General features: G+C 42.5%; 1 protein-coding gene across 1 annotated transcript; it reads left to right on the top strand.

Moving 5' to 3' along the window:
• Positions 1–25318: 25318 nt before the first annotated feature.
• On the top strand, positions 25319–59632 carry dapk3 (death-associated protein kinase 3). Its single transcript, XM_072243958.1, has 9 exons — positions 25319–25478; positions 34976–35124; positions 40387–40747; positions 45855–45984; positions 49952–50000; positions 50618–50644; positions 52791–52943; positions 53101–53146; positions 54389–59632. Exons 2-9 carry the CDS (start codon positions 35039–35041, stop codon positions 54929–54931), a joined length of 1395 nt encoding a protein of 464 aa, XP_072100059.1. The 5' UTR covers positions 25319–25478; positions 34976–35038; the 3' UTR covers positions 54932–59632.
• The last annotated feature ends 12457 nt before the right edge of the window (positions 59633–72089 follow it).

Here is a 72089-nt window from a genome sequence, read left to right as displayed (position 1 = left end):
GCTTCAAAATAAACTTCCAGGCCAGGATGCTTGAGACGTGCCTCAGAGATGCTCGTTCAGCTGACTGCTCTACACACGCCTGGCTAAGCATAGCTCAAACACCTATAATTTTGCTGGGGACACCACTCCTGCTGCAGGATCTCACAGCAACAAGAGGTGAAGTATATCAGCTGGTTGAGGGTTGTCACAACAACCACCTCACACCCAGCATCAGCAAAACCAACACATTGATTTTGGGCTTCGGGGGGGGGGGGGCAGGTGCAGTCAGAAGAATATACACCAATCCCCGTCGAGGGGTCAGCTGTGGGAATGGCGAGCGGCTTCCAGTTCCTGGCATCAACATATCAGATCTATTTTGGACCCAACACATTGACGCAATCACTTCATTCGGAATCCAAGGGGATTTGTAATTGCTACAGATATGCAGTGGACAGCATTTTGACTGTTATGGAGGCTGGAATGCACAGGATCACACTGAGGCAGCCAGCTCTACCGTGGCCACAACCCTTCCCACCAGCAAGGACATCTTCAAGAGGCAGGTGCCTTAAGAAAGCAGCATCCATCATTGAGGACCTTCACCATCCAGAGGTGTTCTCATTACCAACATCAGGGAGGAGGTACAGAGTCTGAAGATCCAAACTCAACATTTTAGCAACAACTTCTTTCCCTCCACCATCAGATCTCAGAATGGTTCACCAATCCATAAACACTACCTCTTTATTCATCTTTTGTACTATTTATTTATTTTTATGGCTTATAGCAATTCTTTTATGTTGCACTGTAGTGCCACAAAACACATTTCATGATTTACGCCTGTGATAATAAACCTGATTCTGATTCTGACTGCAAGGAGAGCCTGCGGGGATGGTTCCCTTCACTGCTGGCCTTGATCTTTGACATCAAGAATAAGGGATTGGCCGGTGGTACTGAAACCCTGATTTGTTGCTTCAGTGCATTCTCTAGTTGGTATGTAACGCACACAGTGGCACAATGTGAGGAGTGGTTGTTTATGGTGAAGAATGGGTTGCTAATCAAGCAGGCAGCTTTGTACTTGAAAGTTTGGAGCTTCACTTCTGTAGGCAACTGCAGAATTTTCCTTCACAGTCTGTTGTGTGAAATCAGGTTCGCAGGTTCAGTGAGTGAGGACAGAAGACACTCACTACTGGTAAGTCAGTTAACTATTTATTTACAGGACAAGACGGACACTAAACAATCAGTAAACCCTCCAAGTTACACTCAGTAATCTAAACTGAGCACCCAAAATGGCAGGACAAGCAGACCTCAAATATACACACAGTGCTAAATACGTCAATAAAGTGTGTGCTTGGACCCCCTTTACCGCAGCACAATCCACTGTTTACTGTTTCCATGGCGCCGGCCACCCATGGTGACCCGGTGAGCAAAAGGAGCCAGCGTGCAGTTTCCGCGAGCTAGGTTTAAATCCTACCGGAGCCATGGTGTCATCGGCCAAACAGCAGCGAGGGGCTCCAGTGCTCCTTAAACAGGTCAATCCCCAGCTAGCACGGTGGAGTAGCTTTTAATGAACAGGTAAGATGGAGACTTACAGCAACATTCACCTCTCGAAAGACACAACACTATGACCTATGACATCCAGTTTGCGGGCTATAATGATCCCAGTGGACACACCACTATGTTAATATGAAACATATTATACACTATGATATCCAGAATTATTAGCCCACGAATTGCTGTCCTGTGTGCTACAGTAGTCCACCAGTCTTCAGTGCACCACTCTTTTAACACTTGGCCAAAACATATGCAAACATCTTAAAAGGTGTGCTTTTAATCTCAATTTACTGCCTAAATTCACAATCCACATTAAGAACTGAAGACCGATTCTTGCTTGAATTAGTATCTGCTACATTCACATACTCCCAAGCATACCTTACTCTTGGCCCCTGGACCAAAATCTGTCCCAGAAAGGCCCAAAAACTTTGAGGATTTTTGATTAAGCAGGACAGCAACAAATGCCTTCACTTTGGATCCCTCTCCCAATTCCAAACACATCATGTCCCTACGTGTACCTACATATGTACAATCTAACATCACGAATTGGATATCTACCAGGCTGAGCAGAGATGGCAATAATGCACTCTAGAAATTTGATCACATCCTCCTGGACACACTTGTCTTCTCGATTTCAACCAGTCTTGAAACTGCAACTTTGTCATTCCTGTGCCCACCTTCCTTAATGGCCCATTTCAGTTTACATAGCCTCATCTTTGCCCTCAATTTCTGATAGCTAAACCCCAATAGTGGCTACTCGTAGTTACTCTGTGAGCAGGGGCACCGACAAGGTAACTTTGTTTCAGGTTCACGAGCAACAGTTCATATCCCACGCCACGACAGAAGGCTATCAGAATGATCTGACAACTGCAGTCTCTCTGATTGATCTACAAGAGGGTTTGGGGTAGTCTCTACCTGAATAGCTGCAAGGACCTTGCCCGGTGGTACCCCTTCCGAATTGTGCTTTCACTTGCTGGCACAACCAGTGAAAGGGTGGAGCTCATTTGGGTTCACTCCCCATTCGGGCTGCAGAGGCTGCCTTCAGGCACTCTGTGCAATTTCTTCTCCTTCTCAGGATGACTTGTGAAAACGAACGAGGGGTGGAACCTGATGACTCCACCATAACTCTGATCCCTCCATCTATTTTCCCAATATCTTTCTATTCCGATCTATATAACGAATCACCTTCCTCAAGAAGCAGCCTTCATTACAGAAAACCAATACCGTTAAATTCAAAGTGTTATTCACGGCTTGATCCATTCTGTGTCTTCTGCAGTCGCATCCCTGTTCCCTTTCATTCGCAGGTCTTCTTCAATAAGCTTGATGGCCATTACTTAAGTTTTCTGAAATGAGATTGTTAGTGGGCTGCCTTCTCCCTCTAGTTCTCTATGGTCTGCAGTAGTGAACTCTTATTTACAAAATACCCGACATATGTTGCACTTCAACCACATTGCCCATGGCGAGGGTGACAGGAATGACCCGAATCTCGGCTACTCCTCTACATTTTATGAGACACGCTATGACTTTGTCTCAACTTCGCAAAGTTCTTTCCAAAAGAAATAAAGCATAACCAGTGTGTTGAGAATATGTATCTTAACTTCATGGAGCATTCTTGTTAAGAAAAGCAATGACTTCACTCCCCAAGTGCTTCCACCTCCAAAAAAACAAATTTCAAATTCCCAATCTGAGTATACATAAATTACCAATTTCCAAAGACCAACTCCAATCACCAATTCCTTCTGGAGTGTGAGATAGCATACGCAGATTTTTTTTTTGTGTGCCATACTCTGCCAGAGCCCCGGCGACCACTTTTCAAGTGGTTGTCTTGGAGGAAAGATTCTAGGAGTGGTCCGCCATGTCCTTTTCATAGCGCAGTTTTTTTTAAAAACGAGGCCGAGTTGTGAGCTCAACACCTAACCCGGCACGGATGGAAAGATTCGAACTCGGGAACCTTCGCTCCGGAGTCCGGCGCTGATGTCACTGCGCCACTAGCCAGCCTCCGGAGTGGAATAGAGACACTGATTTCTATTCCTGTTCCCCCTCTCCCTCTCTTTCCAATATCCATTGTGAAGCAAAGAAATAAATATACTGCCCATGAACTTAAAACGCAGACAAAAAAAGATGCTTGCCTTCCCTTTCTTCTGAAGTTTTATAAACTGACATTAAAAAAACTTGGATAAAATATCTCATACTCAGCAAACACACATTTTGAAGAACAAAGGAAAAGAAAATATAGACCCCCATACATGCAAATTCACACAACTTCTTATTTACAGGATGTATCATTTATTTCACATCAAGTAACAAAATCTTACTCCTGGATTAATTCAAACACCCTTCCAATATAGATTTAACAAACACATTACAGACTATTGCTGGTCCCACTGAGGGGAGCACTACTCCCTTTAAATGGGGAGCTGCTGCTTTAACTAAATACCGCACCATGTTCGAGGTTAACCTGTGACCCTCTGGTAAGATGCTGCTGTCATGATACATCTCTGTGATCAGAGCCCACTGGTGAAGGGCTCTGGTCCCTTCCTCCTCCCGGGGCTGCAAAACCCACTCGAAGAGTTGGGAATAACTAACCTTAAACACTTTGCCCCTGTGGGCATTGTTTTTTTTGTAATTCAAATTTTTATTATTATTTATTCTTATTTTACAAAGCAGCACAGCATGTGATAGCACAGATAGAGTACAGCATATTTACACAGCCGTCCCATGACAGGGACACAAGTAAAACTTACAAACATAGAAACAGAAAGAAGTTCTAATTTAAGTTTAAATGAACATACAACCAAAATTGATCCCACACGTCTTGCACTTTTCCCTCACTATTAATTCTTCCCAACATGTGTTCATATGATGAAATATTAATCATTTCCTCTGGGACATCTGGGTTTTTTCCAGTTTTGCAATATAATTCTTGCAGCTGTGATGAGACCCACCTTTAAAATAGGGAACTTGTCATTGTTTACATTCGGTATCATTGTCCTATCACCCAGGAGACAAAGCCGTGGGCACAAGGGCAGTGTGGAACCCGACCAATTCCACAACAAATCAAGAACTTCACACCAAAATGGACGAACCATGGAACACTCCCGAATCATGTGAAAATATGTGCCCACCTCATTTTTACGTTTCCATCATAAATTATTATCAACAATCCCCATTTTGTAGAGTCTAGTTGGTGTCCAATAATATCTGTGTACTATCTCATATTGAATAAATTTCCCTCTCACTTCCCTAATATGTCTACCCACATTTGATAAAATATTTGACCGTTCATTATCTTCAATATCGCTTCCAAGATCCTTCTGCCAAGCTGCTTTGAGATTGTTACACGATTCACTCAGAGTGCTTGAACAGTTTATGAAACACTGATGCTTTATGAACTTCCTGTGCTAATGGAAAGTTTTCAGTTAAAGGGTTACTTTGTGGGTCACCGTTCTTGAATATGCTACTAATGCAATCTTATTTGTAAATACTTCCAAAAATTCCCTTTATCTACAAAGTTATATTTCCTCTGCAAATCGACATATGATATAAAAATCCCATTCTCACAGAGATCACCTACTGTATTTACACCTTTAATCTTCCATTCTTTTCAGGACATCATTCTTTTCCCATGCATATCTCAGGGTTATTCCAGAGCAAGGAGTATAACTGGTTTAAATGTGACATTCTACAAGCTTTATGAATTGTACTCCACACACTCCTTGAGTGAAATAGTATAGGATTTAGATTAGGCTTGTTTCCCACATGTTGTGAGAAGATGTTAAGGGGAGAATGTGGTCCAGCCAGGCTCCGTTCTATAATTACCCAATCTAAATCAACATCAGCCCCGTCCCAATGTTAAGCTAATTTGGTAATTTCAAAGGATAATTTATATGCTCTGACGTCTGGTAGACTGAGCCCACCCATGTCCCTGGACATACACATCTTACTCATTTTAATTCTGGGCTTCTTCTCATCCCATAGAAAATCCCTGATAATTTTGTTGTATTGCTTGTAGATCAAATCTGATATATTTAAAGGAAGCATCACAGAAAGATAGTTAAATTGAGGTGCTATGACCATTTAACTACATTGACTTTACCCCAGAGTGACAGTCTCAGTGAGCCCACTTATCCAGATTATTTCTTATCCTACTCAATAATGGATCATAATTTAAAGTAATTATTTCATCCAAATTCTGACCGAGTTTGACCCCCTAGATACTTCATTCCATCTGGCACCCATCTGAAATTAAACTGAGATACTGAATTTAAATAACACAATTTTGACATTGGCGTAGCCTCAGATTTATTGCAGTTGATTTTATAACCAGATACCTCAGAGTATAATTGAATTGTTTTCATTATTGGGGGTAAGGAGTTAGAAGGGTTGCTAATCAGTAATAAAATATCATCAGCATATAGCATCAGCTTATGCTCCTTTCCACCTCCCTTCACTCCTCTAACATTGGATCTCCCTGTGGGCATTGTTAATCGTGTGGTGGGACGACTGCCCACCTCCCTGTTGGATAACCTCACTCCAGTACTCCTCACATTGCAGATCCTCAGCAACCACGTGGCAGAGGCTCCTCTGGCTTCTGCCAACGTCTCTCTCTCACTCTCAACTCTCAACTCCATCAGTTCCTTAGCAGAGAATTCTCTGAGGGTATTCATCTCGTTGAGGTACACTGTATTATCCTCCTCAGGTCCCCCTCCCTCACCCTGTTCCATGGAGGCTGAAGGAGTTATGTTTTGGCTGCACCACCACACGGCTACGTCTAGCCCGTACTGTTGCGGGTGCATAGGGGGAGGGGCATTCACTTAGAGGGGGATCCCCAAAGCTCTCTTCTAGCCTCTCATTGCCATCCTCACTATCTAACCAAGTATCCCCATCCTATATGGGGTCACCTCCTAGCAACATCAGGGCTCGGACCTTAACATGGTCCGGTTGTCAGTCAGCCCTGCAGGCAGCTTCTAATTGCTGAATCTTCACTAGCCAATAGGGCAGCTCTGCGTCCTTATCATCCAATTCTTTAGCCTGAGTCTGCACTGACCGGGCAGCCTCTACCATGGTAACGCATTGCTGGTTTTTCATTTCTCAAGCTATCTATCTCACCTTCTGTGAGATCGTCTTGTACCGCTGCTTTACTATGGCTGCCAGCAGCCAGAAAGCACTTCCCTGGCTCCCCTTCCTCTAGTGAAACCCTACCTCATTTAAGTACGAGGTGTACCATTTTCATCCTATGGTTGTCCAACTTGTCTGTCCCATGGTCCACCAGTAATGTTAGTGAGACTCCCAAGTCCCTCACTGTTGTTGGTCCTCACCCTTTTATTTTTCCTTCTAAAGTTACTTACCCTCTCTTTAATCACCGAACCCTGCTCGCAGAGCCAATTGTGTGAAATCAGAGTTGTGGGTTCAGTGAGAGAGGACACAAGACACTCACTGCCAGTAAGTTAACTATTTACTTACAGGTCAAGGCAGACACTAAACATTCTGTAAACCCATCAAGTTACACTCAGATATACTGTAAATTCTTCTCTAAACTGAGCACCCGAAGTGGCAGGACAAAACGGACAAACGTACACACAGTAGCAAATACTCATCTAAAGTGTATGCTCCGGCCCTCTTTACTGCAGCGCATGTCCACTGTTTAGTGTGTCTCTGTTGCCGGACGCCGGTAGTGACCCGGAGAGCAAAACGAGCGAGTGAGTGGTTTCCGCACTCTGCATTTAAACTCTTAAAGCATGTGGCGTCATCAGTTAAGCACCAGCTTTCAATGGACAAGTAAAATGGGCACTTAAACAGTCATAATGGGCTCTAAGAGAATGGCGTGGCTTTGGCAAATCGGGTTTCTCATCCTATATCTAACTTGCTCTTGCAGCCAATACCTCTGTACCGTAAGACCATAAGATATTGGAGTGAAACTAGAACACTTGGCCAATCGAGTCTGCTCTGCCATTTCATCATGACGGATCCAATTTCCTCTCAGTCCCAGTCTCCTGCCTTCTCCACGTATCCCTTCATGCCCTGACCAATCAAGAATCTATCAACCTCTATGTACATTTAAGATAATGACTTGGCCTCCACAGCAGCCTGTGGCAAAGGAATTCCACAGATTCACCACACTTGGCTAAAGAAATTCCTCCTCATCTCCATTCCAAAAGGATGCCCCTCTATTCTGGGGCTGTGCCCTCTGGTCTTAGGTTCTCCCACCAAAGGAAACATCCTCTCCACATCCACTCGAACAAGGCCTTTCACCATTCGATAGGTTTCAATAAGGTCAACCCTCATTTTTCTGAATTCTAGTGAATATAGGCCCAGAGCCATCAAATGCTCTTCATATGACAAGCCATTCAATCCTAGAATCATTTTCATGAGTCTCCTTCGAAGATAAAGGATTTGCTCACAATAATCTAAGTGAGGCCTCATCACTGCTTTATAAAGCCTCAGCATTACAACCTTGTTTTTAAACTCTAGTCCTCTTGAAATGAATGTCAACATTGTATTTGCCTTCCTCACCATAGATTCAACCTGAAAATTAACCTTTAGGGAATCCTGCACAAGCACTCCCAAGTCCCTTTGTGCCTCAGTTTTTTTTGTATTTTCTCTCCATTGAGAAATTAGTCAACCCTTTCATTTCTTCTCCCAAAGTGCATAACCATACACCTCTTGATACTGCATGCCATCTGCCACTTCTTTGCCTATTCTCCTAATCTGTCCAAGTCCTTCTGTAGCTTCTCTATTTCCTTAAAGCTACCTGCCCCTCCACCCATCTTCATATCGTCTGCAAACTTGGCCACAAAGCCATTAATTCTATCATCTATATCACTGACATTCAAGGTAAAAACAATTGGTCCCAACACAGACTCCTGTGGAACACCACTAGTCACTGGCAGCCAGCCAGAAAGGGCTCCCTTTATTCCCACACTTTGCCTCCTGCCAATTAGCCACTGTTTTATCCATGCTAGAATCTTTCCTGTAGTAACAAGTGCTCGTAGCTTATTAAGTAACCTCATGTGTGGCACTTCATCGAAGGCTTCTGAAAATCCAAGTATAAACATCTCCCCCATTTCACGTACATCTGCTCTCACTCCATCCTCCCGCTACCCCACTAGGAATAGGGTTCCCCTGGTCCTCACCTACCACCCCACCAGCCTCCGGGTCCAACATATTATTCTCCGTAACTTCCGCCACCTCCAATGGGATCCCACCACTAAGCACATCTTTCCCTCCCCCCCTCTCTCTGCATTCCGCAGGGATCGCTCCCTACGCAACTCCCTTGTCCATTCGTCCCCCCCATCCCTCCCCACTGATCTCCCTCCTGGCACTTATCCGTGGAAGCGGAACAAGTGCTACACATGCCCTTACACTTCCTCCCTTACCACCATTCAGGGCCCCAAACAGTCCTTCCAGGTGAGGCAACACTTCACCTGTGAGTTGACTCGGGTGATATACTGCGTCCGGTGCTCCCGATGTGGCCTTTTATATATTGGCGAGACCCGACGCAGACTGGGAGACCGCTTTGCTGAACATCTACGCTCTGTCCGCCAGAGAAAGCAGGATCTCCCAGTGGCCACACATTTTAATTCCACATCCCATTCCCATTCTGACATGTCTATCCACGGCCTCCTCTACTGTAAAGATGAAGCCACAATCAGGTTGGAGGAACAACACCTTATATTCCGTCTGGGTAGCCTCCAACCTGATGGCATGAACATCGACTTCTCTAACTTCCGCTAAGGCCCCACCTCCCCCTCGTACCCCATCTGTTACTTATTTTTATGCACACATTCTTTCTCTCACTCTCCTTTTTCTCCCTCTGTCCCTCTGAATATACCTCTTGCCCATCCTCTGGGTACCCCCCCCCCCCGTCTTTCTTCCCGGACCTCCTGTCCCATGATCCTCTCGTATCCCCTTTTGCCAATCACCTGTCCAGCTCTTGGCTCCATCCCTCCCCCTCCTGTCTTCTCCTATCATTTTGGATCTCCCCCTCCCCCTCCAACTTTCAAATCCCTTACTCACTCTTCCTTCAGTTAGTCCTGACGAAGGGTCTCGGCCTGAAACGTCGACTGCACCTCTTCCTACAGATGCTGCCTGGCCTGCTGCGTTCACCAGCAACTTTGATGTGTGTTGCTAACATCAACCGATTCTTCTTTGTCTATCCTGCTTGTTATTTCTTCAAAGAATTCCAGCAGATTTGCCAAGCAAGATTTTCCCTTGAGGAAACCATGCTGACTATGGCCTAGTTTATCATGTGCCTCCAAGTACCCCAAAACGACATCCTTGATAATCAACTCCAACATCTTCCCGACCACTGAGGTCAGACTAACTAGCCTATAATTTCCTTTCTTCTGCCTCTCTCCCTTCTTGAAGAGTGGAGTGACATTTGCAATTCTCCAGTCTTCCAGAAGCATTCCAGAATCTAGTGATTCATTAAAGATCTTTACTAATGCCTCCACAATCTCTTCAAAGGTTCAAAAGTTAATTTATTATCAAAGTTTATAACTCTGAAATTCTTTTCCTCTGGGTAGCCAAAAAACCAAGAAAGAAAGGCAGCACTATCATCAAACCCCCAATCCCTCCTCCTACACAAAAAAATTAACAAAAACAGAACAGGCACATTGAACCCCAAGTTCTGCGCCTCCCCCCCAACAATAAAAAAAAGGTTGGACGAAAAACACAGAATACAAAAAAAATTATAAGACTGAGAAAAGGTCTGTATTCCAAATCCATATTCAAAATGCAGAAAACCTGGGCAACATTCTCTGGGCACAGTAGTAGGGTCTCCCTTCTCCAGTAGCACAGCAGAGCGATCTTCAGCGATCAAAAGGCAGTCTCCCCTCTCCGGCAGCAGAGCGATCACATCAGCAATCAAAAGGCAGGCAGCTGGCACTCACCTTCTGCAGTCACCTCAATGCTTCAACCTCCCTCATCGCTCTAATCAGTGAACAATGGAAGCTTTAATCCCCGTACTGCAGCCTGCCCGCCGTGAATCCTCTCGGACACTGCAGAGCGCTGGGACACCCAAACGATCTCCAAACAGCAAATCACAGGCTCCAACAGTTCCAGGATCACATCCTAGACAAAAAACAAACGTAAAAGACACAAAAGTAGTGAAATATATGATTTCATGATCTATCCAGAAGATGTTGACTGAAGGAGCATTGTACACAGGTGCCATCTTCAATCACCTTTTTCAGAAGCCTGGGGTATACACCATCTGTTCTGGGTGACTTATCAACCTTCAGATCATCCAGCTTCCCCAACAGCCTTCTCTCTAGTAATGGTAACTTCACACATCTCATGACCCCGACACCTGGAACTTCTACCAAAATGCAAGTGTTTTCCACAATGAAGTCTGATGAAAAATACTTATTTACAAAATATATCTATCATTTCTTTGTCCCCCATTTGTCTCTCCAGCATCGTTTTCCAGTGGTCCAATATCCACTGTCGCCTCTCTCTTACACTTTGTGTATCTGAAGAAGATTTCGCTATCCTCTTTAACATTATTGGCTAGCTTACTTTCATATTCCATCTTTACCTTCTCAATGAAGGTTACCTTCTTTATAACTGATCTGCTCTTAAAATTCTTGTGTCCCGTTTTAGGAGACTAGTCATCAGCCCCGACTGTAGGTTTGCAGCTAGCTGTGTGCTGCCTGCTTCGTTGTTCAAGGAGCTGTGAATGTCATTGTCATGAATGTTCACACGTCTAACTAACATTCTCTTTAATTTATTTACAGTTGTGTGGATCAACCATTGCTGTGAGCAGGACAATTTTTACACGGCCTGAAAACTGCACGGCACCTTGATAGAACATGATATTAAAGGAAATTCCAGCTGCGTGGCCACGAAGGCTATGTGCGCGAGAGGATTTCAGATACTGCACAGCTTAGAGCGAACAGTGTGTCTGACCTTACCGTAGACAGAGGGAGGGTTGCTGATGGAGCAGCAGAAGCTGACAGACCTCAATGTTGCCCAGACAAAGTCTGATAATGAATGTAAACACAAGAAAAAACTACCGGAGTAACTTGGTGATCAGGCGGCTTCTGTGGATAAGGATCCTGATGCAGGATCTTGAACTGAAACGTCAAGCATCCCTCCTGCTTCCACAGCTGCTGCCTGACTCACTGAGTTCCTCCAGCAGTGTGTTTCTTGCTCTGGGAACAATATTCGGGGACTGAAGTGACATAGTGCACAAATATTCAAAAGTAGAAAGATGTTGATAAATCTCTAAATATATATCATTATTCTAAACTTTTTGTCCACTTTGGGGATAGATAAACTTGCCAAGACGTGTACTGGGATGATGGGAAGATTAGTGTTTTTGACAGGATGGCAGGCAGAGATTTGGAAAGGCTTACGGGATATTGCTTCCTAGCTGCCTATGTGATACACAAACCAGAGCAGTACGATATGGAGAGCAAGCAAGCAGCCGGCCCTCTCTCTCGACGCAGATGATGAACCCAAACGGAATGCCATGGCCCGATACAGTTTGGCAGCAGTGCGCTGCAGGAGCTGCCAGTCAGCGTTGGACTCAATGTCGGACCGCTCCGGATTTTTCCCCTCGGGATGTACTCATGAAGCCTTCCCCATAGGTGGGCGTAGCAGCAGAGGTTTGAGGTCGGAGTTCTCTTTCTCCTAGATGAGCTGCCAACCGTGCATGATTAGTCTATTCTGCCCAAAGTGACTGGTTTTAAAGTTGAAGTAACCCACCTTTGCCCCATCTTCAATCAGAAGAAATGGTTCCGCTGGGCTTAGTAGCTAAGCCACACCCGAAGTCCAGGAGCTGGACTTGGTTGTCAGAGGCTATCTGGGATGCACGACATTGGCAGCATTTAATACATAGTGAGAGCTTGTCCCCATTACCACCCCCAGCTATGACAACATTAAGGGGATTATAATTAAATAAACGACAGGAAATTCGGTTACGGGGAAAGGATTTGAGGAGAAAAAACACTAGGGGGTAGAAGGAAGTGGTGCCAGTGCGGCACGGGGCTCTGCGGCCCCAGCACGGTGAAGTGTTGTGTGTACAGATGAGGCTGGTGCAGCACAAGCAGCATTAGAAAGAACTGCTGATATCGAAAGAAGTTGAAAGATTTTGTTTCAGAGAGTGATTGAAGCAGAGATCACGTCAATGTTCATAAATGTCAGATGGGTGGTTGAAGGTAAAGGATTCAAAGGTTCAAAGGTCAAACTTAATGTCAGAGAAATGTATACAATATACATCCTGAAATGCTTTTTCTTCGCAACCATCCACAAAAACAGAGGAGTGCCCCAAAGAACGAACGACAGTTAAATGTTAGACCCCCAAAGACACCCCCAGCTCCCTCCTCCCGCATGTAAGCGGCAGCGAACAATAATCCCCCCTCCCCACCAACAAAAAAAGCATCAGCATTGCCACCGAGCACTCAAGTGTGGACAAAGCATTAGCAAACACAGAGACTTGCAGTTTCTTCCGTCTTCGCGTTTCACCTGATATTTGACATACCGAAGGTTCGCTCTCTCTCCCCAATAAGGGACGGACAGATGTCTCCATGTTCCCAGTGAGTGGGGAGACATAACAAACAACTTGCTGGTTTACGATGTTAAAAGTCTGTTACGTCGCTTTTTTCGAGCTCTGTGCCTGAAGGTCGCAAAGATCCCAGGTCTCCAGGCACACAGCAGATACCCCGACCCGCCCGACGCCACACGGGTCTCCTACCGTGACACCAACCCTCGATCCGCCCGTCTCCAGAGCCTCGAGATCCTGGGCTTCTGAATGCGAGCCCGACTCTTAGGCCGAACAACGGCCAGTTATGGAACCCCAAGAGCGGGTCCCATTCCCGCAAAGAATCGTAGTCGGCGTGTAACTCCAGGTCAGGATCTTCAAAAGAACCCTGAGAGGGAAAAATAGAGATATTAAAGATGGAAATAGGGTTGTTTCCAAAGAAGCAAGCAAAGGAGTCGTCATTCGGCACCATTAACCCTCCTAAGCTCTGCCTTCTGTACGAAGATACAGAAATAGAGTTTGAGAGCAAAACAATAATTAGCTGGGGGTGAACGGCCTGTTTTGTTCAGCAATTTCTGTGTTAGACATGTGTTAAACTCCAGACTCAAGGCATCTAATTATATCTGATATTATCTTTTACTTATGCCATCTGTCATAAGGTTAACTAGCTATTAACTGATAAACATTTTAATGATAACTTCTGTTTAAAAACATGCACTCCTGATTGGACATGCAGTCTCTGTTTATCCTTCAGCTAATATCATTAATGCAGACAATCTGAGTACTTCTGTGCAAGGCTGTTGTGCATTAACTGATGGGTGTTCAGGAAACCTATCCACATGGTCTGACCTCTCCAAATAAACTAAGGTCAGTCCTTTCAAATACTTTGCGTAAAGGCCAATGTTCAAGCAAGAAAATGACGAAATCTTGGCTGATAAAGTATCAGCTGTTTCTGGTTTAAGATGACGCTGGTGAGGCACAGTGATGACTTTCTGGAAATAAGCACAACTATTAACTACTTTATTGATTGATAGGTATCTGAGTAGCCAGGGCATCAAAGGTTATGGTGAGAAGGCGGGGGAGTGGGACTAAATGGGAGAATGGATTAGCTCATGATAAAATGGCAGAGCAGACTTGATAGGCTGAATGGCCGACTTCTGCTCCTTTGTCTCATGGTCTTTATTAATCACAATTTTCTCGATAACGATCGCTGCTATCAATTGCCTGTAACTTCCCTTTTGGAATTGAGCTTTTGAACTGCCTGTACGACCTGGCATTTTTGCCATGTGAACTGAAGACTCAAAGGTGCAGGATGGTCGCGGTGTGGCATGAATGGACTGAACTAAAGCGGTAGGGCCCGAGCCCTGGTGCATGAGCCAATGTTTGGGTGTTGGAGCGGAAATGGACGCGGTTCGAAGCGGCAGCGGCTCCAGCCTGAGATCGAGGATCAAGCAGACGTTTGGAAAGATCGGGTATGGGCCGAATGGAGATGGCAGGTTTGAGAGCGTACCGAAGCCACAGGGCCCAGATCCAAGAGTGAGGACCAGCACCTGTTTGGCAGATATACAACACTGAGCTTCAGTTCTGAATCTTATTTGCTTACTTTCATTGTTTGTAAGATTTATTTTCTTTCTGCACCTGGGATGTTTAGATTTTTGATTGTCTTCTTTATTTTAATGGGTTCTATTGTGGCTAACTGTGAGGAGACGAATCTCTGGGTTGTATATATTATAGATATTACATGTATTTTGAACTTGAATAGCCTCACCATTATCTTACTGCCTTTTACAGGTGTGTGAATTTTTACCCATGCAGTGACACAGAGGACGTCTGGGGTGAAGTACAATCTGTTAATAGGCAAAACTGCTGTAGGCAATGGGCGGTGAAGAATATTCTTTGTTAGGTTAAATAAGAATTTTTTAAAAAATGCAGATGCTACACATCTGGAATATAACCAGAATGATGGATCACTCGGCAGGTCTGTGGCAGCATCTGTGCAAAGAGAAGGTTAATGTTTCATGAACTCTTCATCAAAAACTGGGAACGGAGGTCTGAACCCGCGAAGTTGATCGTTCCTCTTTCCATGAATGCTGCCTGATCTTATGAATGTTTCCAGCATTTTCAGTTTTAATTTCTATAATAAAACTCCAGTTTGTACCCCTAAAGAGCAGGAGTTGTAGATGTCAAAAATAAGGGAGATGAGAGTGGACATAGGACTGTCAGAAAATGAGGCTGGAGAAATAATAACAGGGGGACAAGGAGCTGGCAGATGAACGACATGAATATTTTGCATCAGTCTTTACAGTGGAACACACGAGCAGTATGCCCGATGTTGAAGGCTGTGAGGGAAGAGAAGTGAGTGCAGTTACTATTACAAGGGAGAAGGGGCTCAAAAAGCCGAACGACCTAGGGATACATAAGTCACCCAGGCCCTAGGGATCTGAAAGAGATAGTGGTAGACATTGTGGAGGCATTAGTAATGACCTTTCAAAAATCATGGTGCCAGAGGGCTGCAAAATTGCAAATGTCACTCCACTCTTTAAGGAAGGAGGAAGGCAGTAGAAAGGAAATTATAGACCAGATAACCTGACCTCAGTGGCTGGAAAGATGATGGGGTCAATTGTTAAGCATGACGTTATGGAGTACTTGGTGACACAGGACAAGATAGGACAAAGTCAGCATTGCTTCCTTAAGGAAAAATCTTGCCTGACGAACCCATTGGAATTCTTTGAGGAGATTACATGTAGGATGGATGAAGGGGATGCAGTAGACTTTCAGAAGGCCTTTGACAAGGTGCCATACATGAGGCTGCTTACACAGTTAACAGCCCATGGCATTACAGGAAAGTTACTGGTTAGAGCATTGGCTGATTGGTAGGAGGCAGCGAGTGGGAATAAAAGGATCCTTTTCTAGTTGGCTGTCAGTGATCAATAGTGTTCTGCAGTGGTCAATGTTAGGACTGCTACTTTTTAATGGTGTATATTAATGATTTTGATGATAGAATAGATGGCTTTGTTGCCAAGTTTGCAGATGATGCGAAGATTGGCGGATAGAGGGGTAGTGTTGTGGGAACAGGTAGGTTGCAGATTGACTTAGATTAGGAGAATGGGCAAGAGAGCGGCAAATGAAATACAATGTTGGAAAATGCATGTTCATGTTTGGTAGTAGAAATATACTGTATGTGCAGACTATTTTCTAAATGGGGACAAAATCCAAAAATCTGAGATGCAAAGGGTCTTAGGAGTCCTTGTGCAGAACACTTTAAAGTCTAACTTGCAGGTTGAGTCAGTGGTGAGGAAGGCACCAATTCATTTCAAGAGGTCTAGAATACAAGAGCAGGGATGTAATGCTGAGGCTTTATAAGGCCCAGGTGAGGCCTCACCTTGAGTATTACAGACATCCCACCCTGCAAAAACTCATTTCAGGGAGGTAGCACCATCAATTGGCGGGAGACTCCTGGAACTTCCGGGAGAGGTGGGATGTCTGCAATAGAGTAGCTCCTTAGCAGCTAGCCAACTCGTTTAAATAACATTAGCTATGCCAATGAACGAATGACACCTGTTAAACTCACCTCAACATGTCTTTTACAGTCTTAACCCACCATGTGCAATAAAAAAGTCACTGTTGCAAACAGTGCAGCAAGCAATACTATCATTGTTTTGACCCCTATTAGGCAGGGGTACACTTTAGAGTAGACTGGGGTGACGTACGTTTTATATTTTCTTTTTTGGAACACTCTGCCATGGCGCTCTCTAGCTCTCTCTCTCTCTCTCTCGTGGTCGCTCTCACGCGCACTCTCTCGCTCTCTTAAAAAAATTGATTTCTGGTATATCGTATGTAATTTGCGGGCATCAGGGAGCCACTATCAATATGCGGGAGACTCCCGGAACTTCCGGGAGAGGTGGGATGTCCGGTGTTATGAACAGTTTTGGGCTCCTCATCAAAGAAAAGATGTGCTGGCATTGGAGAGTGTTCAGAGGAGATTCACAAAGATGGTTCCGGGAATGAAAGGGTGATCGCCTCTCAATCTTCCATGTTCTAAAGAATATATTTCTAACCTATTCAATCTTTCCTTATAACTCAGGTCCTCCAGGACTGGCAACATCCTTGTAAATTTTCTCTGTACTCTTTCAACCTTATTTACATCTTTCCTGTAGGTAGGTGACCAAAACTGCACCAAATTAGGCCTCACCAGTGTCTTGTACAGCTGCAACCTAATATCCCATCTCCTGTCAATACCTTGATCTATGAAGACGAATGCGCCAAAAGCTTTCCTTATGACCCTATCTACCTGTGAAACCACTTTCAATCAATTATGGACCCGAATTCCCAGATCCCTTTGTTCTCCCACACTCCTCAGTGCCCTACCATTCACCGTGTAAGACCTACCAAAGTGCAAAATTTCACACTTGTCTGCATCAAATTCTATCTGCCATTTTTCAGCCCATCTTTCCAGCTGATCCACATCCTTCTGCAAGCCATGATAACCTTCCTCACCGTCAACAACACTCTCAATCTTGGTGCCATCCGCAAGTTTGCTGACACAGTTAACCGCATTATCATCCAGATCATTGACATAGATGACAAACAACAAAGGACCCTGCAATGATCCTTTCGGCACATCACTAGTCACAGGCCTCCAGTCAGAGAGGCAACCCTCTACTACCACACTCTGGCTTTTCCCACAAAGCCAATGTCTGATCTAATTTACTACCTCATCCTGAATGCCAAGCGACTGAACCTCCTTGACCAACCTCCCATGCGGGATCCTGTCAAATGCCTTACTAAAGTCCACGTAGACAACAATTACCTTCCTAGTAACTTCCTCAAAAAACTCTTTAAGATTAGTTAGACATGACCTACCACACACTGACAATCCTTAATCAATCTGTGTCTATCCAAATACTTTTATATCTGGTCCCTTGGAATACCTTCCAATAACTTTCCCACAACTGATGTCAGACTCACCAGACTATAATTTCCTGGTTTGCAGGTTTTTTTTAAAACAGCAGAACAACATTGGCTATTCTCCAATTCTCTGGTACCTCTACTGTTGCTAAGGATGTTTTAAATATCTCTGTTAGGGCCCTGGCAATTTCTGTACTTGCCTCCTGTGGGGTCTGAGGGAACACCTGGTCAGGCCCTGGGGATTTACCCACCCTGATTTGCCTCAGGGTAGCAAACATCTCTTCCTCTGTAATCTGCACAGGGTCCATGAAGTCGATGCCACTTTCCCTCACTTCTACAGACTGTATTCATCTCCCGAGTAAATACAGATACAAAGAATGGCATTTAAAATCTCCCCCATCTGTTCTGGCTCCACACATGAATTACCATTCTGGTCTTCCAGAGGGCCAATTTTGTCCCTTGCAGTCCTTTTGCTCTTAACGTGTCTGTGGAATAGAAACATAGAAAATAGGTGCAGGAGTAGGCCATTCGGCCCTTCGAGCCTGCACCGCCATTTATTATGATCATGGCTGATCATCCAACTCAGAACCCCGCCCCAGCCTTCCCTCCATACCCCCTGACCCCCGTAGCCACAAGGGCCATATCTAAGTCCCTCTTAAGTATAGCCAATGAACTGGCCTCAACTGTTTCCTGTGGCAGAGAATTCCACAGATTCACCAATCTCTGTGTGAAGAAGTTTTTCCTAATCTCGGTCCTAAAAGGCTTCCCCTCTATCCTCAAACTGTGGCCCCTCGTTCTGGACTTCCCCAACATCGGGAGCAATCTTCCTGCATCTAGCCTGTCCAATCCCTTTAGGATCTTATACGTTTCAATCAGATCCCCCCTCAATCTTCTAAATTCCAACGAGTACAAGCCCAGTTCATCCAGTCTTTCCTCATATGAAAGTCCTGCCATCCCAGGAATCAATCTGGTGAACCTTCTTTGTACTCCCTCTATGGCAAGGATGTCTTTCCTCAGATTAGGGGACCAAAACTGCACACAATACTCCAGGTGTGGTCTCACCAAGGCCTTGTACAACTGCAGTAGTACCTCCCTGCTCCTATACTCGAATCCTCTCGCTATAAATGCCAGCATACCATTCGCCTTTTTCACCGCCTGCTGTATCTGCATGCCCACTTTCAATGACTGGTGTATAATGACACCCAGGTCTCGTTGCACCTCCCCTTTTCCTAATCGGCCACCATTCAGATAATAATCTGTTTTCCTATTTTTGCCACCAAAGTGGATAACTTCACATTTATCCACATTAAATTGCATCTGCCATGAATTTACCCACTCACCCAACCTATCCAAGTCACCCTGCATCCTCTTAGCATCCTCCTCACAGCTAACACTGCCACCCAGCTTCGTGTCATCCGCAAACTTGGAGTTGCTGCATTTAATTCCCTCATCCAAGTCATTAATATATATTGTAAACAACTGGGGTCATAGCACTGAGCCTTGCGGTACCCCACTAGTCACCGCCTGCCATTCTGAAAAGGTCCCGTTTATTCCCACTCTTTGCTTCCTGTCTGCTAACCAACTCTCCACCCACACCAATACCTTACCCCCAATACCGTGTGCTTTAAGTTTGCACACTAATCTCCTGTGTGGGACCTTGTCAAAAGCCTTCTGAAAATCCAAATATACCACATCCACTGGTTCTCCCCTATCCACTCTACTAGTTACATCCTCAAAAAATTCTATGAGATTCGTCAGACATGATTTTCCTTTCACAAATCCATGCTGACTTTGTCCGATCATTTCACCGCTTTCCAAATGTGCTGTTATCACATCCTTGATAACTGACTCCAGCAGTTTCCCCACCACCGACATTAGGCTAACCGGTCTATAATTCCCCGGTTTCTCTCCCCCTCCTTTTTTAAAAAGTGGAGTTACATTAGCCACCCTCCAATCCTCAGGAACTAGTCCAGAATCTAACGAGTTTTGAAAAATTATCACTAATGCATCCACTATTTCTTGGGCTACTTCCTTAAGCACTCTGGGATGCAGACCATCTGGCCCTGGGGATTTATCTGCCTTCAATCCCTTCAATTTACCTAACACCACTTCCTTACTAACATGTATTTCGCTCAGTTCCTCCATCTCACTGGACCCTCTGTCCCCTACTATTTCTGGAAGATTATTTATGTCCTTCTTAGTGAAGACAGAACCAAAGTAATTATTCAATTGGTCTGCCATGTCCTTGCTCCCCATAATCAATTCACCTGTTCCTGTCTGCAGGGGACCTACATTTGTCTTTACCAGTCTTTTCCTTTTTACATATCTATAAAAGCTTTTACAGTCTGTTTTTATGTTCCCTGCCAGTTTTCTCTCATAATCTTTTTTCCCCTTCCTAATTAAGCCCTTTGTCCTCCTCTGCTGAAATCTGAATTTCTCCCAGTCCTCAGGTGAGCCACTTTCTCTGGCTAATTTGTATTCTTCTTCTTTGGAATTGATACTATCCCTAATTTCTCTTGTCAGCCACGGGTGCACTACCTTCCTTGATTTATTCTTTTACCAAACTGGGATGAACAATTGTTGTAGTTCATCCATGCAACCTTTAAATGCTTGCCATTGTATATCCACCGTCAATCCTTTAAGTGTCATTTGCCAGTCTATCTTAGCTAATTCACGTCTCATACCTTCAAAGTTACCCTTCTTTAAGTTCAGAACCTTTGTTTCTGAATTAACTATGTCACTCTCCATCTTAATGAAGAATTCCACCACATTATGGTCACTCTTACCCAAAGGGCCTCTCACGACAAGATTGCTAATTAACCCTTCCTCATTGCTCAGAACCCAGTCCAGAATAGCCTGCTCTCTAGTTGGTTCCTCGACATGTTGGTTCAAAAAACCATCCCGCATACATTCCAAGAAATCCTCTTCCTCAGCACCTTTACCAATTTGGTTCACCCAATCTACATGTAAATTGAAGTCACCCATTATAACTGCTGTTCCTTTATTGCACACATTTCTAATTTCCTGTTTAATACCATCTCTGACCTCACTACTACTGTTAGGTGGCCTGTACACAACTCCCACCAGCGTCTTCTGCCCCTTAGTGTTACGCAGCTCTACCCATATCGATTCCACATCTTCCCAGCTTATGTCCTTCCTTTCTATTGCGTTAATCTCTTCTTTAACCAGCAACGCCACCCCACCTCCCCTTCCTTCATGTCTATCCCTCCTGAATATCGAATATCCCTGAACATTGAGCTCCCATCCCTGGTCACCCTGGAGCCATGTCTCTGTGATCCCAACTATATCATAATCATTAATAACAATCTACACTTTCAATTCATCCACCTTATTACGAATGCTCCTTGCATTGACACACAAAGCCTTCAGGCGCTCCTTTACAACTCTCTTAGCCTTTATACAATTATGTTGAAAAGTGGCCCTTTTTAATGCTTGCCCTGGATTTGTCGGCCTGCCACTTTTACTTTTCTCCATAGTACTTTTTACTTCTACCCTCACTTTACACCCCTCTGTCTCTCTGCACTGGTTCCCATCCCCCTGTTGTGAACTAACCTCCTCATGCCTAGCCTCTTTAATTTGATTCCCACCCCCCAACCTTTCTAGTTTAAAGTCACCTCAGTAGCCCCCGCTAATCTCCCTGCCAGGATATTGGTCCCCCTAGGATTCAAGTGCAACCCGTCCTTTTTGTACAGGTCATGCCTGCGCCAAAGGAAGTCCCAATGATCCAAAAACTTGAATCCCTGCCCCCTGCTCCAATCCCTCAGCCACGCATTTATCCTCCACCTCATCGCATTCCTACTCTCACTGTCGCGTGGCACAGGCAATAATCCCAAGATTACTACCTTTGCGGTCCTTTTTCTCCACTCCCTTCCTAGCTCCCTATATTCTCCTTTATCCTATATCCCTTAGGATTCTCCTTCACCCTGTCTGCTACAGCAACTTAATGCCTTCTTTTGCCCTTCCTGATTTATTTCTTTGTTCTCCGGCATTTCTTGGACTCCGTAAGCACCTCATTTGTTCCTACCTGCCTATACATGTGATGCACCTCCTTTTTTTCCTCTTATCCAGGGCCTCAATATCTTTTGAAAACCAAGGTTCTCTAGACTTGTTATCTTTACCTCTTATTCTGACAAACTTTGAACTCTCAAAATTTCATTTGTGAAGGCCTCCCACATGCCAAGCACACCTTTGCCAGTAAGCAGCCTGTTACAATCTACACTTGCCAGTTCATTTCTGATCATAATATCAAAGTTTACCTTTCTCCAATTTAGAATCCCCACCCATGGACCCAACCTATCTTTTTGCATATTTACATTGAAATTAATGGCACTGCAAGTCACTGCATGGAGTGTCCCCCTACACAAATTTCTGTCTCCTAATAGCAGATCCAGTACTGTGCACTCTCTCACTGGTCAATTCCTTTCCCTGATAATCTACTCCAGTTTTCCATTTCCACCAATACCCATTTCCCTTCTCCTGACACCTTCCAGTGTAAAATGACACTTGTCAAACAAGCAACACACACAATGCTGGGGGATCTCAGCAGGCCAGGCAGCATCTATGGAAAAGAGTGGTAGTAGTCCTTCACATTCGAAGAAGACACGAAACCTGTCTGTGACGGAGTTTTAAGTGGAACAGCAGTTGCACAGGGGCAATCCCACTCTCTCGGCAGAAGAGACCTTGAATCAGTGGCACGGACAACCGTTACCGCTGGAGACCTCTCCTGCTGCAGTGGATGACCAGGACGTCTAAACGTCTTGTCGTGCTCTAAGCGCTCCACAACACCTGCTGGGCCTGCCTTCTTGCCCGTTGGACCATTAATCGGTCTCCTCCGCTCAATCTGCCAGGGCCAGACTTCACACGCTGGGACAGGCAGATCCCCTACCTCACCAAGGGTCAACGACCCGTCGGCTCCCCTCAGCTGGTTTGGCCCGTCTGCCGAGACGGTTTACCGGGGGTGTGGCCACTGCACGTTACAGCTACTTGGAGCCACAGCTGAGAGCTGAACGCCAGGTGGGGACCAAAGGTGGACGAGCTGCCCTGAAAAGGGTGCGGCAGAACCCCCCCCCCCAGAGGTGCTACCCCTCCCTAGACACCCCATGGAAAAAGTGTACAGTCCATGTTTCCGGCTGAGACCCCTCAGCAGGACTGGAGTAAGAGGTGGGGGGAGGGGAGGGGACGGGAGGGGGAAGCACAAAGTGATTGGCGAAACCAGGAGGGGGGGGTGAAGTAAAGAGCTGGGTAGTTGATTGGTGAAAGAAGTACAGGGCTGGAGAAGGGGGGAGTCTGACATAAGAGGACAGAAGGGGATTGAAGAAAGAAAAGGGGGGGGGGAGGAGCTCCAGAGGGAGGTGATGGGCAGGCAAGGAGATGAGGTGAGAGATGGGAATGGGGAAGTTCGGGAAATCGATGTTCATGTCATCCGGTTACAGAATACAAGATGTTGATCCTCCAACCTGAGTGTGGCCCCATCGCGATAGCAGAGGAGCCCATGTCAGAATGGGAATGGGAAGTGGAATTAAAATGGGTGGCCACTGGGAGTTCTCGCTTCGTCCGCAGGATGGAGCGTAGGTGCTCGGCAAAGCGTCTCCCAATCTACGTCGGGTCTCACCAACATACAGGAGGCCACACCGAGAGCACCGAACACAGTATATGACCCCAACAGACTCGCAGGTGAAGTGTCGCCTCACCTGAAAGGACTGTTTGGGGCCCTGAATGGTAGTGAGGGAGTAGGTGTAGGGACAGGTCTGGCACTTGTTTCGTTTGCAACAATAAATGCTAGGAGGCAGATCAGTGGGGAGGGTCGAATGAACAAAGGACGCGTAGGGAGTGATCCCTGCGGAAAGCAGAAATTGGGGGGTGGGGCGGGGGAGGATGTAAAGATATGCTTGGTTGCGGGATCCAGCTGGAAATGGCGGAAGTTATGGAGAATTATGTGCTGGATTCGGAGGCTGGTGGGGTAGCAGGAGGATGTGGTGATGGCAGACTTGTGGGAAATGGAAGAGATGCGATTGAGGGCAGCGTTGATGGTGGAGGAAGGAAAGCCTTTGAAGAAGGAGGACATCTTCTTCGTTCTGGAACGAAAAGCCTCACCTTGCGTGCAGATGCGGCTGAGACGGAGGAATTGAGAGAAAGGGGATGGCGTTTTTACAAGTAACAGGGTGGGAAGAGGTATAGTCCAGGTATTTGTGAGAGTCCGTGGGTTTATAACAGACATCAGTGGACAATCTGTCTCCGGAGATAGTGACAGTGAGATCGAGAAAGGGGAGGGAAGTGTCGGCAATGGGCCAGGTATATTTGAGGGCAGGGGGAAGTTGGGGCAAAGTTGATGAAGTCGACGAGCTCGGCATGGGTGTAGAAAGCAGCACCAGTGCGGTCGTCGATGTAGCGTCCGTCTGAAAAGTGGGGGGTGGGGGTAGTGTTACCAGTGTAGGCTTGGAACATAGACAGACAACGCAGCTTCCGAGGTTCGTTAATCCTAAACACCAGAGATTCTGCAGATGCTGGAAATCTGGATAAAACGCCCTGTTACATCCTTCCCTGTCATCCCAGAATCCAGGCGAAGCATGTTAGTGTATCGCATAGTGAAGTTTCTCGACCTCTTATCTCTGTGATACGTTCCTTTAGTACCACTAAGTTAGTTTTAAAAGTTAAAAAGAAAAAAAAACGAAAATGCAGAGTAGCTGGAACAAAAAAACGAGATGTTCCCTCAGATTTGTTGGCATATAAAGTTTGTACACTTTCACATCCACTCTATATAAATGCAAACCAGCGATCGTGATGAAAATTCGAGGATTAAATGGAAAATGCTGGATACAGTTAGGTCGCTTTGAAATGTCTTCAGAGGAGCTTGCTTCTCCGTCCACTCACCGGTCTGGTGGCCCCAGCAGAGTCGTTTTACAGCCCATCGCTTCTCCCGGACCTGAGGCTGGAAAGCGGTCCGCAGCTTTTCTGCAAGAGCGTATTCCCACAGTACCTTCGCTTTAATCCTCCTGTTACAGCTCCTGCGACTATCATCCTGACACCACTCGCACTCTTCCCCGTCCCAGACAAACCTTGCTGCACCAGCGGGCAGATTTGATCGATCATCTCAGGCCAGACACATTTCACCCGCGCAGCAACCCTGTGACATCATGGATGTCCAATCAGAGAGCAATCGTCCTTACTGCAGCCAATTATAAAGAAGGAAAGGTCGACCGTCCGCGAACCACTTACGTTAGTCTACTTGATGATTGACATGAGATCAGTCGAATCAGAAGCGTAAAAAGAAGCCGCGTGTGCGTCGCTGTTATTACAATATACAGTTTAGTTGATTGACATATAGCGTAGTCCGTAATAAAGCCAATTGCATGTGTAGGTGGGAGGTGCGTTCGTGACGTCGATTCCTCCCGGTTGTTCCGCCGGGTCTGGGATCCTGACAGCGGTGAGCGAGTGGTGAAGCTCCTCATTCTGTCCCGGGAGAGACCCTGACGGGTTCCTTTCTCAGCCGTGAGCAGGTGGATGGCCGGGCGGTAGGGAGCGGCCGTGTTATTGTCCGGTAATGCAGGCATTTTCTCCTTCAGGCGAACAATGAAAGTGGAGGCGCAGAGGGTAGCAGAGAGCCGAAGGCAGCCGACCGCTGCCTCACCCTCACCCTGCCCTCGCCATTCTCCCTTCCTATACCCTCTCCCCCTCCTCACATCCTCATCACTCCTTCCTTCCCTCTCTCTCTCGCCACCCACCCTCATTCGCTCTCCCCCTCCCTCACCACCCACCCTCCCTCCCCACCTCATCCCCTCATCGTCCTCCCCGCCTCGTCCCCTCATCGTCCTCCCCGCCTCGTCCCCTCATCGTCCTCCCCGCCTCGTCCCCTCATCGTCCTCCCCGCCTCGTCCCCTCATCGTCCTCCCCGCCTCGTCCCCTCATCGTCCTCCCCGCCTCGTCCCCTCATCGTCCTCCCCGCCTCGTCCCCTCATCGTCCTCCCCGCCTCGTCCCCTCATCGTCCTCCCCGCCTCGTCCCCTCATCGTCCTCCCCGCCTCGTCCCCTCATCGTCCTCCCCGCCTCGTCCCCTCATCGTCCTCCCCGCCTCGTCCCCTCATCGTCCTCCCCGCCTCGTCCCCTCATCGTCCTCCCCGCCTCGTCCCCTCATCGTCCTCCCCGCCTCGTCCCCTCATCGTCCTCCCCGCCTCGTCCCCTCATCGTCCTCCCCGCCTCGTCCCCTCATCGTCCTCCCCGCCTCGTCCCCTCATCGTCCTCCCCGCCTCGTCCCCTCATCGTCCTCCCCGCCTCGTCCCCTCATCGTCCTCCCCGCCTCGTCCCCTCATCGTCCTCCCCGCCTCGTCCCCTCATCGTCCTCCTTCCCTCTTCCCCTGTCTTGAGTCTTCCTAAACCTACTATTTGACTCTTCCTTTGCACTTCTGCCTCAACCCTCTTGCTTTAAGGTTAGAGATGTGGGTTCAAACCTGATCTTGGGTGCTCTCTGTGTGGAGTTTGCAAGTTCTTCCTGTGAGTGGCCTTTCTTTCAGGTGCAGGTTGGGAGATTAATGGGCCTCTATAAATTGCACCTACTGTAGGTGATGGGTTGATTCTGGGGGAATTGTAGAAATGTGGGGAAAACAAAACAATGGGATTAATGCAGGATGAATGTGAGTTGTGGTTTGTGCAGACTTTGGGCTGAAGTGCCTGTAACTGCTTTGTTTCTCTGAATTTTTCATTCAATGTTAGCCATGCTTTAGCAGAGGTGGATATGTAATGATGGAAGTATTATTTAAATGCATCTTGTATTTCAAAATGCCACCCCTCTGCAGAAATGGACTGGGGAAAATTTGGATTAAGGTGTTGAATTGAGCATTGGTTTAGGGGAGAAGTCAGAGAGTGGCAGTAGGTGGTTGACTCTCTGTCTGGAGGCCTGTGACTAGTAGTTTATTTACTTGTTTAGAGAGGCAGTGTGGAATTGTCTCTTCCAGCCCTTCGAGCTGCAGTGCCATCAACTCCCAGTTTAACCCTAGCCGAATTACGGGACAATTTACAATGACCAATTAACCTACTAACCGGTACGTCTTTGGACGCTGGGAGGAAACTGCAGGACCCGGAGAAAATCCCTGCATTTCATGGGGAGGATGTACAGACTCCTCACATAACGTAGAAGTTGAACTCTGAGCTCTGCCATAAGATCTGAAGCGTTATAAAAAGAGTTTGTCATCTATGGTCAGCATTCTGGATGGTACTGTGGCGAACTCAATCAGAAAATTTGTGAATAGTGAGGAAGGCTATCGTTGCTTGCAGCAGGATCTGGAAATGGGATGAAAAATGGCAGGTGGAATTTAATGCAGACTAGTGAGGTGTTGCATTTTAGAGGACAAACCAGGGTAGGACTTAGCATTGAGTGTGGTAGAACAAAGGGATCTGGGAATACAGATCCATAATTCCTTGAAAACGGCTTCACAAATAGAGTTGTAAAAAGACGAAGAAGAAAGCTCTTAACTCCGAGTGGAGTCGTCGGGACGCCGTCATGACAGTTTTTTTTTAGCAGCCTTTCTTACTTTTACGAGGCCGAGTTGATGGCTCGATGCTCAACCCATCACGGATGGAAAGCGTGCAAGGGAGCCAGCTGGATTCAAACTCGGGAGCCTTTGCTCCGAAGTCCAGCGCTGATGCCACTACGCCACCAGCCAGCGTTATAAAAAGAGTTTTAATTATATTGGCTTTCATAATTGGAGTATTTAGTATAGGATTTGGGTGGTTACTTTGAAGTTGTCCAGAACATTGGTGAGGCCAAGTTAGAAGTACTGTGAGCAGTTCTGGTCATTTACTTGCAGGAAAGATATCAATAAAATTGAATGAGTACGAAGAAATTTTAAAAGAATGTTGCTGAGACTTGTGTTATAGGGAAAGGTTGTTTAGATTAGGACTTTATTCCACCAAGCATGGGAGAATGAGCAGAGATTTGATAGAAAAATACAAAGCTCTAGCTGGGCGATGGTGTAGTGGCATCCACACCGGACTTTGAGACGAGTGGTCCCAGGTTGAAATCCGGCCAGTTCCTTGCAAGCTTTCCATCCATACTGGGTTGAGCGTGGAGCTGGCAACTTGGCCTTGATTTTAAAAAAAGGCAGACAAAAAGCCCTAAGGAAATGGCAAGACTGCTGCTTAATGTGCCATGAGGCACTGAAAGGAACAACAGCAACAATACAAAATTATGAGGGGTATAGATGGGGTAAATGCAAGCAGGCTTTTTCCACTGAGGTTTGGTGAGACTAGAACTAGAGATTATGGATTAAAGGTGAAAGATTTAAGGGGAACCTGAGGGAGAACTGAACTTGCATTGGTGCAGGTGTGGAATGAGCTGCAGCGAAAGTGGTTGATGTGGGCTTGATTTCAATAGTTAAGAGGGGTTTGGGCAAGGCCTTGAATGGAGGGGAATGGAGGGCTATGGTCCATGTGGAGGTTGATGGGGTGAGGCAGAAATGCAGTTTGGCATGGGCTAGGATCTGTTTCTGCACTGTAGTGCTGCAATACTCTAATGATTATTGTTCAAAGAGTTTGAAGGGGAAAGAATTAATATTATTTCTGTAAAATAGAAATATTTCACGTGAGGTATTTGCGAAACCCTGAAAATGCATCCAGAGTCTAGATGTCCCTTACTGGGCTAGTTATGAAATGATGTACCTCTACTGAATATTCCCTTTCACCATTGTTATCAAGTTTTCAGTACAAAAATAACCTGTGTTTATCTCAGCTAAATTTATTTTAATGAAATATGGAAAATGTAACAATACTTTAACAAAACAGAATGTAAACAAGTTAAATAGAGATTACTTTTAAATCCAGTACATACCTGTTAGACTTGTATCTATATCTATCTACGGAGTCACTAAATAATTTGTAAATTTTAAGTCCCTTTGGAATACTTTATCTCAGAATTTGACCTATGGTACCAGGGCAAATGACCAAAAACATGAAAGAATGACAAATAATAGTACAGAAAGGTGGAGAGAATCTGGGAGGAATTTCAAGAATCTCTGACCCATTAACTGAAGTCTAATAAATGGGGTTGCGTGAAAACCAAATTGGCAGTAGGCCTGGATTGGGGGAGCCTGAGATATCGATGTTGAAGGCAGATGGCTCAGAGGGACTTGAAGTCAGTGATGAGAAAAGTACCTTGATGAACCAGTTTAGCTCACCAAACACAGAGGACTGAGTGAATTAAGTAAAGGACTACAAAGTTTTGGATTGGATCATGGAAAATGAGATTGGACAGGGGGAAATCTAATGTGAGATTTTAGTACCAAGGGATCTGAAATGAGGACAAAGAGTAATGTTAGTATTCAATGGAGGTAGATTATCATGATGGAGATATAGAGTTAGACTCTTCTCGGGGTCAAATAGGATGGTCTAATTCACCATCAAAATATTTTCTAGAGAGAAGTGGCGTTGCATGTTAACACAGTTACTGATAGGATCTATAGAAAACAGTTTTGATCTCAGTATTCAGCTGGAGGCTTGTATCTCAATTCAGATGCAAATGTTTAGGAATACTGATTTGTCAAAGTTCTTCAAGCTTTTATTTTCAACAAGAGACCAAAATAGTGGCATTTACTTAGTTCAACATAACAAAAAACCTACTTTTACCTACCTTCTACAGTAAGATGTACTCCTGTTTCTAGGATCAGGTTGTAGAACCAATAAGTCATTGTGTAGTAATGAAACGGGAGCTTATTTACCCATTATTTCCGTGCTGGTTTGTAAAAAGCCATACCATCGAATCCTACCTTGCAGCTTTGTCTGTAGCCCTCTGTTGCCCGAATGTTGTCTAATCCAATATTATCTAAATGTGATGTAGGCCTCTGCCACTTTTTAAAGGCAATGTGTTCCTGGCACTATTACCATCCTCCTTTATTAGAACAACGTGTGGGGTTAATAAACCTGCAACCTTACTTTGCTGCTGTTGCAAACTCAGTGGATTTTGAGGAAAAGGGAACTGTTTCAAGAGTCAGAAGTATTTTCAGTCCTTGGGTTTTCTAATGGCAAGACATATCCCCAAGTTTATTAAACCATGTGCTATACTGCTTCACACAGCTGTTAAAGATCCTGTGCCACAAATAGGTTTGAAAAAGCTCCACAAGTGTCCAGCTAGGGATTCTTTACTCAGTTATTTTCCTTGCTGTAGTTTGTAAAATCTTACAGTACATAAAAGAACTATGGTGCATATAACAGTAGTCACAGCTTGTAAAATGAGAAAATTCTTCTTAGCCACAGTTGGTGTTGGAGGTGCTGCAAAACCTTTATGAATACTTGTATAAAACAGTAATGCATCAAGGAGCAAATGTGTCCTTTTCCAGAAATTCAACAATAAATTCTCATCTCCAAGTTCTGCAATGCGTGATGAGGGAATTTTTTTGCTAAGGACTGTTGGAAAGTGAGGACTAAAGGTGCTATTCAACTCCCTGGCTGTGGCTAAGCTTTGAGATGGAGATCTGTGCTTAGTTTTTGTTCCTCAGGGGTAATTTACCACCTACTCGGCCCTGCAGTGTGCCTGGCCGGGATCAATTTACCTATCATAGATTAGGGTTTAAAACGCCAACCTTTTCTGTCATTGTTCAGCTGACCATTAGGCCAGTGATCCTGTATACTTGCATACACCATTTTAATTTGCTTTCTGGGTCATCACTTATTACTGAGCAGAGAATTACCTGGTCTCCATATCATGTAGCAAAAACACATTCAAAACCTGTTTAGTGTAATGAGATTGTGATCAGCACTATTTCAGATGTTAGAAACTGACATTGTTTGTGTGCAATTAAGTACACATTCAGCTTGAAATGTAAAGGATGATGGCTTCAGTGCTTTCCTTTGTGGTTTTGGTTTGCTAGTGGAATGTGTGCATCAAGATTCTACTCTGGAATGCGTTTACTTTGAACATTCTCTACAAATGAGTTATTGGAAGAAAATTGATTCCAGAAATAGTTGGGATGTTCTGTCAGAACCCATCTGAAAAGTGGTCAGAGTATAAGGGATCCATAAATAGCATATCAACAATTCATTACATGTTTCACCGCTTACCAGGATGGTGGTAAACACAGATTTGGTTAATAATGAGTGAGTAATAGTGGGAAATGACATGCTAAATCTTAATAAATCACTTTGTGTGGTTTATGGGAATTGATTTAATTTGCTTTCAGAGTGTATGGAACAATGAGTTTAGCTACAATCTTGAAATTATTTAATGACTCAGGAATTTAAATAACATTTTATTGTGTTGGCCATGTGGCCAAGTGGTTAAAGCATTCGTCTAGTTCTCAAGGTCGCTAGTTTGAGCCTCAGCTGTGGCAGTGTGTTTGTGCCCTTGAGCAAGGCACTTAACCACACATTGCTCTAGTCTCTGCGAGGAGTGGCGCCCCACACAGACTTCCAATCTGCGCCTTGAAAATGCCCGACGCAGGCCTCTCATGGTCTAAGTTGACGTTCCTTCCCTTCCTTATTACCTTCAAACACAAAGCAGGCAAAAGTGAATCTTGTAGTTCTGCCTAATGTGCTCCACAAGTGTGGGGACATTGGGAGCCATTGGTTAATTATAGGGAATGACTGAAATGTCTTTACTTGTAAATATGATTAAATTGTAGCTGCATAGAGGGACGGTGTCTAATTGCTGTTCATTGAGCTGCCTTATTGACAATCCTTTTGGATAAGGTCAATGAATTTTTGATTCATCAGCTGTCAAGGGATGCTAACTGCAATGTGTAGGATTTGCTTGGAGCATTGAAGTTCGGTCTGTAGAAGAGTATTCAGCTTTGATCCATCATATCATCCACTGTGTGTGGATTACCCATTTTTTTTTCTACACTCCAAGAAAATTAGTCAAGAAGTTTGTTACCTTTCTGAATACTAGTTTGGCTCCTGCTTTGCTGCAATTGAATATTGGCTTCTTAACATTTTATTTTTTATTTTTGTGCAGAATTTTTGCATTGTAGACATGAACCATCGCCGCTGGGTTCCTGTCATTGTTCTATTCTAATACACCAAAGGCTTAGAATCATATGTAAAGTGGGAGCAGATTCAGGGGTTGGTGAGTGAGACAGAAAATACTGACTATGAATATGCATATTAATAACTTGTTTACAAGCAGTAAAAGATTCAATCAAACATTTGTCTCTTCCCCTCCCCCCATCAAGTTACACAAACAACAAGACTAAATATTTGACAAACAGATAACTTTGCTCCACACACGCACTTTTAGCTGACTTTCCCAATGGTTCTGTGAAGTGTGCCCTGGGGACAAAGGAAAGAGAGTAAGCCTCCTGCACGTGTGATTCTTTTACCTGGGGTGTTTGAAACCGGACAGCAGAGCTGTAGTACACGAAGCAACCAATGGGAAAGAGCTGCTACAGGTTTCAAACAGGCTAACCAACAACTGACACAGTGGAAGTGGGTTTTGACTGGAAAATAAGCCACATCCTCACACGACAATACATTATCATAGGAAGTCTAAGATGGGTGCACTACTAAGTCACGCAAACTTAACATTCAAGCTTCTCTAAAAGTTTGGAACAATAAGCTTTAAGGAACAGTTCAAAGGATGAAAGAGTAGTAGAAGGGCAGAAGTTTATAAACAAGATTTCAAACATGGGATGGTGGTCATTGAGTATGTGGCCTTTGATAGAGGGATTTAACTTAAAAGTGGGATAAAGTCCAAAATTAGCACTGTGGAGATATAAGACTGGAGGAGGCTAGAGAAAGTGAGGATAAAGACCATGAAGAAAATGGTAAACAAAATTAAGAAACTTGAAACTTGAGATGGTGGATTAATCCAATATGGGGCTCTTTCAACTAATAGACTCTGAATTTTTTTTAAAAAAAAATCTGTTTTATAAACAATACAGTGAGTGAGAACGATCAAGATTAGAGGATACAAAATGAAAACCAGACCTGGCACTGCCAATACAAACATTTGAAGTCGGGGAAGCAGCTGTACAATGGAGTGGTATTAAGAAGAGGAAGTGCTTCCTGTGCTATCTCCTGGCAATTTGTTGGCAGTTAGCCTATAACATCTTATATTTCTGAGCCTAAGAGTATCTGTTTATAAATAGTTGTCACTGCCAAACCCACAGGGGCTGAGAATATATGGTTTTAATACCCAACTTGTGTAGTCAGATCCCATTGCAAGTTCAGTTTAGGTTGCTGGACTCTGGGCAAGGGTGTGTTGGTATAAAATGTGAATTTCAATTTCTGCTGCATATGTGCCAGGCAATATTGAAGTGGTCCACATAGGCACTGTTGCTTAGAAAATGACAGTACTGTAGTAAGATTTGAAAAGTTTGGTTGAGGAGTAAGGAATAAAGACCAAAGACAATAGCTTAAATTTTTTTCTTCCCCATTTTGCTGTAGAACTCTAATGTTATCAGACTATTTGGAAATCTCCAATGTTTTAGTATCTAACTTCATGGGGTCTTAGTTCCTGTGTTTCCTTCTATTCACTATCAGAGGCCTCTGTTGGTCAGGGCTGACCATGAATATTGTGTCCTAGCTGATTAGATATGCAAGCCAGTACAGTATGATATGGAGAACAAGTTGTTGCCCATGTAGCAAGCTCCCCTTCTCCATGAATCCGGTGAACCCAAGGGAAAGGCATAGACCGATACAGTTTAGCACCAGCAATACTGCAGAATATGCCAGTTGGCATTGAGCTCAACGTAGGACTGCCTTAGGGACTCCAGGTCCGGATTTCTCCCTTAGGGTTTAGTCCCGAAGCCTTCTTCATGAGTGATTATAGATGCAAGGCAGTGGAGGTTTGAGAGTAGAGTTTCCCTTCTCCTAGATTAGCTGCTAAACATGGCTGAGAGCTCCCACTTGCTGTAAGTTGCAGTATTAATCAGATCGCATCCAGTAGTCCAGAGAATCTACTTAAAGTACCCAAAGTCCAGAACATACTGGATTCAAAGTACATTTAGTATCAAAGAATGTGTAAGTTATACAACCTTTAGATTTGTTTGCTTGCAGGTAGCCACAAAGCAAGAAACTTGAAAGACAAAAAAGACTAACACCCAATGCGCAAGAGAAAGGGAAGTATGCCCGCAATCTATGGACTCACTTTCAAGGACTCTTCATTTCATGTTCTCGATATTTATTGCTTATTTATTATTATTATTTCTTTCATTTTACAATTGCATAGTTTGTTGTCTTTTGCACACTGGTTGGATGCCCAAGTTGGGGTTTCATTCATTGATTGTTATGGTTATTATTCTATAGATATACTGAATATACCAGCAAGAAAATGAATCTCAGGGTTGTATTTGGTGACATATATGTACTTTGATAATACATTTACTTTGAACTTTGAGAAGGAATGCTTCAATTTTGAGGATAGACTGGATTGGCTTGGCTTGTTTTCCTGGGAGGTACCCAACAGAGGTAAACAGTATAAAGGTATAGGTCGGGTACATAATAGTCAACTTTTCCCATGCAATGGTACGTGAAACTGGAGGATACAAGTTTAAGGAAAAATGCAGTTAATTTAGAGATGTTCTGAGGATGTGGTTTTCCAGAGGGTCAATGAAACCTGGAATGCACTGTTTTAGAGATTGGGGTGAATTGGTGGAGGCAGGGACTCTTTTACTTAAGTAAGCAATTGCATTTCCAAGGCATAGAAGCCAACAGACCAAATGCTGGTTAATGGGATGAGTATAGAAGGTTACACTGTGGTTGGCATAGTTGTGATGGGCCAGAGAACCTATTTCTGTGCCGTTTGACTCGAGTGAAGAAGGCACTCTGCTTTTAATGGAACCATTTGCTCTTGATATTATAATAGTATAGAAATGTATAGATGATGGATAGCCATGTATGGTGCACTGGAGAGCTTGTGTGATGTGTTGTAATTAAGCCTCAGTTACTGCTTAGATTTTAAAGGCAACAAGAAAACATCATTCCAAGCTTTTCTTAGACACTAAGAAAATCAATTTTATGTACGTTGAAAGCAAGGCTTTTAATTTCCTGTAAATAAAATCTGAACTGTTCTGCGTACTTTGTCTTAACTTCTAATGTATATTTTGTGTTCTAGACCATTGAAATTTGAAGGATTTGCCCAGGCAATATCATCTCCGGCTGATAATTCTTGTGGATAATGACATTGGGTCTGACCTGCACTATGGCAGTTTTCAAGCAAGATAACGTAGAGAAGTACTATGAGATGGGTGAAGAGCTGGGAAGGTGAGGCATCATTTCTTGTTCACTGTGGTTTTGTTGACATTTTCTTGGCCTGGGTGTTAAGTTTCTAGAATGCATTACTGGGAACACTCAAGTTTCCTTGTAAATTTTTAGTCCTCTAACAAATAACCTGATGGTCACTTTTGTGCCTAATCGCTTGCAGGATTGCGTAGTCTAAAGAGTAAATAAAGGCCATTATTTAATCCGGTGTCTTGCCGTCAGAAACTTCATTCATTGGTCAAAACATCATCTGTGATTCAAGAAACAGACAATGTTTCTGACTGATTAATCTCTCCTATTGAAAGTTTTTATCTGAATTATTAAGTCTTTGCTTTGGGATGTTCCATGTCATGAGTATTTATGAAATTTTCAAGTTTTTTGTTTCAGGATTTCAGTATTCATAATATTTTGCTTGTGTAATATTGTCACTTGCACTCTTGGATGAGCAGTAATTCTTTAAGAAGGAGTATTGATGAAAAAACATCATTGAACATTATGTTTAGTCAGTGAGTAAACCTGGTGGTGATCTTCATTTTGAAGCTTTTCATTGGACTGCAGCATTGCCTCTGCTTTGAGTTTTAAATGTTTTGGTATTAGAAATCTTTTTGCTCCTTTCCCTAAAAATTGATACTGCACTTTTGAGAGCAATATTACTGAGCTGGTTATTTGATCTTGTCAATGCTTAGGTGGTTTCTTTTGCTTCAGATTGCCCAGTGGAAGCTGGGGCTATCATCTTGTCACCACCCTCTTCCCCCCCGGCTCATAAGATCACACCTCTTGCCTTCACTCCTTTGGAATGGATATTAATGGAACACATTAAGTTCTAGAAAACAAATACATGAATTAATATTTTAATTACTTGGGAGATTACATAGTTTCAGAACTCTTCAAAAGACCACAGCTGCAGGTATTGTTAGTCTTTGACTTCGAGTCTAATTCTGATATCATGCCTTTTGACGTCAAAAACAGGGTCAATTTCTACTTGTAAGCTGATGACTCACTGCTCTTGACAAGAGGATGGAATAGTCATTTATTTAATTTGACCCTATGCCCAACACAGTTTTGAATGTAAAAAAAATTGGAAATGGATCACTTCCCTCCCCTCACTGATCACTGCCTTGGTGTAGCACAAGGCTCCAAGATGAGTAAGATTCAATAAAACCTTTCTTTTTAGCTGTTTCTACCTTTTTAAACATAGGCCATCTCTGCCCCAGGCCTCAGCTGCTCTGTGATCAAGAGCCTCACACATGCTCTTATTGGTCCCAAATTGCCTATTGCAATGCATGTCTGGCTGACGTCACTTTTTCTACTCTTTAACTTTGGGCAATCCTAAATTACCTGCTTGCATCCTGACAATAAATTTGTGCAAAATCCCTGTGCTCTTGAGCACATTGGTTCCTCTTTGTAAAATCTCAGTTTACAAATTACTGATTTTCAAATTGCACTACCATTAACATTTGGTAATCTCTGTTCCCTCCACAATATGTGATTCACTTCAGGCTTTTGAGCAATCCCTAGTTTAATTAAAGGGAAGCCTTATATAACTAAAACATTTCCCATGCAAACTGACTATGATTATTTAAGTGTTTGAGTCATTCCTAGTCAGTGAGTCATTGTCATTTAGACTAAAGTGCAGACTTTTGCCTTTATAAGGATAAGTTTTTTATTGTATATGCTTGTTCATAATTTTATTTACATTATATATCTCTGTATAGGGGTTTTTGTATGAACTGGATATTTTTTGAAAGGCTAAAGGCTGCTTGCAACTCTTTACAACTTTTCAGGGCTAGAATTAGGTTTAATATCATTGATGTGAAGTGTGTTGCTTTACCGCAGTAGCAATACATAAAAATACTATAAATTTCAATAAAATGCATAAATATTTTAAAATTAAATAAATAGGGAAAAAATAGTGAGGGAGTGGTCATGGGTTTGTTCACTGTCCATTCAGAAATCTGGTGACGGGAAGAAGCTGTTCCTAAATAATGAGTGCATGTGTCTTCAGGCTCTTGTAAATCCTTTTCTGATGATAATAAAATGGGAGCCTGTTCTGGGTAATGGGGGTCCTTAATGATGGATGTCATCCTTTCAGGCATCGCCTGTTGATGATGACGTTAATGCTAGAGAGGCTGGTGCTCATGATGGAGCTGGCCGCGATTGAAACCGGCTTCCGCTTTTTCCAGTCCCCTCCAGTGATGCAGCTGGTTAGAATGCTCTCCACAGTACATCAGTAGACATTTGCTAAGAGTTTTTGGTGATGTACCAAATCTCCTGAAGCTCATAATGAAATATTGCCACTGGTGTGCCTTCTTCATAATTGCATCAATACATTGGGTCCAGGAACTTGAAGCTGCTCCCATATCCAGTGCTGACCTCCAAGAACTTTCGGAATTTGAGCAATTAAATGTTCCTTCCGCCTTCTTGCTTTCCTTTAAGTTGCATAGTTTTACTTTGATTTGGGTTTTGAAAGATAATCAAATGGAAAGTTGCACTAGTCTAATTTGTAGATTAACATGAAATCAAACTTTTTTTCATCGGCTGTCAGTTTTCATCAGTCTTATCCTCAACTGAAACACCAATACCCTTGAATGCAAGATCCTACAAAAAGACGTGGATACAGCCCAGCCCATAACGGGTAAAGCCCTTCCCACCATTCAACACATGTAGACAGTGATGTTGCAGGAAAGCAGCATCCATCACCAGGGATCCCCACCACTCGGGTTATGCCCTCTTCTCACTAGTGCAATTAGAAGGAAGGTACAGGAGTCTCAGGACTCACGCCAACAGGTTCAGGACTAGTTATCAGGCTCTTGAAACAGATTTGCACAAATTTGCCTGCCAGAGCAACCGTCCACTGTAGATGCCATCTTACGTGCAACCCTGGAACATCTGGACAGCAGAGATTCGTACATCAGGATGCTCTTTATCAACTACAGCTCGGCATTCAATACCATCATTCTCTCAAAATTAATCAATAAACTGTAAGACCTTGGTCTCTATACCTCCTTGTGCAATTGAGTCCATGATTTCCTCATTTGCAGATACCAGTCAGTTTGAATTGACGGCATCTCCTCCACAACCTCTGTCAGTGCAGGTGCACCATAGAGCTGTGCCTAGCCACCTGTTCTACTCACTTTACACTTATGACTGTGTGGCCAAGCACAGCTCCAATGCTATATTCAAGTGTTTTGATGACACCACTATCATAGGCCAAATCAAAGGTGGTGATTGAAAGGAGGGAGATTGAAAATCTGGCTCAGTGAAGCCACAAATTCCCTGTGTCAGCAAGACCAAGGAGCTGATATTGACTTCAGGAGGAGGAAACTAGATGTCCATGAACCATTCGTCATTGGAAGATCAGAGGTGGCAAGAGTCAGCAATTTTAAGTTACTCAGTTGTGTTTCAGAGGAACTGTCCTGGGCCCAGCATGTAAGTGCAATTACAAAGAAAACACAGCAGTGCCTCTAATTCCTTAGGAGCTTACGAACATTCGGCATGGTGTCTAAAACTCTGACAGACTTCTATAGATGTGTGGTGGAGAGTGTATTGACCCAGCTGCATCATAGCCTGGTATGGAAACATCAATGCTCTCAAACAGAAAATCCTACAAAAAGTGGATATGGCCCAGTCTGTTGTGGGTAAAGCTTTTCCAACCATCTACCTGAAACTCTGTGGCAGGAAGGCAGCATCTATCATCGGGGACCCCCACTACCGGGGACAAGCTCTCTGCTCGCTGCTGCCATCAAGAAGTACAGGAGCCTCAAGACTCTCACCACCAGGTTCAGGAACAGTTATTACCCTTCAACCGTCAGACTATTGAATCAAAGGGGATAACTTTGCTTGCCCCATCATTGAAATGTTCCCACAACCTATGGACTCACTTTCAAGGGTTCTTCATCTCATGTTCTCACTATTTATTTATTTTTTATTGTTATTATTTCTTTCTCTGTATTTGCACATTTTGTTGTCTTTGCACACTGTTCGAATGCCTAAGTTGGTGGGATCTTTAATTGATTCTATTTTGGTTATTATGGATTTATTGAGTATGTTTGCAAGAAAATGAATCTCAGGACTGTATATAGTGACATGTGTGTACTTTGATAATAAAATTATTTTGAACTTAAATTATTTGAATTTCTCTGCTTCAGCCTCTCGAGATTCAGGCTTTCAGTATATTTAAAGTTGAGACTGGTGGAGATTCTGCTTGGGTAATTCTGCAGATGGCTCTCAAATACACCCTTCAAATACAACTAGAATCACATCATAATCCTTACTATATCACTGCCCCTTTTAGAGACATTGCCTCATAGAGCCAGAGAGCGGGTTCAATCCTGTTCTAGGATGCTGCCTGTGGAGTTTGCACCTTCTCCCTAAGATGATCTTAAACTTTGATTCATCCTGGCAAGCTCAACTTTTGAAAGTTTGGCCTTGAATTACAGTATTGAGAAGTGGGAATTCTGTTTGCAAATTCTTCATTCTTTGCACTGAAAAGCTTGCCCATTCCTTTTCCAGGTGCAGATAGATCTGTTGTATATTTCTAGCTTTGTACTTGAAGGCGGGAGGAGAAGATGGCGGCGCGACACAGCTTGCAGTGGCCACTCCGGTGAATGATATCTGTTATCTGTCAAGTAGGGTGCCGTGCACAATCCTGATTTGATGGAAACAGACGTGAGAGCATGGAGGAACATCTGTGAAACTTCTGAAATGCCTGGTTTGCTGCCGCTGCTACTGTGTGATCCAAACTCTGTGGAGGGGAAGGCCCGGAGTCCTCAGCTTTGCTTGCTGCTCGGAGGCCAGGGTGGGGTTGAAGCGCTCGGCAGAGATGGTGCTTGGTGTCAGAGGCTCAGAGTTTTCGGACGGGCTCGAGTCAGCTGCGGTCCGGTGCTTCCAATGCATCGGCAAGTTTGCGGCGCTTGGGGATTCATGGCAGGGAGAGTTTCTCCCTTCTACCGTCTACGTGAGATGTTGGGGCTATCAGGAGTTGAGACTTTTTTTTTTACCATGCCCATGGTCTGCTCTTTATCAAATTACGGTATTGCTTTGCACTGTTGTAACTATATGTTACAATTATGTGGTTTTGTCAGCTTTAGTCTCGGTTTGTCCTGTGTTTTTGTGATATCACTCTGGAGCAACATTGTATCATTTTTTTAATGCATGCATTTCTAAATGACAATAAATGAGGACTGAGTGTCCTCATAATCTAAAAATACTGTGATCCTCATCTTTTGCAGCTTAATAACCTTTTTCTTTCCCTTATTCCCTTAGTGGCCAGTTCGCCATTGTGAGGAAATGCCGTGAGAAAAGCACCAATATTGAGTATGCGGCCAAGTTCATCAAGAAGCGCCGCCTCTCTTCCAGTCGCCGAGGAGTGAGCCTTGAGGAAATAGAGCGGGAAGTAAACATTCTGAGGGAAATCCAGCACCCAAACATCATTACTCTGCATGATATATTTGAGAACAAGACCGATGTTATTCTCATCCTTGAGCTGGTGTCAGGAGGGGAACTTTTTGATTTCCTGGCTGAGAAAGAATCATTGACTGAGGAGGAGGCAACTGAATTTCTTAAACAGATTTTGGATGGTGTACACTACCTACACTCAAAGAAGATTGCACATTTTGATCTAAAGGTACAGTTTCTATGTCTCTGTTACTGAAAGATGTGTGGATTCTATTTAAATAATTTAGCTATTGTCATTCGGCTTTTAAGGTGCAATCTTACTACACAGTTGTACATTTCTACCAGGATGATGCTGAGCTTTTAGCTGCTTGTCACTTAAGTTCTCCATTCCATTCAGACCTGGTCTTCAATCACAGCTCAAACTCTGATCCAAACTTTCCGAATACAGGCTTCAGCTTCACAATTTCACATGATCAACCAATCCAGTATCTCACTTCCAGTGTGTATTGTGTCTCATTTGATTTCATTTATTTCCTCATATTCACTTCCACAGCTCCCTTATCTCAAAACTTTAAACTTGATTCATTACTATTTTTCCCCATTTCTGAAGAAAATTCATCAGCTGAAAACATTAACTGTACCTCTCTATAGAATCTGCATAACCCGATATCAGTCTGGAACACTTGCTGTTTTGATTTCATATTTCCACCATTTTGTGGTGTTTTACTTTTGAGCCACAGTTTTGGTTCCATGTAATATTGGTGGTACCTGTAATCTAACAATCTAAAAGGCTTTGAAAAATCACCTACATATTGACTTTTACCAAAAGTTCTTTCCTAAAATGTTCAAATATGGAAGTGGCCATTCTCAAAGTTCAAGGTAAATTTATTATCAAAGGACATGTGTCACCATATTGCCCTGAGATACATTTTCTTCTGGGCATTCACAGCAAATGCAAAGAAATGCAATATAATCAATGAAAAACTGCACAAAAATAGAAGTGGATAAACAGTCAATATGCAAAAGACAACAAATGTGTAAATATGAAAAGAAATATGTTCTCAGTATTTAGACTTATGAGGTATAGAGTCCGTAAAAATGAGTCCGTAGGTTGTAGGATCAGTTCAGTGTTGGGATGAGTGAAGTCATTCACTCTGCTTCAAGAGCCTAATGGTTCAGGGGCAATAACTGTTCCTGAACCTAGTAGTGTGGGACCTAAGACTCCTGTACCTCCTTCCTGATACCAGCGAGAAGAGATCATGGCCTGGATAACGATAGATGCTGCTTTCTTGCAACAGCATTCTCTATAGATGTGCTCAATGGTGGAGAGGGCTTCACCTGTGTTGGACTGACTGTATCCACTACCTTTTGTTGGCTTTTTTGTTCAAGGGCATTAGTGTTTCCATACCAGGCCATGAAGCAACCGGTCAATATACTCTCTACCACACATTTTTAGAAGTTTGTCAGAGTTTTAGATAACATGCCAAATTTTCACAAACTTCTAAGGAAGTAGAGGTGTTGCTGTGCTACCTTTGTAATAGCATTTGCATGCTGGACCCAGGACAGATCCTTTGAAACGAAAGTACTGAGGAATTTAAAATTGCTGACCCTCTCCATTTCTGATCCCCTGATGAGGACTGGCTCATGGATGTCTGGTTTCCCTCCTCCTGTAGTTGATAATTAGCTCTTTAGTTTTGCTGAAATTGAGCGAAGTTGTTGTGGGACCATTCAGCCAGATTTTCAGTCTTTCTCTTATGCTCATTCATGTTGGCCTTGATTTGGCCAACAACAGTAGTGTCATCAGCAAACTTAAATATGGTATTGGAGTTGTATATAGCCTCACAGACATAAGGGTTGAGTAGGGAGCGAAGCACATAACTTTGTGGTGCACCTGTGGTGATAGTGAATGTGGAAGAGATGTTGTCACTAGTCTGAACTGACTGGGGTCTGAAAGTGAGGAAATAGAGGATCCAGTTTCACAAGGAGGTATTGAGGCCAAGGTCTAGGAGTTTATTGATTAGTTTCGAGTGGATGATAGTGTTGAATGAAAATTTGTAGTCAATGAAGAGCATCCTGATGTATGCATCTTCACTGTCCAGTTGCTTCAAGGCTAAGTGAAGAGCAAATGAAATGTCATCTGCTGTGGACCTGTTGTGACGGTAGGCAAATTGGAGTGGATCTAAGTTGCACCTGAGGCAGGAGTTGATATGTTTCATTACCAACCTCTCAAAACACTTCATCACAGTGGATGTAAGTACAATGGATGATAGTCATTGAGGCAACTTACGACATTCTTCTTGGGGATTGGTATGATTTGAAGTCTGCTTGAAACAGTTAGCTATTTCAAACTGCCAAAGCAAGAGGTTTGAAGACATCTGTAAACACTCCAACCAGTTGATTGGTATAGGTCTTCAGTGTTTGGCCAGATGCTTTCTGTGGGCTTACACTCCTGAAGGAAGCTGTCATGTCCGGATCAGTTTCCTGTTGCTATCTAATCCTCTGAATTTTTTTCTTTGGGCTTGGATACTTTATAACAATAACTGTCAACCATCACACAACCATCAATAACTGTCAACATTGCAATTTTAGTAACAGACTAAGACAACTGCGCTGCTCCAGATGAAGTCATTCTTGCCCTCGGCCATTAGGCTCTGTAATGAGTCAACCTATAGGTGGGGAAGTGATGACCCCCCTCCGGTTAGACCGTTTGTGGTAACTTACTTTTTATTCTTTCTACTTCTCTTCTAATATTTATACCTGTATTTTTTGGAAAAAGTGTGAACCTGTGGGGTAATGCCTTCTACAAAAGCTATTTGGGGTCGGGTGTTCCAGTCAATGAGATGAGATTGGAGGTGTGGGTTGTAGAGATGCTCTGCTCTATTTAAAAAAAGCTGACAGAACTTGCTTTTCTCAAGAAAGATCTGTTTACGTGCACCATGCCTCAATCAAAACAACTTTTATAGGACCTTAGAAGAAGAATTGTAGAGATGTACGAAGCTGGAAAAGGCTACAAAGACCTGAGTGTTCATCAGTCCACAGTAAGAGAAATTGTCTACAAACGGAGAAAATTCAGCACTGTTGCTGCTGTTCCTAGGAGTGGGCGTCCTGCGAAGTTCACACTAAGAGCTCAGCGTGCAATGCTGATGGAGGTGAAAAAGAACCCAAGGGTAACAGCAAAAGACCTGCAGAAAACTCTAGAACTTGCTAAAGTCTCTGTTCATGTCTGCACTATAAGAAAAACACTGAACAAGAATGGTGTTCATGGAAGGACACCACGGAAACCACTGTTCTTCAGGAAAAACATTGTTGCACATCTCAAGTTTGCAAAGGACCACCTGGATGTTCTGCAATGCTTCAGGGATAATATTCTGTGGACAGATGAAACAAAAGTTGAACTTTTTGGCAGAAATGCACATTACTATGTTTGGAGGAAAAAGGGTACCAGACAGCAACACCAAACTGTCATCCCAACTGTGCAGCATGGTGGAAGGAGCATCATGGTTTGGGGCTGCTTGCTGTCTCGGCCAAGGACTGCTTGCAATCGTTGAGGGGACAATGAATTCAAAAATTATATCAAGACATTTTGCAGGAGAACATCAGGGTAGCAGTCCATCTGAAGCTTTAATAGAAGTTGGATAATACAACAAGGCAATGATCTAAAAGACAAGGGTAAATCAACAACAGAATGTTTTAAAAAGAAGAAAATTTATGATTTAGAATGGCCGAGTCAAAGCCCTGACCGTAATCCTATAGAAATGTTGTAGAAGGACCTGAAGCAAGCAATTCATGGAGGGAAACCCACTAACATCCCAGAATTGAAGCAGTTTTGTAAGGAGGAATGGCCTAAAACTCCTCCAAGTCGATGTGCAGAACTGATCAGTGGCTATTGGAAATGTTTGATTGAAGTTATTGCTGTTCAAGCAGGATAATCAGTTACTGAAAGCAAAGGTTCAAGTACTTTTTCCAACAAATACATTAAATCATTAAAATCCTTTACCTCGCTGTGGAAGTTTCATAGGTTGCATTCAAGACTGGAAAACTGGAATCGATAGCAATTGAGAAATATAGGGTTGAGGTAGAAGATAGTCATGATCTTGTTGAATGGTAAAGTAGGCTTGAGGGATCTCGGGCCTGCACCTACTGTATTTTTGGGCTGGGCTGAATGTCCTGGCAAGTTGGAGAAGTTAAAGCAATAGTTTTTATACAAAATAGTGGGTTGCATAGTGCCATTTCAGCTTGAAGTTTTAAAATTTAGCAAGGAAAAGATAATAGCACATTGACTAATGATAAGCAGAAGGTACTGTGGATGCAGAGATAATGCAATGACAATTAAGGTCAAGGGAAAAACTGAGCTTAGAACCGAACACGATATTTGAATACATGATATCTGAACACATAAGACATAGGAGCAGAATTAGGCCATTCAGCCCATTTGCATCTGCTCCACCATTTGATCATGGCTGATTCATTTCCCTCTCAACTCCATTTTCATACTTTCTCACCATAACCTTTCATGCCCTGACTTACCAGAATCTGTTGACCTCTGCCTTAAATATACTCAATGACCTGGCCTCTAGAACTGCCTGTGGCAATGAATTCCACAGGTTCACCACCCTCTGGCTAAAGAGATTGCTCCTCATCTGTTCTAAATGGGCATCCCTCTATCCTGAGGTCGTGGGACCTGGTCCTAGACTCTCCACTGTAGGAAACATCTTCTCCACATCAAATGTTCCTTAAGCCTTTCATTTCTGGAATCATTTTCGTGAACCTCTTTTGAACTCTCCAGTTCTCTCCAGAAAATAAATAGTACAGTGATCATTGCCAACAGAAAAGTTGTGATGGTTTTGCACTAGTCTGTATTAAAAATGGTAGTAATTGCAGAAACAAGTAGCTGGTAATGTATAAGATTGGAGAGCAAGCCACACATTAAATCCCGGGAAAGGACGTACTGCCTCTTTAAAACCATCAGATGGATTTTGAAAACTTCATGGTCAACTGCCAACTTAATTCGTGCCTTAAATCTGGCTGTGCATTATTGTGTAGAATAAACTGTATGTTAAGACTACCTTTTTAAGATTTTGATATTGCTTGAACCTAGATTTCAGATCAACATCATTGCATTAATTAACCTGGTGAGATATTGGAATTGTCCCAACCAGAGGTTCACACCATTTTTACGCTACGTACCCTTACCATTAACCTACAGGTCCATGGACCTTGGGTTGGGAACCCCGGTCCCATCTGCACTTGTATTATCAAGTAGAAATGTGCTTTCAAGGTTTTGTTCTCTATGTATAAAAATCTCCTATGTTAAACCTTTTTAATATCTCTTTCAGCCTGAAAATATTATGCTTTTGGATAAAAATGTTCCCAATCCCCGCATCAAGCTGATCGATTTTGGTATTGCACATAAAATTGAAGATGGGAATGAATTTAAAAACATCTTTGGAACCCCTGAGTTTGTTGGTCAGTACACCTGTTGGTTACTTGAGTTACTTTGCTATTCAAACAATTGTAATACAAATGTAAGTTGAAGTCAAGTAATTGAGTACCCTATTTGAGGGGAAGACTGCTTTATTAAGATAGTGACACAGTGATGAAAGGTTTGATAGAGATGGCAGTGGGAGCTTACTGCTTGGTGTTGCCAACTTGTTTGGAAACTGACACTTTCAGATGTTGCAAGATATGCCATGTCATATTGTTGTGCTATCCCATGTTCATCATCATGTTTTCTGTAAATTTCTCCTTCAATGTGAAGTTAACCCATATTCGTGGCTACTGTGGTGAGAACATGAGGGATAGGCAATTGCACTCCTTTGAGCAGCATCACTCCTTTGATTACCCAGATATTGAGAATGTTCAACAGACACGAATGAAACATACAGGTGTGGGTCCTTTTGCTCCTCAAGCCTGCTCCACCTTTCAATGTGATAATGATGAATCTGATTGTAATGTCAACACTGCATTTCTGCTCAGCCCAAGTATCTGTTCATCTCTGTTAATCAAGAATCTATCTGCCCTGTTTTAAATATTGTTGGATATCTGCTATTTTTGATACGGGGTTCTTTGGAAGTCAAGAATGAGACATAAAACTTGTTGCTTTTGGTTATTTATTATGCACTCAGAGAACAACGTAATTGGGAAAGAGTAGCAGAAGCAAGGTCTAATAGTGAGGGAAGGTGAAGGCAGAACGTCAAAAGAGAAGGAATCCAACGTAGTTTGACCTTGTACCAATTTGCTAATTAGCAATAAATTCCATTCAAATTCCATTGTTTGAATCAACCAATAAATTGGTTCCCATTCAAGTAATGTGATACACAAGATGCTTCCAGAAAGATAAAGGCACTGTAACCACTAGGAAACACACTGAACAATTGCATATACATAGATAACTATATAAAAATACAAACAAGCATAAGAAAGTTAAACTACAAGACTGAAAGATTATTATTTGCCCAGTCCAACAACATATTCAAAGATTCTGGTCAGCAATGCTCTTTGAACGAAGATTCCAAAGGCCAACCTCAGAATTTTAACTTCTGTTAAATGAATGACCCATCATTCTAAATAGCAAACTCTACTTCTAGATTCTCAACATTTTCTGTGTATAAACCATGTAAAGACTCTTAAGGATCTTGCTTTAAATCAAGCTGCAAGGCAAGTCTGACCAATCTTTTCCCCAAGATGACCTACTCACCCATGGTTCACGTTGTAACCCTTCCCTGAACTGCTAATGGATTTCCTTGTTTCCTTAATTAGACCAGTATTGTCAAGAGTATGTCTGATATCGGTTTCACCAAGGTCCTACAATAACTGAGCCATAACTGCCTTTTATGTTCAATTATTCTCACAATAACAAATAACATTTAGCTTTCTTAATTTTTTGCTGTATCTGAATATTAATTTTCTGTGAATCAAGCAACAGAATGCTTCTGTGTTTGAGCATTGCATTCTCCCAAAATGTGCTTTATTTTTCCTGCCAAAATGTACAACCTCATGTTTCCTGCCCATCATACTACACTTAAGTTTTTAGTCAACTAATTTTATCTATGTTCCTTTGCAGCCTGTTACTCTCCTTACTACTGTACTTGCAATTCCACTTGGTAATCAAAAAAATTGTTAACTAAAATTTGTTATATTTGTCTTGGTTCCAATCCCTATGGCACAAACCTGGAAAATATATCCTTCAGGCTGCCAGTCATCTATCCAATAACCTTCAACACCATGAGCTTTTACCTTTTGATAACTTTTTGATGCAGCACCTTATGAAATGCTTCTTAAAGTCTAAATGTAAATGTTCCCCTTTACCCACTCACTGTACATGGTTGAATATTCTCTCAAAACCAGGTTTACTTTAAAATTTTCTAAGTACTCTTTTATTATGACCTTAGTAATAGCATCTCACATTTTCCCTGAGAGACATTAAGCCAATTGGCCTTTAGTGGTCTGCTTTTGCCTTTCCTTTTTTTTTGGAAAGTGGGAAAAGTAGCAAACTTATTCTAACAGAGCCTTACCCAAATATTGAGAATTTTGGAAAATTAATACTCATGAATTTCTTTTGTGACCCAAGATGAAGACCACAAAGATCCAGGGAGTTGTCTGCCTAAAATTCCAATAATTTTCTGTGTATTACTTCCTTTATGCTAGTGAATATTCTTGACTTCCAGATCCTGAATTTACAGATATTTCTGCAAGGTAATTTGTATACTGAGAAAACCAAATCAAAATACTTGTTTAACTCATCTGCCATCTATTCATTTAACATTATTCATTCCCAGAGTCACTTTCTATAGGACCAATGTTCACTTTGTTATTACAAGTCTCTGTAGAAACTCAAACACGAGGAAATCTGCAGATGCTGGAAATTCAAGCAACACACACCAGCAACTTTGATGTGTGTCTCTGTAGAAACTAATCACTTCTGCATTTCTATCTCCCCTTTTTAATTTTACCTCTCAGTTATTCTTTTATATTCTGTCCAGTCTTCAGCACATCCCGTCTGCTCAGTTGTATATTTGCATTTTAAATGTTATTTTAACATTTGCCTAAAGATTCCTTGCTACTTTAAGCCGGTGTTGTCATCCCAATACTGTTTTTAAATCTCAAATCACAATCTTATTTTGCAAAGATTTCAGAGCTAAATTGATGGGCTTTCTTGATAAGCACTGCAATTTCAGCACAGACTATGAGAAACTTTGTTTCAAGAACTTAAATAATTGGATAAGGTACTGGGGTATGGAAGGCGGAAAGTTTGCTTGAGGACTCTGGATGAAGCGTTAGAGAATAGTACTTTAGTCGGGAGCTTGTTGAGGCACATCTGGCAGGAGATTACATGGGAAGTCTTGAAGGACTGGTATATGAATGTAGCCTATACAAGCCTGCACTTTGCAAATCTACTGACAATGTATGTCTTAAGGGCTGAAGGAATAAAATGGTTGTCTTTTATCCTTGAATATAGAGCTTAGCTGCTTTCACGAGGAGTAGCAAATTCTCAGATCTGATCTAGGTCAACAGTAGCAGCCTGAAATGATTCGGATCAGGAAGTTGAGAGAGGCTGTCATCTAGATCCTGAAGACAAAGATCCACTTCCATGCCATGCAGCGAGAGAGGAGCTAAGTGTGGATATACACCTGTTGGAAATCATTTTGCAGAGTAAAATAGAGTTGAAGGTTTCTTTATCTGATCAATATACTGAATGAGCAGTGAGTCTGCAGAATCTTGTGGAACTATTTGCCAAAGAGTGCAGTTTCAAGTCAAAGTGTTAGTTCTGTGAGTAAAAAGCAACTTGTTTTTCTGCCTAGTAAGAGATGAATATTGGGCAATAAACTATTGACATTTAAGGGGAGTCTTGCATCAAGTGCTTCCAGGGTTAACAAAGTTCTGCTAGAAACTGGATTTCCTGTCAGATTCTTCAAGGACTGGCAATAGGTGAGGTCTGATCTTTGGCATAAACATTATTTTTAATTGCACAATCTTTGTTTTTGGCTTTAGAGGAATATCTGGGCCAATGTATGTGAGCATGTTTGACTTGTAATCTTTGAACTTGTTTTATCTGAATTTTTGTGTTTTACTCAAACAACAACCCCATTTAACCTTTGTTTTTAAACTTTTCTCAATTAATTCCATTGAATTCTTTATCTGTCTTTATCCACAAATCAGTTTCAAGTGTTCATCATGATGAGCATTAAACAAAAATAATCTGAACATCCAAGTATTGATGTCTGAAGCATTCTTTGATTTTTAGGGAAGAATGAGAAGGAGAACTGCATCACTCCAAGTTTGTTGACCATTGTAATGATGTGTATGTTTGAGAAAAAGAACATTATTTTGTGGTTATCCACCATACAGTCTGCACTATTTGTTCCTTCTTTCTCCCCTTCCTGTTTTTTGATAAATAGCAGCTTATTGAGCACCGTTTTGTCTTTTTTTTTAGCCCCTGAAATAGTCAATTATGAGCCTTTGGCTTTAGAAGCAGACATGTGGTAAGTTCATCCCACATTTGTAATGAAATTGTTTTTCTTTTTATATAAAAAAAAGAAGTGGATATATCCTTCTGGAATCCCCTTTCCTGAAGGCATTATTCTACACTGTAATACAGATTCATGGGTATGAGTGTTGCGAATAATCACTGTGTTGGGAGTAGTATCTTAGCAGTGTTTCTAAGTGAGGCATTACTGGGGTTAAGCCATATCCTTGGGTTTCAGCTGTGCCATTCTTCAATAGTTTACATGAAAAATGGAGAATACTTCTGATGTCCTGCATTGCACGGTTGTTACCTACATTTCCGCATTTACGGGCTTAAGGATTTCGGAAGTAGTTTGATGAACCTTGGTTGACTTTATTGTGAAAAGTGCCATAACATCTTTGCCACAGATTAAGAATCCTTTCTAACGTTAGATTAGCCCTGTTGTCTCATTTTGTTGCTCTGCTAAATTGATGCTGTCACCTATTGTTGCTGTATGTACAGAATTACAAGCATATTTGCCTAGATCTTTTTCTTAAAGTAACTTAGCATATCACACATCCTAGTACTGATTCTACATTGAGACTTGTGCAGAATATTCTAGACTAACCAAATCTTATTTTTCCTTTGCTACAGGAGCATTGGTGTTATCACTTACATTCTGTAAGTATATCAATGCTGTTATGCCTCAACTTGCGTGACTCAATCTGCAATTCGTGTTTGGTTTTGCAGAAGTATTTTCCTTGAGGGCAATAAAAACAATAAAAACAGTTAAGATCATGGAGCAATTTCAAAATTCATGACTGCAGCTCAAAAGCATTCCTGGATGCCCAATAGCATAACTGGATTTTGTACTGTGTTTTTTGTTCACTTCTCTCCCCATCCTTGCAGTTTTGTCACAGTCTTCTGCTTAAGCACAAGCTTGATCTTCTTTCCCTTTCCTGCATTTGACCCTGGATGATAATGACCATATCTAATCCAGTATGAGTAATTTCCTGTGGGAATCACTGGTTACAAGCTAGAAGTGTGAGGAATCTTCTTTTTATTTCACTTTCTGCCTAAAACTGTCAATGCCAATTATAGTGCTTTGTTAATAATCTTGAGGTTAGCTGAATCAAGTTAAACCAGGAATCATAACTGGGATGTTTTTTGGTAGGGGCTAAGTGCCAACCAAGGGTTATTTTGGTTCATTAGGTCACCAAGGTAATTTACCAGGTATTTACCCAATTTTGCTCCATAATTACTTGTGGGATGTGGTGTAATCTTGCCCTGTATTCCTGCAATTAGTTGAGAAGCAGCTGCTTCAAACAAATAGGGAAAATTAAATGGGAATGATTGATGAGCAGTAATTGCCAGATTTGGTGGGAGGTCCTGTTTTATTAATTTATTAATGTTTACAAATGGGAGGCAGAGGGTGATGGTGAGCTATTGTTGTGAATGGAAGCCCGTGATTAGGAGTCTACCACAGAGATCAATGCTGAGACCTTTGCTGTTTGTTATCTACATTGAGAACCTGGATGTGATATGATTAATAAAGTTTGCAGAGGATATGAACATTGCTATTGATTATGATGAAAGTAATCTTGGGCTACAGAATAATCTTTATCAGTTGGTAAATTGGGCAGGGAAATAACAGATGGCATTTAATCCTGATAAATGCTCTGACTTCTCATTAAGGTAGGATTTGTACCACGAATGGTAGGGGCCTTGGGGGTATAGTGGAATGAAAAAACCTTGGTGTACAAGTTCAGGGATCTTTGGAGGTGACAGTACAAGTAGATAGTGGTGAAAAATGGGATGCTTGTCTTCATTAATCAAGATGGAGTATAAGTGCAGAGAGATCTTGTTTCAATTTTTAAAAAAAAAACACACATGGTTTTGGGTCACTGAAGTATCATGTACAGTTCTAGCCAGTACACTATTAAAAGGAATGAAATTGTACTGGAGAGGGCGCAGAGGAGGTTTGCCAGGTCATTGCCTGGGGTGGAATGTTTCAGTGTGAGGAAAGACTGGAGAGGCTGGGTCTGATTTCCCTGAAACAGTGTGGGCTGAGGGGGGCACCGGATTCAAAATTGAGGGGCAAAGGTGGGTTGTAGAGAGCAGAAACCTTTCCTTTGGCAGAGGTGCTTAATAATATAGGGCATAGGTTTGCGGTAAGTGCAAAGAGGATCTTGAGGTAAGGGACTATAGAAGTGGTACATTGTAGATATTGTTAGTTGGGACTTCGATACAGAATTGGCTTGGGCCTGGTTATGAAATCTGAAAACTGTCTGATTTTTTTTAAATCTTCCATAGATATGTTTGTTGATTGGCTTGGCTTAACCAAATACTTTGTTACTAATCCTTTGTTTTTCCTTGTACTCGTATTAAAACACTTAATCTTAGACTTTAATTTTTCTATTTCATGTAATCACTGTTGTGTTGGATTCTCTCGCTACTCCCCCATGAAACTAAATCACAAAGTAACTTCCATTTACAACATTTTTTCACAATGCCCTGCTTGTGATTGTTAATACTTTTTACTGGTTGGTATGAAACAGTTGAAGTATTTCCCTGTCTCTTCTGTCTTTGAGGCAAGTTCTTTTTTCTGGCATGACATGTGATTTGGATTTCTGAAACCTTTACCAGAAAACTGAATTCTCAATATATTTTCCTTACAAATTAGAAGTGAATCTGCCATATTCCTGCTATATTCTTAAAATTATTTGTCTTTATGGTTCAAAGGTGTACTGTCCTTAATATTTTCAGAAGAGACAGCTGATGGAATGATGTGTTGATATTAAGTGCAATTCTTCCCTCTAATTTTCAGTTTGAGTGGTGCTTCTCCATTCCTTGGTGAAACCAAGCAAGAAACCCTGACAAACATTTCTGCTGTGAACTATGACTTTGATGAAGAGTACTTCAGTAACACCAGTGAACTGGCAAAGGATTTCATCCGCAGGCTTCTGGTGAAAGACCCCAAGTAAGAACCACCTTTTGCCAAGTTAGTGGTAGGCAAATGCAAGTATCTGTAATGTGCCTGTAATGGACAGAGTACTTTGATTGATCAGTTAGAGAAAGTGGAGACCTGAGTCTCCATCAATACATGTGCAATTTTTCATCTTTTGCCTTTCTTTCAGAAAACGAATGACCATTGGCGATAGTCTTGAACATCCATGGATTAAGGTAATTATTTTATTTTGTGCTTGTATCCTAGAGGTCCAATAATTACACTTTGATATTCTGTGGGGAACACAGCTTACTTGGTTGTGTTGTTGCTAAATGACCAGAAAAGTACTGCTAACTAACAAAGGCCTGTAGTGATGTTCAAGCAGTATGATTCACCCCAGAACACTACCTCTGTTTAGTACTATCACTAAAGTATTACAACATGCCAAAGTTTTATCTCCCCCCCCACCCCGCCCCAACCACTATTTTAATATGGTAAGTTGTCTGCAAGTTAGTTATAAATATGTGGTTTCTAGTCACATAGAAGATTGCAAGATAGTTACTCAAAATTGAGAATGTAAAAGATGCAAAGTGTTAAGAATTACCTGGTATGGAGAAAATGTCAGAATTTAAGTTCCAGTCATCTCAAACTATAAAAAAAATCTGAGGTGACAGAGTATAGTCCTGAAATTTGAAGCATTAGAAAAAGTTACAGATGGAATAAATAGATTTGAAAATAAGGATGTAAGTTTCAACCTGAGGAGCTCGATAATAAGTTTACTTTGAAGCTTGTCATTATATACTACCCTGAAATTCATTTCCTCAGCCAGAGTAGATCAGTAAACTAAAGTGAGTTGGTATTCAAGTATCAGAGCTTGTTTATACTGTTTGATATTTAGAAATGTGGAAGTATGCAATGCATGCAAGTAGGTTCAGTTACGTGCCTTGCAATAGGTTGCAAGTCTGTGGTGGCCAGTACGATCATGTTTGCTGTTGTGTGCTGGGGCAGCAGGCTGAGGGTAGCAGACACCAGCAGAATCATCAAACTCATTCCTAAGGCCAGTGATGTTGTGGGGATGGAACTGGACTCTCTGACGGTGGTGTCTGAAAAGAGGATGCTGTCCAAGTTGCATGCCATCTTTGACAATGTCTCCCATCCACTACATAATGTACTGGTTGGGCACAGGAGTACATTCAGCCAGAGACTCATTCCACCGAGATGCAGCACAGAGCGTCATAGGAAGTCATTCCTGCCTGTGGCCATCAAACTTTACAACTCCTCCCTTGGAGGGTCAGACACCCTGAGCCAATAGGATGGTCCTGGACTTATTTCCTGGCATAATTTACATATTACTATTTAATTATTTATGGTGCAACTGTAAAGAAAACCAATCTCCCCCGGGATCAATAAAGTATGACTATGACTATTAATGGTGAAGTACCCAATCTAACATCTGATGCCTCTTCACCCATCTGCAGGTGATCAAGAGAAGGAATGTGAGACGGGAGGATAACGGCAAGAAGCCAGAGCGTCGTAGACTGAAGACAACACGCCTCAAGGAGTACACAATCAAATCACACTCCAGCATGCCTCCAAACAACACCTACGTCAACTTTGAGAGATTCTCCAAAGTGCTAGAAGAAATCACTGCAGTAGAAGAAAGCATTCAGGAGCTGGTGAGAAACAAGAAGTCCTTCAAGGAGGACATTGATGCCCTTGTTTCTATTTATGATGAAAAGGAATCTTGGTATAAAGAAGAGAATGAAAGCATCAGCCAGGACCTTGGGCACATTAAAAATGAGTTACGCAAGACAGAAACCTTGAGGAAGCAGGCGCAGGATGAAGTCAAATCAACCATGCTGTCTACTAACATCCTAAAGCGAAAATATACTAAACTAGAAACCCGTTATGATGCATTAACTGCAGAACTGAAGTGGGTTGAGGAACTCTTGAAGTCTGTGGAGCAGGAGGGAATGAAAGGAGGGATTGGAAACGACGGCCGACATGGAGGAATGCGTTAGGTGCCATTCGGTTGGAAAAATGTGAACCTCCTGAGCCAGTTCATTATCTACAACTCTGCCAAATTGGAATTTGGCTTCGGCCACAGTTCACAAACTAGAGTGTTTTCAGACTGAGTTTATCTTTATTCTGGCCCTCCTGAAGGGTTATTGTTAAATGAATTTTTTTGTTAAATCCCTGAGGAATAATGACCTGTCAGTGGATTCCCAATCACTAGCAGTGCATGCTGCTATTGGCATTGCTTTTGCTACATTTGAGTATTTGTGTACCAAGGTATTTGAGCACAATTTCCTTCCCAACACCTATTGGCAGGGAGGGCATTTATTTGTTCTGAGAGATGTGCTTTCTTTTGGACAAAATGCAAACACCCTCCTCACCCACCATCCCAATCTTTACTTTTACTGAAATTATTTGGATCTTTTGCTGACAGGAATAACTAATGTAATTGGATGACTGAGTTGTTGTCAGGCCTGAGTCTTTTGAAGCAATCCCTTCTATAATCTAAAATGGTTACATATGAAACAGTTAAGAGAATTTCCTATTTGCATGAGTTGATATTCACTGGAGAAATAGCAAATTCTCGAGAAAAGACCAGATGCATGATTTGCATCAATGACTACGGTAGTGTGATTAGTGAAACTAAGGACCAAATGTACTTGTTTCTGATTTTGAAGGAAAATCTTCTTGTTTTACACACTGGCATTTGCTTCACTGCTTCAGTAGGGAGAGTAAACCTTTTGCAATACTCACTGCTAATTCTGATTGGCAGATTGAATTGTGGATGTGGGCAGACAGCATAAATGCCAAATTCTCTGAGCAGCTGCCTTGTTTTCTCTAGTGAGGAGATGATGGGTGTTGGGGCGAATCTATTACTGCTTCTGTCTTATTGCAAGTTCAGGTCCAATTCTCTAGAGTCCAACGGGCAGCTCTCTTGCATTTCCTTTAAAATATTCTGACATTGGGTTTATTTAGCTGGTCTAGGCTTTTGTTGCCTGTAAATCTCTTAATTTGGATGTTATGACACTGACTCGGTACTAATGAAGAATGAGTTGAAATGGATTTTCGTTTGAGTCTCAGTAATGAAATGCTTTGTTCATTGCTACACAAAGGTGTTATGGAAACGTTATTTAGACATTTATATAGTTATGAACAGCTTTAAGTTTTGGCAGCAAAGTTAATATTTCCTGTGCCTGGGACAATAGTCCAGCTATCTTTCAGCTAGCAGAAGTCGAGTAGCAGAACAAGCAATGATTTGATACCAAATTTAAATTCCACAAGTTATTGAACCTGACTACCTCTTGCAGAATAACTGCTGAGATCTCCAAAAATTCCATTGTTCCCTTTAAGTGTATCAGAACATAGCATCCTCTGAAAAGGCATCCTTTGCTTATTTTCAGATTTCTAACATGTGCCTCCTTTGTGTGAAAGGGATGACCTTTGCTCACAAAATATAAACATTTTTCCACCAGCTCAATTTGTGGTGCAGTTTTCACTAAATATTTTAAAGGTTGTATTGACTAGTAACTTTGTGCAAGTTCTTATAAGAAAGAATTACCTGTAAGTAGCTGGTGTTTCAATGTGCCATGCATGAGAGGGGTCCACTGCAGTCAGTGGTACTGCACCTATTTCACTGAAACTGTTGCAAGAGATATTTCCTGCCATTCCCTTCCCACCTCCTTTTGATCTTTTGTAACATTAGTGGCTAAAATATTTCACTTTTTTGTACTCCTATTATTTGTACAACAACATTGTCTTAACATTTAATATGGCATTAACTTGATTTCCTTTGAGCTTTGGTATAAGCAAGTTAAATCTTTATTTATAATTTGTGATGTAAAGAACTTCAGTGTAGTGCACTGTGCAACTTTCTTTTGATCTAGTCTTAATATTTAAATGTCCAGTTAACACCATTTGCACGTAATGCATTACTTTCATGCAATAATAAACAGTAACAATTCCAAGAATTTGAAGTTAGGAAATTAGTTTTGTTGATGGGTCTAATTTGTGGAGAGTAGCCACACAGGTATTAACTATTCTTGGACTGTGAGTAAAATATACTTGAATGCCAAACAGCGGGAACAGAAAAATTTCTTCGAGTAATTGAGTACTCTTGTGGTAAGTCCATTTTGGTCACATGATTTGCTTTTGCATTGAACAGATTTTTTAGTGCAACACTCAGTTGTGATCAGGACTGATCTGTATTGTCAGCGATATCACCCTATCACTTTGTCTTGATGTTCAATACAGAGCCAAAACTGTTTAGGTTCTGGATGTTTAAAATTCTGCGTTTCCATTCTCTCTATCCTGGAATATATATAGCAAAATATTAATTTGTTCTGTGAGCTAAGTCACTGTACATTCCACATGCATACTTTGTTTTAAGGCTTGAATCCTGCACAGTAGTATGAGGTAGTTGCTAGACAAAATGAATGTGACCAGATGTATTATATGCACATCAAGTCTTGGCATTGTCCACACTGCAAAGTTCATATTTATTCAGCTGAATGCTAAAAGCACCTTTAATTGTTTTAATGCATAATGCAGTTCTTGAAAATCGCAGAACTGTGATCTTCATAGCATAGGTCAATATGGAAACATCTTAAACTCAAATCTATTAATGTGTGTTGATGTGCTAATTATCCCTCCAGTACTGGAGAATCATGATAGAATTAAAAATGACTGTTCAGTGTTGGAAAAGACCACCAGACTGCACATCTTCAACCGCCTACCCAGCACTCAGCCGGAGAGAATGGAAACGTACTAGATTGATTTGTCAGCAACCTACATGTCAAGGAGAAAAACTGAGGGAATATTCCAGCATCCGCTTTCTAGCAATTCCTGTGATTACGCCCATTTGGATATTAGTGATGTTACCTCCCTACAGTCAAATATCCTGACACTGGGTTCAGACCTGTTGAATAGCTGAGCTGTTCTGCTTGTATTCAATGCTGGCTGTTCAGAAGAGAAGAGCAGAATTCTATTGGGATGTTGTACTGGGATACTACCTCTGACAATGAACTTTTCGATGCTGTAATTTTAAATCTTTGTACTGTTTTGTTTAAAATCACATTTTGTTTTCCATCCAATTGATCTGGCAGTACATTAATCTTGCCATTAATTTGTCTACCCTGGTACTTTGAATAGGAAAGTGTTAATTAGATTTCTATGGACCCTGTGCCCCATCCCCACCATGACAGAATCATTATAACCTTATCTGTAAAAACCTGCTACGCACAAAATGACTTCGGCATTTTCTATATTACAACAGTGACCTTCATTACCCTCAGATCTTTGATTTATTGATTATCCTGTGTAACCCAACCTTCAATAAAATGGATTTACCTAGTAATTTAATAGCTAATCAACTTGCAGCAGAATACTATTGGGATAATATTTTAAATGATTTGAAAAAATGCTTTGTGTATAAATTTAGACTAATGTACGAACCGGTTAAAGACAATTTGCGACAAATCCTGACTTTCTGTAGCTACAGCAAATCTTGCTATAGTTTGTTTCAACTATCCTGAGTTATATGAAATGACTTGGTCAGTCTAAGCAAGTCATGGGTTCCAGGATACAGTCTCATTCAGTGTCAAGTGTATTCTGTAACCAGTCAAGTTCATCCTGTTGCATTTTAAGCAGCTGTTTAGTACCAAGGTATACACTCTGGAATCAAACCAGCACTTGATGGGTTGCAAGTGTAACATACTTTTGAGGAACAAGTTATACTTATTTGCATAATGAAAGAAAAAGTGGGCAACATTTTCACCCACCCAGCACTGGAGAAGTTATCTGTAGACTAGCATAGATAATTAAACCAATTCATATTTAATGAGCAGAGTCCAAGTCATTCAATACAGCAAAATAAGTATTTTTCTGGGCTGTAAATGATGTTTGATCTATCAAGTCTTTGTTTACACAGCAAATTGTCCAGCTTTTACCATCATTGAACCTTATCAACATGAGCTGTGCCTCTTATTCAGCTTCCTTTTTAAGTGTACATAGAATCAACCTTCCTGCCGGTGTAGGTTCCACTTCTTCAATTTTCAGTGCAAATGGAAATGAACTTTTCTGAGCTGTATTTGTATACTTGAAAAGGTCACTTGAGGAAAATATTAACCACTTGTCCATGCATTTGCTTCAGTGAGTGGTGGTTAAAACTAATAGCTACACCCAAGAGGTTCTCCAATTTAAAGCCCTTTTCAATGGGTGTAAAGCCCCACTTAGGGGTAAGCAGTTATCTGCCCTATGTTTGGATGCTTGATGTCAGCTAGCTTCCTCACCTGACTACTGGTTATGGTGCAACAAAACTTGCCAATATTATTTCAATGAACACAACTTCTATGGGAGAAACTGTTTTTAATGTGTTTAAACTTTCTACACTATTTAAAACAAGTGGGACATTGACTAATGAAATATGCCATATTTACTAGGGATGATGGGGGAGAGAGACAAAGCTCTTTTTTATCTATCAAGCATTTAGTGTTTAATTTTGTGGCTTCACTGTCTAATGCATTAGTGGGCATGTTATACACCAACTAGTGCATATGATGCATGTACTTAAAACCACTTTGAATTTCCTTTACTGTAAACTTTGATCATTAGTTGCTATTTGTATGCATCACATTTTAAGAGCTATGAACAAAGTATTTTACTGTTTAAGGTGATCAAGGCTCATTTCTTTAACATTTTATAATAAACTTTTTACACAAAATATGGTGGCATTTTTATATTTGCATACTATTTATAATAGGTCACTAAGATGAGGTTACTGCAGATGTTTCATTGCTGATCCCTCCCAAAAATGTACCTTGGGATCCTCTGAGGACTTTTCATGTCCAGCTGATCAGTGGCATGGAACTTGTCTCCTGTCTCGGGTACTACACACCACCTTGTACTTGTCTCTACATGAGCATCTTCATGAGATTACCATGCATCAATAAACTAATTTATTTTATATTAATTGAATGCTTTTGACATACAGGGCAATGTTGCAGAAAGAGGTGTGGAGAGCAAAGACTAATGGCTTATAAAGAAAATTGACAAACGGTGTATTTGGAGCAATAAGAAAAGGTGGACTGATGTTTAAGCTTGTTAAACTATAAGACTACTAGAATCTTGTGAATCTACTGAAATCTGGCATGTCTTAAGCAACCCTCACTGATTTTTTTATCATTGCACCATAGAAATCACTGTATACAGAGGCAAGCAACACACATCAAAGTTGCTGGTGAACGCAGCAGGCCAGGCAGCATCTCTAGGAAGAGGTACAGTCGACATTTTTTGGGCCGCAACCCTTCGTCAGGACTAACTGAAGGAAGAGCTAGTAAGAGATTTGAGAGGGGGAGATCCAAAATGATAGAATACAGGAGGGGGAGGGATGAGCCAAGAGCTGGACAGTTGATTGGCAAAAGGGATATGAGAGGATCATGGGACAGGAGGCCCAGGGAGAAGGAAAAGGGGAAGGGGGGGGGAACCCAGAGGATGGGCAAGGGTTATAGTCAGAGGGAGAAAAAGGAGAGAGAGAGAGAGAAAGAATGTGTGTGTATATAAATAAGTAATAGATGGGGTATGAGAGGGAGGTGGGGCATTAGTGGAAGTTAGAGAAGTCAATGTTTATGCCATCAGGGTGAAGGCTACCCAGATGGAATATAAGGTGTTGTTCCTCCAACCTGAGTGTGGCTTCATCTTTACAGCAGAGGAGGCAGTGGATAGACATATCAGAATGGGAATGGGATGTGGAATTAAAATGTGTGACCACTGGGAGATCCTGCTTTCTCTGGCAGACAGAGCGCAGGTGTTCAGTCAGCTCATAATTTCCAGCATCTGCAGTATTCCTCGTGTTTGCATACAGAGGCAAAACAGCTTGGTACAGCAACTGCTCTAAGAGATGTTGATATTACAGGGAGCAGCCTCCCCTCAATGGACTTCTGTTTATATTTCCCACTGCCTCAGTAAAATATAAGGCTCACTCTCTTCTCTCCTCTCCAATTTCTTTAGCCAGAGGTAGTGAATCTGTGGAATTCATTACCACAAACAGTTGTGGAGACCGAGTCATTGAGTATATTTAGAGGTTGATAGGTTCTTGATTAGTCAGGGTGTTGAAGATTACAGGGAGAAGAGAGGAGAATGGGGTTGAGGGGGATAATAAATCAGTCATGACGGAATGAACTGCCTCATTGGGTCCTATATCTTCTTGTCTTACCTTCACTGAGTAATCTTGGGGAAACTCATGCAAATAATTACTACTCCTGCACCCCCCCCACCAAGATATTGTCAAATTTGTTCATTACACAAGAAGCAAAATGGGGTATAACTGGGTAAAGGCCGTGAACTTCGACTGCATTTAATAATGAAAGGTTTCTGTGCAATGTGGAGTGTTTTGGGTAGGATATGGATAGAGGGTTGATCGAGTGACTGAAAATGTTGTGTGGGGATAAAAGGGAGATATTTTTCTGCATGGCACATTGTAACTGGTAGAAGCCTAGAGGGATCACTGCTGAACTATTTTTGTATTGCCTTTGAAGAATCATATGTATTATTTGCAAACTTGAATACTTAGAACGGAATGGGAACAGGCCCTTCAACATTGTGAGAAACCAGCTAAAGAGCAAATCACAAACATCCAAACACTAATTCCTCCTATCTACACAATGTCCATATCCCTCCATCTTCCTCACATTCACATGCCCATGTAAACGTCACATCCCTTTGAATCTAACACTCCCCCACCCCCCAGTGCATATCATGAGGTATTAGACATTTCAACCCTGGGAAACAGATACTCCCTGTCTACTCTATCTATGCCTCTCATAATTGTATAAGCCTCAGTCAGATCTCCCCTCAGCCTCTGCTGCTCCAGAGAAAATAACCCAAGATTACCCAGGCTCTCATGATAGCACATGCCCTCTAAAGCAGGCAGCATCCCAGTAAACCTCTTCTATGCCCTCTCCAAAGCCTCAACGTCCTTCCTACAGTGGGCAACCAGAACGCTTTGTAATACTTCAGATGTGGCCTAACCACATAGGCACAAATAATGTGAAAGCAAATTGAGAATGATGTGCAATGCCTATAAAGGGCCACAGACTGAATGAATTGATGGCAAATAATATAACCATATAAACATTACAGCACGGAAACAGGCCATCTCGGCCCTTCCAGTCTGTGCTGAACTCTTACTCTCACCTAGTCCCACTGACCAGCACTCAGCCCATAACCCTCCATTCCTTTCCTGTCCATATTGCTGTCTAATTTAACTTTAAATGATGACATCGAACCTGCCTCAACCACTTCTGCTGGAAGCTCGTTCCACACAGCAACCACTCTCTGAGTAAGGAAGTTCCCCCTCGTGTTACCCCTAAACTTTTGCCCTTTAACTCTCAACTCATGTCCTCTTGTTTGAATCTCCCCCACTCTCAATGGAAAAAGCCTATCCACGTCAACTCTATCTATCCTCCTCATAATTTTAAATACCTCTATCAAGTCCCCCCTCAACCTTCTACGTTCCAGAGAATAAAGACCCAACTTGTTCAACCTTTCTCTGTAACTCAGGTGATGAAACCCAGGTAACATTCTAGTAAATCTTCTCTGTACTCTCTCTATTTTGTTGACATCCTTCCTATAATTTGGTGACCAAAACTGTACACAATACTCCAAATTTGGCCTCACCAATGCCTTGTACAATTTCAACATTACATCCCAACTCCTATACTCAATGCTCTGATCAATAAAGGCCAGCAAACCAAAAGCTTTCTTCACCACCCTATCCACATGAGATTCCATCTTCAGGGAACTATGCACCATTATTCCTAGATCCCTCTGTTCTACTGCATTCTTCAATGCCTTGCCATTTACCATGTATATCCCATTTTGATTAGTCCTACCAAAATGTACAAGGTTACCTGTTTTGGTAAGAAGTATAGAAAAGCAGAATAATTAAGATTTGGGGTGAGCTAACAATAAGAGGTAGCATACAGGTACATGTTATTAGGAAGACAACTAGTGTGGAACTTTTTCTGCTAGAGCAATGGAGTGCAAATGTTTTTCTAGAAGAGGGCAATGCTGAGGCTAGGTACTATGCAGTTCCAGTCTCCTTGTTAAGGATAGAGTTATATTTGAGGTGAAGCTTCCCTGCATCACTGGACTGATTCATGGGATAATGATTTATGGGGAATGTGAATAGATTCTGGAGTTCCTTAATAGATTCAATTGGTGAATAGAATAGATCTGGAGTTTTTTAAGAATGAGAGGTAACGAGTGTTTCCAGACTTTGGTTTCCATTTCTGTTTGTTATTTAAGACTGATATGTGGAGGAATTTTACCTCTGGTTACGGATCTTTGGAAATGCCTGCTCCAGGGAGCTCTTGTTGAGTCATTAAGTGGACTCGAGGCTGAGGTAACAGGACATGAGTTTTGTGCCAGATTGGCCTGTGACACACTTATTAATATTTCCCCAGTGGAAGGCACCTAACTTCTGTTTAGTGTCAGCTTTGCTGAGAGAGAAGATAGATCAGAACCCATGTGTAGCACGGAAATCAGAGGAGCTAAGCTGGAGGTCAGGAGCTGAACCACTGCTGCTCCACCAACTGGAGAGTGTAGTGGTCAAGGGTCGAAACACTCTCTGAAGGTTGGGCATGACATGACGACATCTGCTCGTGGCCAAAGGCTACGGTCACCTCATCAGGTAACTGAAGAGAGTGCCTGGTGTATGATGCAGCAAGTACCAATTTTGAAGTGGCTGGAATGATCAATTTAAACTAGTCTTGAGAGGCAGCAGGAATTGATATTTGCAGATCAACTGCTGGTTTACTGGGCAGGGTTACAAAAGGTGGCTACCCGTACCTGTGACCATTTGTTTTACAGCCTAGGATGAGTTTCCCAGGGTGTTGCTATTGTCATTTACAAGGGAATTGTTTTCCAAATGCCACAGATTTGCAGCTCAAAGGTGGTGTCAATGTAACAAAGTGACCTCTAGTGAAGCCTCCAGATGTATGGACACAGAATGCTGGAGGGACTCGGCAGGTCAGGCAGCATCTATGGAAGAGAGTAATCAGGTGACGTTTTGTGCTGAGACCCTTTATCAGGACTGGAAAGAAAGAGGAGAAGTCAGAGTAAGAGGCTGGAGGGAGGGGAGGAAGAATTGCAAGGTGGTAGGTGATAAGTGAAACTGGGGGAGGGGGTGAGTAAAGAGCTGTGACGTTGATTGGTGAAAGAGATAAAGGGCTGGAAGAGGAATCTGATAGGAGAGGGCAGAAGACCATGGAAGTAAGGGAAAGGGAGGAGCACCATTGGGAGGTGATGGGCAGGTAAGGAGATGAGGAGATAAGGTGAAAATGGAATGGTGAAGTGTGGGGGGGGGGAGTGCAATAACTGGAAGTTTGAGAAATTAATGTTCGTGCCATCAGGTTGGAGGCCACCCAGATGGAACATAAAGTGTTGTTCCTCCAACCTGAGTGTGGCCTCATTTGGATTTCCAGCACCTGCAGATCTTCTCATGTTTGCGATCCTCCAGATCTGCCTTTTTGTGAAAATGGTATAACTGGAGTTCTCTCTTCATGGAAGTCTGATTTTTCACAACAGAAAATAGTACACCTTATACCTACACAATCCCCATTGTACACTTTCATTCAGATAAACCAGAGAGGACAAATTGCTAGAGGGAAACGTAATTGAAGGCACTCTGGGACTTTTATAATTACAAAAGGAGAACTAGAATGGACATTTGACACTGTTGCACTACTTATTATCGAACATGGGGCAGTCCAGCAGGGGAACTGGGCCTTCATCCCACAGTGTGTTGCTTATGTCAAATTAAACTAAATCTCTACTGCGTGTACCTGATCTGTCTCCACCCAATTTCCTGCATACTATTGTCTAACTAACTGCCTCTTAACAGCATCATGGTATGTTTTTACCACCACCCCTGGCAGCCCATCAAGCACCCAATTTGCTCCACTCATCTCCTTTAAATTTGCCCCTTTTACCTGTGTAATGAGAACCAGGCTCAGAGGCCTTTTGTCATGGCCCGTTTAATCTGTGCTGCATTTCTTCAAATACTCTCTCTACATCAGATTCAGCTTGTGTCATGAAATTTGTTAATTTAGCAGCAACAGTACCATGCAATACATGATAAATATAGAATGTAAATTAACTTAATTTCAACTCCACCCTGATTCTCCTATCATCCCCAAAATAAATGGTAATTTACAGGGATCAATTAACCTTTCAATCCAAATTTATACTGGTAACTAAACATGAGGCACCTAAGTAAAACAAGATGGGTTCAGTTTGTACCAGTGAATGTTTCAATAATTAGAGGCTTAAACCTGCTGAATATATGCAGTGAAAAGCCAGCATTGTTCTTCAAATATATCTTTTCAAATGTGATGTTTCCAGGCTAAATCTGGAAAATGCCTTGGATGCTATCGCCTAGCAGGTCCAGGGCGATGCTCTCCCTTGCTGTAAGGAGGATGTGATTACGATAGAAAGGGTGCAGGGAAGATTCATGGGGAGTTTGGAGGCTTGAGTTATAAGGAAAGGCAGGGACTGTTTTTCCTTGTGGGGGAAGTTGAGAGGTGATCTATAAAATGAGCCGCTTGATGAGATGGATTGTCATAGTCTTTCCACAGCACAGGGGAGTCAAACTAGAGGGCATAACTTTAAAGTGAGAGGGGAATGATTTAAAGGATTCTTGAGAGGCAAACTTTTCCACATACCAGTTAGTGGTTACATTGAACAAGCTGTCCAAGGAAACGATAAAGGCAAGTACAATTACAACATTTAAAAGACATTTGGACAGGCATGTGGATAACAGGCCTGTTTTGATATGGGTAAATTGCATGCAAATTAATTCAGGTCGGCATGGATAAACTGCACTGTATAATCACTTTACTGTATGCTCTTACAATTTCACTGAAGTTGTGATCTAGTGATAATCACCTGTATTACAAAGACCATTGTCAAGATACATTTTTACCTGTAAGGTGTTTTTGGATGTCCTGATGTGAAATTCACCTTCCTTCCATTTGAACATCAGCTATTCAGGGTACAAGGAGGGCTTAAGGAAGAAAAGAATGGGTCACAAAATACCCTCAGATAGGACTGCGGTAAATAATGTCATTTAAAAAATCATTTTTAAGGGGAGAAGAGTAATCAGTGGAGGAGTAGCACTCATTATGTTCACCAGGAGCAATCTATTTGTAGAAGCAGAAAGTAGATGTAACATCCTAAATGAATATTTTCATTAAAATTCATAAAGGAAACGGACTTTATAGTTGGAAGGCTCAGTGAAGGTGAGGAAGAAATTCTCGTGCAAATTTTGAGAAATAAAGGGGAATTATTCAATACCTTTGAGGGTATTTAAATTGGGCTACCTTACGAAGCTAGGGTAAAACTTGCTGGGGTTGTGGTGGAGATAGATTTTTAAATCTTCACTGGCCATAGGGTATCAGATGGAAATGGTCTGGTAGTGATCGACCCCTGAGACTGTCAGTAGTAGGGACATGGTTGGAAAAAACTGACTGACAGGATTAATAACGTCTTGGAAAGTTAACCAGAGAAGGCTGGAATGACTTAAGTGTAAACAAACTGCTGGAGGAACACAATTATAGGGGGAAATAAATTGTTGTTTCAGCTTGAGATCCTGCATCAAGACTGAGAGTGGAGAGGGAAAGATGAGATGGGCTAGTAAGACCATAAGACATAGGAGTAGGATTATGCCATTTGGCCCATCAAACCTGTCCCGTCTTTCCATCATGGCCGATTTATTAGCTCTCTCAACCCCTTCTCCTGTCTTAGAACATAGAACAACACAGGAACAGGCCATTCGGCCCACAATGTTGTTCCAAACCAGATAAAAAGCAAATGAAAAACACCCAACACTAATCCCTCCTACCTACAGCATGTCCATAACCCTCCATCTTCCTTACATCCATGTCCCTATCCAAACATTCTTAGAGGTCTTTGCCTCTACCACCACACCAGGCAGTGCATTCCAGGCATTCACTACTTTGAGTAAAAAATTATCCCTTACGTCTCCTTTGAACCCACCCTCCCTCATCTTCAATGCCTGACCTCTGGTATTAGACATTTCAACCCTGGGAAACAGATACTCCCTGTCTACTCTGTCTATGCCTTTCATAATTTTATAAACCTTTGTCAGATCTCCCTTCAGCATCTGGAGCTCCAGAGAAAACAACCCTCTCATGACAGCACATGCTCTCTGAACCGGGCAGTATCTGCTGTACGCTCTCCAAAGCCTCAACATCTCCCTATAGAGGCGCAACTAGAACTGTGCACAATACTCTAGACGTGGCCTCACCAGCGCCTTATAAAGTTGCATAAAGTTTTATAAAGTCTCCTCCCCGTAACCTTTGATACCCTGACTCATGAAGAACCTAGCAAAGCTGCTTTAAATATACCCAACGACTTGGCCTCCACAGCCAGCTGTGGCAATGAATTCCACAGATTCATACCCTCTGGCTTGGGAAATTTCTCCTCCTCTCCATTCTACTCATAGTCATAGTCATACTTTATTGATCCCGGGGGAAATTGGTTTTCATTACAGTTGCACCATAAATAATTAAATAGTAATAAAACCATAAATAATTAAATAGTAATATGTAAACTATGCCAGGAAATAAGTCCAGGACCAGCCTATTGGCTCAGGGTGTCTGACCCTCCAAGGGAGGAGTTGTAAAGTTTGATGGCCACAGGCAGGAATGACTTCCTATGATGTTCTGTGTTGCATCTGGGTGGAATGAGTCTCTGGCTGAATGTACTCCTGTGCCCAACCAGTACATTATGTAGTGGATGGGAGACATTGTCCAAGATGGCATGCAACTTAGACAGCATCCTCTTTTCAGACACCACCGTCAGAGAGTCCAGTTCCATCCCCACCACATCACTGGCCTTACGAATGAGTTTGTTGATTCTGTTGGTGTCTGCTACCCCAGCACACAACAGCAAACATGATCACACTGGCCACCACAGACTTGTAGAACATCCTCAGCATCGTCCGGCAGATGTTAAAGGACCTCAATCTCCTCAGGAAATAGAGATGGCTCTGACCCTTCTTGTAGACAGCCTCAGTGTTCTTTGACCAGTCCAGTCCAGTCTAAAGGGATGTATTTGTATTCTGAGGCTATGCCCCCTAATCTCAGGTTTCCCCACCATAGGAAACAGCCTCCCCACATCCACCCTATCTAGGCCTTTCAATATTTGATAGGTTCCAATGAGATTTCCCCTCTAAACTCCAGCGAGTACAGGCCCAGAGCAAACAAATGCTCATATGTTAACCCTTCCATTCTTGGGATCATTCTTGTGAACCTCCTCTGGACCCTCTCCTATGCCACCACATCCTTTCTTTAGGTAAGGACCCGAATCTCTCACAGTACTCCAAGTGGGGTCTGACCAATTCCTCATAAAGCTTCAGCATTACATCCTTGCTTTTACATTCTAGTCCTCTGGAAATGAATGCTTACGTTGATTTTGCCTTCCTTACCACTGCCCACCCTGATAACCTTCAGTGAATCCAACATGAGCACACCCAAGCACCTTTGCACCTCTGATTTCTGAACTTGCTCCTAGTTTAGAAAATACATTCATTATTCATTCTTACGAAGTGCATGCCTATACATTTCCTTAAACTGTGTTCCACCTGCTATTTCTTTGCCCACTCTACGAATCCAAGTCCTTTTGCAGCCCCCGGCTTCCTCAACCCTACCTGCCCCTCCACCCATCTGTGTATCATCTGAAAACTTGGCCATAAAGCCATCAATACTGTCATTCAACTCATTGACATATCATGTGAAAAGAAGTTTTCCCAACACAGACCCCTGCATAACACCACTAATCACTGGCACCTAAGCAGAAAAGTCCCCCTTTAATTTTACTCTTCACTTCCTGCCAATCATCCAACCTTCTATCCATTCTTTCCTGTGTAAGGGTTTTTTTTCATGTTAATTGCTAAGGCTAATAAAATGGCTTCTTTGTAATATTCTCTATAGCAGCATATTTGGGTTACAATCATAGATAACTTGACTGTGGAATGCCATTGCTAAGCAACAGAATAGATGTTATTCTTTCTTGTGTGTGAAAGCTATTGTTTCTCGTGGGCTTTGGTGATGAAGAGAGAAGATGCACACGGAGAGATGCTGTGAGCTGGCTAGCGGAGCAGATGCCGAGGGCTCGGGACCCGGCGGAGTCCAGAGGACGTTGACTGGAGGAAAGGATACCTGATTTGTGAGCTCCAACAAATTATTTGTGCACAGAACTGACAGAGTTACTGACTTGGTGCCTTTATTATATTTGTTTCTACTAACCTATCACCAAGAAATAATCATAAGATGTAATCATTTAACCACATATGGTGTACTGTCTGTTTTTTGGTGTGGTGGGGTACATCACACAGCATCCACACAAAGTTGATTACCCAGTTTGGCAGGGCTGAAAGCTTCTCCCCTAGACGAAAGTGAGCTGATCAAGCCTGAGGCTTGCCAGGAGGCTACACCAGTGATGCCATGAGCTCTTATCTTGTTTAACAGCCTCATGTGTTAAGACCTTGTCGATCCCGCCTGTTATTTCCTCAAAGAATTTCAACAGATTTTTCAGGCAAGATTTCTCCATAAGGAGCCATGCTGACTTTGGCCTATTTTATCACGTGCCTCCAAGTACCCCAAAGCCTCATCCTTAATAACGGACTGCAACACCTTGCCAACTACTGAAGTCAGGCTAACTGGCCTAGGCCTATAATTTTCTGTCTTTTGCCTTCCTTCTTAAAGAGTGGAGTAACATTTGGAATGGTTCCGGAGACATTTGCAATTTTCCAGACCTCTGAAACCATTCCAGAACCCAGTGATTCTTGAAAGATCATTACGAGTGCGTCCACAATCATTTCAGCTGCCTCTTTCAGAATCCTGGGACACAGTCCATCTGGTCTGGGTGACTTACCTACCTGTCTTGGTAGGTGAGGGTTGACGGGCAGCCACGGCAGGAGAAGGGTGGAGTTGGGAGTCTCTCAGCAACTTGAAGTAAGAAAAATATTGATGAGGAGAGTGCAAACAACAGGAATTCTGCAGATGCTGGAAATTCAAGCAACACACATCAAAGTTGCTGGTGAACGCAGCAGGCCAGGCAGCATCTCTAGGAAGAGGTGCAGTCGACATTTCAGGCCGAGACCCTTCCACATGAAAGTTGCTGGTGGACGCAGCAGGCCAGGCAGCATCTCTAGGAAGAGGAGAGTGCATTAGGTGTGGTTTAGACGGATTTCAGCAAGTCTTTTGGCGATATTCCACAAGGGAGACTGGTCCAAAAGGATAGAACTCATGAGATCCACAGCACATGGTTTAATTATATTTGAAATTGGCTTCGATAAGATGATAGCAGGGAGTTGTTTTTGCGACTGGATGCCTGTGATTTCTGGCATTCTGCAGGATGACGGCAAGAATGGATTTGGCCTGGGAGAGATGGGACGAGAGAGATTGTGGAATCGGAGCAATGTGAGAAGTTCAGGTAGCATGTGTGACAAACCGGGGCATGTTTGGGGCTGGTTGAAGTTAGTGTAATGGTGGGGTGTGTAGTTGGAGATAGTTGTTTTTTTTAAAAGACAATCTTCATTTTGATTTGTTTTCCACCTTCAGACACCCTAAATTTTCAATATCTGAAAGCAAAAGTCAGGTATGTGATACAATGCTCTCAGTTTGACAGCAGGAGTGCATCACCAACAGCTCTCAAGAAGTTGTACACCACTTGGAATGGTGCATAACTGCCTGCCTGCCTGACACCCAGACTCCACCCTAACCAAAGATTGTTGCTACCACTGCCGTAAAATGGTTGAAGTGCGGACCACTGGTGAAAGGCAGCGCCCTTCTTAGCCGGGATTACTCCGAAAGCACCTCCCAAACCTACAACATCTACCACAGAGGGCAAGAGTAACAGATAATAGGAACTCCACCAGTTACAGAGCTCCCCTCCAAGTCAAGTATCACTGAATTTGGAAATATGTTGAAAGTCCTTTATTGTCACTGGGTCTGAAACTTGGAAAATTCTACTGAAAATCATCAGCTTTTCTAGGCATTTGAGAATGGGTGACAGATGCTGGCTTTGCCAATGGCACCTAGATCCTGAAAAAAAAATTAAAATATTAATTGCATGGCAGGGTCAACCCCTTATTCTAATGTTATTGGGTTGTAAGATCACCCTAGGAATGAGAGGGAGAGCTGGATAAAGGGAAGATAGTATGGGGAATGGAATGAGAAATGGAACAGAAGCAAATATGGATCAGTCCACCCTTCATCAATCACCTAGGACATGTCCTCTTCTCGTTGTGACCATCAAGGAGGGTGTACAGGAGCCTGAAGGCACACACTCAACAACTTCTTCCCCTCCGCCATCAGATTTCTGAATGGGCAATAAACTCACGAACACTGCCTCAGTAATTTTCCTTCTCTTTCTACACTACTATATATATACTATACATACTATTTGTAATTTACAATTACTATAAATTGCAATATATTTCTGCCACAAAATAACAAATTCCACACCTATTCATGTGATATTAAACCTGATTCTGACCTTCCCTCCCTTTCCACAGCATAGCTGTTCCAGTCTGGGTTGTACTCACACCCTCATGCTGTCCCTTGATTCTGTCTCCACTGGTTTTTGGGTTAGAGAATTCCAAAAATTCAAAGTCCTCTAAGAGAAGAACATTCTCCTCACCTCCCTCCAAAACAGACAACCCTTTACTCTGAAGTAATGCTACGTAATATAGATACCTCCGACAGGGGAAAGAAATATTATTTCAGCCTGTCAGACCTCTCTTCTCTCTGCTGCGTTTGGACAGAAAATACAAAAGCATGAGAGCATTAATTGCCAGATTCAAGGCCAGCTTCTATTCCACTTATCAGACTTTTAGATTAGATTTATAGAATAGTACAGCACAGTACAGGCCCTTCGGCCCACAATGTTGTGCCGACCCTCAAAACCCTGCCTCCCATATAAGCCCCCACCTTAAATTCCTCCATATACCTGTCTAGTAGTCTCTTAAACTTCACCAGTGTATCTGCCTCCACCACTGACTCAGGCAGTGCATTCCACACACCAACCACTCTCTGAGTAAAAAACCTTCCTCTAATATCCCCCTTGAACTTCCCACCCCTT

Source organism: Mobula birostris, chromosome 26 (genome assembly GCF_030028105.1).
Source record: "Mobula birostris isolate sMobBir1 chromosome 26, sMobBir1.hap1, whole genome shotgun sequence".
Lineage (NCBI taxonomy): Eukaryota > Metazoa > Chordata > Chondrichthyes > Myliobatiformes > Myliobatidae > Mobula > Mobula birostris.
The sequence above is the reverse complement of the archived record's forward strand: the minus strand, read 5'-3'. Positions and strand labels throughout refer to the sequence as shown.

Bases quoted from the DNA above. Each gene is read 5' to 3' on its own strand.
- dapk3 (XM_072243958.1), top strand. From the start codon at position 35,039: ATGACATTGGGTCTGACCTGCACTATGGCAGTTTTCAAGCAAGATAAC. The intron at 50,001-50,617 runs GTAAGTTCATCC...CCTTTGCTACAG, and splicing joins GCTTTAGAAGCAGACATGTG to GAGCATTGGTGTTATCACTT. The intron at 50,645-52,790 runs GTAAGTATATCA...TCTAATTTTCAG, and splicing joins GGTGTTATCACTTACATTCT to TTTGAGTGGTGCTTCTCCAT.